Genomic DNA, 68453 nt, shown 5'->3' with positions numbered 1-68453 from the left:
GTTTGCTGTTAATTGAGTGTCACTGAGAGCTGAACCCAAATAGAAAACGTGAAACGTACCAGAGACTGTTATACAAAAAACATGCCGACCATTATTATAACTGAAATGGGATGTTTTCAAATCTCTTCCTTGTGGAATCTCCATATGTTCCTGGAATTAACTTAATAAGCAATATTCATCATGCCACAGGCGTCTGGGTTTCTGACTGAGTGACAGATCCATCGTTTGCGGTGGTCTGTACGGTCCGTGCCCTGTCCGTACCGTACGTAAGTTTGCTGCTGCGTTTAGTGTGAGGTTGGTTTGCTTAGGGTGACTGCTTTTAGGGGCGTTGGTGTTTTGGGTGCTCTTAAGTCGGCATCAGGAAGTGATGGGGCCCTTGGCACCTCTTACTGGGGCTGGCATTTTATTTTCGGTTGAGTTATATGTCCTTTAGTACAATGCACCAAATATAATGTTAATCAAATACCCCCCCCCCCCCCCCCCGCCCAGGAACAATGCGAAAAACTTTATTTGACTGTTAATAAATGTTTTGTAAAATAACAAACTGTCGTCGTATGTAGGTAAGGGTAGATACGGTGCGGTGAGTGGAGGTGAGGAGGGGGTCTGCCGGTGCCGCACCCAACGTGTGACTGACGCTCCTCCCCTCCTCCAAATTAAAGGGACACACCCCCACAAACCCCCCCCCCCTCCCCCGCACACGGGGCGGGCTGGTCTGATGGCTAAGCTCAGGACAGACGCACGGACACGCACAGACACACAGACACCCAAAGCTGCTGACCGCGGAGTCCTAAGCCCCGCCTCCGTCTTGCCGCTTGGCGCCATTTTTGTTTTCTCGCCCTGGCCGGAGGATGGAGAACGGGACGCAGACGAGCCGGAACGCCTCTCCTCGCCCCCGCCCCTCTCGACCGCGGGGCAGGGGGGGTCTCAGCGCGTCATCTGTCTGTCGCCATGGCGCCGGCCTGTCTGGACCCAGTGGTATTCTGTCTCAGTTCCGTTCTCTCCGCTGCAGCATAAAGGATCTGTCTACATCACAGCGATCCACCGCCCCTTCCTCGTAAATGTTTAACTTATTTTACTACTTCTCTGGTGTGTGAAAATATGCATCTTTAAAAGCAACTTTGAGGTTTCTGTGGCGTTAATGGTGCTCTCCTCTCTGAATTTAACACTGGATATAATCATACCTGTGTGAGGTGTTGACAACGTACCACTGGTGTGGGCTCGGTGAGTCAGCAGCTTGTTTTTAAAAAAAAAGAAAAAAAAGAATGATTTTGGGTTTTTTTTTAAGTCATTGAGAATCATGGTGCGAGTTTCCACGGTTACGGAGTACACAGCACGGTCACGTATGGAGCAGTCTGAGAATCATACGCGCGCGCGGACCGGTCGTTAAAGCTGGGCTCTTATCCATTGTGGTGCTGCTGGGCGGTCTTGTGTTCTTGGCTCTCCCGCTGACCCGTCCAGGCGTGGTTCGGCTGGCTGTAGAAGGCAAAGTGACCGTAGCCGGTCCACCGGACTGCGAGAACACGCTCAGAACTGGGTCAGAACCCGGATAGAACCCGGCTAGAACCCAGTCAGAACCCAGTAAGAACCGGGCTAGAACCCAGTCAGAACTGGGTCAGAACCCGGATAGAACCCAATCAGAACCAGGTCAGAACCCGGGTAGAACCCAGTCAGAACCGGGTCAGAACCCGGATAGAACCCAGTCAGAACCGGATAGAAACGTAGCCACCGGTCCGCTTTTTACGGGTGAACTCCTCAGCTCCTCCGACTCGTTTTTGGTCACACTCGTATGATTTATTTTGTATTTGAATTTTTTTTTTTTTGTAGCAGCCAGCTGTCAGTCATCCCGACTATTACAGCTTAGTTTAAGAGAATTCTGCATAGAAATGAGACCTTTTATTATTATTATCATTATTAATAATGCAAGTCATTTTAAGCTTCCTTTCAAATCCACCGTCACCTTTGACCATTATACCTCTGCCTGCATCACAGACGAGGGGACCGCGAAATAGTGGAGTGGCCGCGGGGGGGTGGGGGGGGGGGGGTGGGGGGTGGGGGGATTGTATATTTATGTATGTACACTAAATGCATATAGATTGTCGATGAAGAATTTAGGCAATTGGACCAGGAGTGTCTGGAAAGCTATCCTTTTTAGTCAGGATAAAATCGTGAGAAATATATTTGCAGATGTAGGATGCGATGGTGTGTACAGTGAATTCAAAGCAAGCTTGTGTTAATTGATGTAAATGTGTGTGTGTGTGTGTGTTGTCACTGAGGCATAGTTTCTGCTGGTGTTGTGGGCATTTTTTGCCTTCAAATACGTGTATTAGCAAGTTTTTTTTTTATTTTTTATATATTTGATTAAATAAAATCCTCTGTCAGTGTAGTTCTGCAGCCAGTCCAGTCAACACGCGGGCTCGCACACGCACTCTCTAGTACAAACATTCTCACACACTGGGAAACTCACGAACGACAGTCAAACTACTGGGGACTTTTTTTTTTTTATTACTCATTTTGAACTTTTATTTTGTAATCAGTTTTCATAGAGAAGTATCGTACTGTGAAATGGAGTGACTCTCCTTAGACTGTATAATTGTTTATAATTTAGTTTATTATATTTATCCTGTAATTTTTTTTTTTGTTTGTTTCCATGGTGATAATTGTATTGGGATTGTTTCATTTTTCCCGAAAACATTAGAGCAAACGGTGTAGGACGCAATAGGTCTTAGGGTAAGTGACGCACAGTCTGAAGAAGAAAAAAAAAAAACAACTCTTGGTGCTACAATCTAATCTCCGGACTGTGCCTAATGTTATTTATGAAACATTAAGAACGTCAACAACAATTATTAGAAACATTTTGGTGCTTCGTGTACACAGGGAAGTTGTGTGCCATTTTGTGGCATTCCTTTGTTTGTGATATTTAAAAAATGTATTGTGTTAATAATGCAGGTGTTCTCTTTTAAGGCCTAGTGTGAACATACACTGCATGTTTCCATAAAGCCATCTGCTGAGCTTGGCACCGGGTCATTGATACAAATTAAGTTTTCACTAGGTATGTATGAGTGTGTGTGTGTATAATATATAATACATGTATATACACACACACGCACATACAAATAGATATGTACGTACATATATAGTGTGTTTGTGTATGACACAAAAGAAAACACGTTTTTTTTCTTTCTGAAAACTTGCTTCGGTTTCATTCAGGACAGTCTATCAATGCAGACAAGGTTGTATCATACTTCTGTATAAATAACCTGCAAAAAGGTCTTTAATTTATGAGTAGGCGGACGTTGTTGTTGACAAAGGAAAATACAGGCAAGGCCAAGTGCTTTTTGTGATGGGGGATTAATGGTGCATTTTCATTGGTGCTGAACAAAAACACCTGCGCAGCCAATAACATTGGTCGGACGGACTGATGTACGCTCGGGGGAGACGGGGGGGGCGGGGAAACCGTTGCCGTGACGGCGACAGACCCAACAGAACACTGAGTTCACCTTGACTGTTCCATGCACTCAGTGTGGAGTTATGAGGCCTAATCAGCCACAGTCTACAGTCTCCCCCCGACTGCCTCTTAAATCACCAGTCTGTATACGACCCTCAACACAGGCATAGACATTTTTCTTTTTCGGGTTGCGTGGTGTGTGGAGATAACGTAAGAATCATCGGTTCGTGCTTTTTTGATTTTGCTTTACGTTTTGCTCTTCTTTTCTTGAACCTCTGGCTCTGTGAGATCGTTCGACATGGTGATGATGCCTTCTCTGTTTTAAAAAAAACAAAAAAAAACAAACTGGTGCTGTTTTAACGATCGGAATACAACAACAGTGGGGAAAAATAAATAACTAGCTGGTGCATCTTATACCAAATTCCAGCGTTTTGAGACCTTACACTGGCTGCCTGTCCCAGGGCTGTCCGTGTCCTCTGCACCCCCTCATACGCCCCCCCCCCCCCCCATTCCACAGTGTGAGCCTATAACTTCTAACTGTGATGTTTAAGAACTTGGACAATGCCGGGTAGTAGGACTACACATTACATGGGTCATAGTGTCTAGGCTTCCATTGGTCAGGTGTCCGTGTACAGTCTTCACTAACAGGAAATGACACGTGTGATGTATTGTACGTTTGTGTTTTGTGCATGTGCGTGCGTGTGTGTGTGTGTGTGTGTGTTTAATTTGCATCTGTGTCAAGGCTAGTCTAAGCTTTATAGTCACAATGCTTTTGAGAGGTTAAGGATGCTTTGTAACCAGGAATGTGTAATGACTATTTCTGTTCTGCGTGAAGTGTGGACTACAATATGTCCATATAGGACACGACCAGAAAAAGCTAGTCTTTTATTACCAGCACTGAGGGGTCTTTTATAATTGTTGTTAATGTTGAACTTGTTACAGTTATGATTTATTCTCGATGTTTGATATAATTGCAGTCGTTATTGGTGTTTTTTTATGACAATAACTAAAGATTCAGATCAATTTTAATATCCTTAAACAGTAAGGTGCTCTCCTACACTTTAAACAAGGAACATGCAGCTAATGGGTTTAACGTGCCCTCTCCGATTGTGCGAAAGGAGAGGTGAGCTTTTAATAAAATTACAGTTTGATTTTCTTTTTCATTTTTTTCCCCCCACTTGGTGTTCCCGTGTACCTGATTTGCTTTCTTTTCCAGTCTGTGGTGGTAAAGCGTGTGGTTCGGGGGAAAGGGGGTTTCTGGGTTAACACATTAAATGCATTTACAGTAACTGTTTGGCAGCTCTTTGACAATTTCTCTTCATATGTGGCGTACTTGGCCGTAAGGGTAACTTGAAAAACCATGGTTTTCTTAAACGGTGGTCAGGCTCAGTTTCGGCTTGGAGTGCGCAGCATTGCCAATACCCCCTTAGGGGGGGGGTAACGGATGACCTGGATTTCCTGCTTTTGCCTTTATTCAAAGAAAAAAATAAAGAGAGACAATTATCCTCACTGATGATACAAAACTGTTTGGTTGTTACTTCCAGCAGTGCACTGCTCCATTCTAGTAATCACGTCAGTCCATGAGATTCGTGTGAACAGTTGATGCTTTTGTAGAAAAAGGGATTGTACAAGGGTCTGTGTTGACTATTTTTAAATGTTTTTGTTTAAAAAAAAAAAAAAAAAAAAAAAAATCATTTTTAAATGGGCTTGCCCGGGTTATTTTGTTTTCAGTTTTGTAAGCTTTGATTAATTAGAGGGGTTTGCAAAAGCTCCACCTGATGGAGGGGTGTTTTGATCAGTCCTGCTTCCGAACGTAGCGAAATGGTGTTTTGGGGGGGGGGGGGGGGGGGGGCTTTGCGCTCCGTTGCCGGGGAGAAACGTTCTCTGGAGGTGAATGGCCAGGGTGTAGACCCCAGACACGGTCACTACGGTGGCCTTTAAGAATGACAGACACCAAGGAGTAACAAATTCGCAATGACGGAGGGAAAAATAGTATGTTTTACCAACTGAAACACCGCAGGGAAAAGACGTGGGTCGTGTGGTAAATACACGGGTGGCGCGCTGTAAGTTAAAAATGAGGACGTGGGTAAGTGACCTATCACAGGTCTCTCTGTTCTGTGAGTTGAAGTCACGCGGCTGGCTCGCCATTGGTTGCGTTGATGAGATTTGAGCCGTTTGTTTGTTGAGCCTTTAAAAAAAATTGTGCAAAGTGGGACTTCTCTGTGAGAACTGGTGGTGGGAAATGGGTGGGATTTACACCTGTATGATTAAAAATGCTCTAATGTAAAAAAAACGATTGGGTCCTCATTTTTTTACAAATAATATTATCATAATTAATGCCGTGTCTCTAAAATGTGGCACAGGGTTGCAATGTTTGTGTCCATTTTTTAATTGGGTCCTGGTGCTGTGACATCCTGAAAAGAAACATCGGAGAACACTGAAAATCAAAGATGATAAACTATATACGGCAAACATAAAAATGTGATTTTTAAACTCTGGCAAGCCCATTTTATAAATGACGCTTTTTTTTTCTGACTGTGATTCTAGTGAGCAAAGTGCACATTTCTATCCTCAGAGCAAAAATGTACGCCAGCCACTCGCAAAGTTTGAGATGCTGGCGCCGGCATTGGCAAAAAGCTGTGTCACTCAGGAAATCCTGCGGCGGCGATGTAATTATTCCTGACTGAAAGCACTGTGACTCCAGGTTAATCTTCCATCTTGCTGCTGTGCGAGTGTGCAGCCCTTCTCCACCCTTCTTAATCCGTGCCGGATTGCAATGGTGCTCTGGTGTCTTTAGTGGAGGCTCCACTGCCTAACTGGCGTCGCCACAACTGTCATTTTGCTGCCAGCTGCTCAAGGTTGTCGGTCCAGCAGTTATTTATTAACGGGTTCTGTTGTCTCGATGTTCTCACAATAAATGCTCCCATTATGCTCTGAAGAATTGTAACATTTGTTCATAATGTTTATTTTTGTAATATCTTTAAAATGTTTTTTGGAAAAGACCCCCCCTGCCCCCCCCCCCCCCCAAAATCACTCTGATGTCTGTCTTCCCTCCCTCCTAAGTGGGAGATTCTGTCCCTTGCGTATCTGGCTGTCCCTTGCAGCTGTCCTCCTGTCTGTTAGCACTGCCACGTTCATTCATTTATTCATTCATTCATTCATTCATTCATTCATTCATTCATTCCTTCCTCTCTGTCCACAAAAAGCTCCCTCTTTTTTTTCCTCATTATTGATTTTCAAATGGAAGCCAAGTGTCTGGTGCTGCATTACTGTTATTTGTGGGGGGGGGGGGGGTGGTGGGTTGGGGCTGAAACGACTATCTGTCAAGACAAAGAGGTTTGAGGTGCAATAATAGGCAAACCTACTTTACGAAATGGCCTGAGGTGTGGAAGGTTTTACTGTTTTGGCATTGGTGCTTTTCTCTCGCCAAGAGAACGACCTATAATAATGCTTTGGAATTTTCTCAGCTTTTTATTATAATTATTAATAAAATGTTGTGTTTCCTATACAGAGTGCTGTTCTTATTTAATATACTGGTGTGAGAACTGTACGCAGATGATTATGGTCGATTAGCTGGAGCAGACATGGACCCAAGTAAAAATGAAAACAACCACGTGTATGATCCAGATACTCACTTTAATGTAATTTACCATTTATGATTAATATGTACACCGTTATGTTATAGGCATTTAGCAGATGGTCTTATCCAGAGTGACTTGCAGCACTTTTATTTAATTTTTTTGTTTTTTTACATAGTATCCAATTTATTCAGCTGGATATATAATGAAGCAATTCAGGTTACTCACCTTGTTCAAGGGTACAGTTCAAGCATCCTACCTGCAAATTTTACAATGGTTCCCAGTTCCCTAACCATTATACCCTACACTGCCGCCCCAAAACAAGGGGTCACCCAAAAACGAACGTAGCGCACCCTGTGATGACCTGTGTTTCGTTTGAGAACCCCGGGGTCCTGGATTGTGTTTTGGGGGTCAGAAAGTGCCCCTTCAGTGCTGAAACCATGTGCTGTCCTCTCCATCCCTCTCTATTGCTTCTGGAACAGGTCTGTGTTACTATGAGTGCCGACATGCTCTTATTTTCCTTGGGTCTAAAACGTAATTTCCCTGATAAACATTCACTTATTCAATCTACACTGAATATCGCAACATGTGGCTCATCGCTACTGTATGTTAAAAAAAAACCTGGGCTCTCTCCTGCATTTGATCTGGCCACATATGAATGTATAGCGTTGATAAATGAGACAGTCTGATCTTAAATTTGCACAGAGTTTAACTCCCTGAGTCAAAACAGAACCAAGTGCGTTCCACCATCAAACTTCATTGGCTGCCTGTAACTGCTCAGAAGTTTAAGGCCTTGTTACAAGCCCCCGTCTGGGCGGCAGTGTAGTATAATGGATAAGGAACTGGTCTTGTAACCTAAAGGTCAAAGGTTCAATTCCCAGGTAGGTTGTACCATTGAGCTAGGTACTTAACCTGCATCGCTTCAGTATATATCCTGCTGTATAAATGGATGCAATGTAAATGTTGTGCAAGTCGCTCTGGATAAGAGCATCTGCTAAATGCCTGTAGTGTAATCTAAAAGATTAATTCCCAACTGTCATTATTTATTAATGTAGATCCATTTATCTTTGGCTACATTTGCCTGCACACCAATACCCTGATTATTGGGAGGAGTCAGTTTATGCCAGTAGTTAGATTATTGCCTACACATGGATATAAGCAATGTAATGTTACTCCAATAGCCACGTTTGCATGATTCTTTCCATAATCGAAATAAGCTCAGCGGAAACTGCGGATGTGCCAGCCATGGTTGTTTTCATCTGTGATCTTCTACTTTTGCCTGATGTGCGCAGTTTCAAAAAGCTTTTAGAAATGAGAGTAAGAGGTCTACATGCACCAGAAAATCGATGTCTTAAATATGGTTTTGAATACACCGATTATGACCTTATGCTGATAAAGATAATCAGACAAAAGTGTATGAATGATTATTTCAATAGTCAGAGTATTATCATAATTGGGGTAAAATCAGAGTATTAGTGTGCATGTGAATGCCCCCAGTGTTTCAATTAGATTATTTGAAAGAAGCGTTTTAGTGCATGGTTTCATTCAATACCACTTTAGGAGTAAACATAAAGAGAAATATTGAAAGTTTCTTTCTTTTGTCCCCAACCTGTAGCAGCCTTTGTGTAAACAAGTCTTGTCCTGTTTCCTGTTCTCCTTAATTTGTCAGTTCTTTCTGAATTCATGGAATTAGCCTTGGTGTGTATCTCTTGGCTTGCGGTGACGAAATAGCGAACATAACAGACCTTGAGAAGCCTCAAAACAAGATTGCAGCTGTGTGTGATTTCCAAATCAAGTAAGGAGTACATTAATATTTCAACAGAACCACAGGATGGGAGTCTGACCTTATGCAGGGCAGGAACACAGACAGACAGAACCCAGCTAGCGAGCGTGTAGCGGCTAGAGAGCATGTAATGGCTAGCGAGCGTGTAGCAGCTAGCGAGCGTGTAGCGGCTGGCGAGCGTGTAGCGGCTAGGGAGCGTGTAGCAGCTAGCGAGCGTGTAACAGCTGGCGAGCGTGTAGCGGCTAGGGAGCGTGTAGCAGCTAGGGAGCGTGTAGCAGCTAGCGAGAGTGTAGCGACTGGCGAGCGTGTAGCGGCTGGCGAGCGTGTTGGGGCTAGCAAGCATGTAGCGGGTAGCGATCGTGTAGCAGCTAGCGAGAGTGTAGCGGCTAGCGAGCATGTAGCGGCTAGCAAAACGTGTAGTGGCCCCGCAGCCTTTCGCAAATTGGCACTGGTCGGTCCGCAAGTAGCCACCCAGGGTGGGACCGTTGAGATGGCAAAATAGTTGGTAAATAGTCCCACAGTGGCCCAATGTTAACAGGAAAAAACCACAAAAATACAGGTTTTCCACTAACAGCAGCCCCAGTGCTGCTCTCTGGGAATCTGTAAAATTTACAATGATTTGCAATTTTGGGGCATGTCAAGAATGAGAAAACTGTTTTGTGTGTGACAATGGTGGGCCTTTTTTCTTAAGGTCCTTGGCACAGACATATAGCCTACAGGCCCACACGTAGCCAATGGAACAAGGACCATAACAGCCATTATACAGTATATATATATATATATATAATATAAATGCCATATATGCTAGTGTACATGGACATACAGGTAGTACTGTGGTTGACTTAAATATTCAATTTGAAATTTATGTGAAATGGGTAAATGCAGCCAATGGCATACAGGCTACTTTTCTGGGTTTTCAGGGAGAGTAGGAGCTTACCTGGTTGAGCTAAGAACCATAGTATAATTGTATTCAATGTTGTCCCCTAAGCCACATTGAAACAACAGTGTCACAAAAATACATTGAAACAGAAGCAATTTTGTCGATTTGCTAACACTGGGTTGCCAGATTAGTTCTTTAGGCTGATCTGGCTATCCAAACTCCAAACTGCTGCCAAGAGCTAGATACCGTACTTGCATATACCCATACAGGTAAATGATACCTGGAAATATATGGAAACTGCACTTCACATATAGTTTTACATCATATATTTACATACATTTAAATATATTGTGAAAATATATGTATTCGAAATTGGCTGCTTTTGTATATATGACATGTATTTACATATATGTAATACACATATGTCCTAACATATATTAAATATATTTAATATATATTTACATGTTCATTTATGTGTTTCATACATATATTACATATTTTCTGCCATATATTAAAATATATTAATTTTTCATACAGGTAGGCCTACACGTGGGTCTACTTAAGACCGACATTAGCCAGTAGATTCTCCACTGTGTTTTATCAAGTCTAATGGATGTGAGCCAGAATGCATATTCAAGCACACATTGTATTTAGTACAAAAAGCAATGCATGCTTCAGATTCTCTTCACAAATGCTTCTTTTTTTTAATGACAGAAAACGGCTGGGTGTGGTGTGTTAAAATGAACAGTTTCGTATTTTCTTATAAATGAAGCAAATTAGTGCTTAATTGGCTGTCTTAACTGAGAGTCAGACTGGTGCTGCCTATTGTGCTTAGTCTAAAATAATCCTCGCAAATTTTTTGCATTGTCAGGAAGAACAAAACGATACTGGCAAGGAGTAGCCTACCATCGCGGTACTTTTAATCTGTTTTTTTTTTAACCCAATTATTAGCTACATCCTGTTTGAATAATGACTTCGTCCTGGAGTTTCATTAGATCAGCCAGATGGGATGCCACTTTCACACTTGGGTCGCAGTAGGGAGTATACAATGTGTGACCACGCTTCAGTAATCCAAAACAAAATTATCCGCGTGAGATCGTCACCTTTAATCGGTGTGCTCTGAAGCGTAAATCTCTTAAACGGGCCTCTGCATATTTTCAGTTTTGTAAATAAAAAGTAGTGACAACGAGGCGGCGCTTTTAAAGTTCGTCGTGCATTTGGCTCGCGCTTGTCCTTCCTTTGTTCTGCGAACCAGCAGCCTGACTTTTCCCACACACCCAGACGTTCAAGCAGGTGCTGTCTGCTGTTGCACAGTTCCCCATTATCTGCCTCTGGGTTGGCTACCTTGCCCTTATCGCAGACACGGGGATTATTAATAGTATGCGCTGTTCCTCTCTGTTCAAACAGCGTCTTTGTTTGTGCCCCTTCGTCGAGAGCCGTGGTAGGCCATCTGCACGAGCACTCCCCTCCGCTCCCCTTGGTGTTAAAAGTTTTTCCTTTTTTTTGTTTTTTTTTTGTTAAATAATAATAAAATTAAAATAAAAGCATCTTTCATCACTCCAAGGCCGCGCATTGCTGCACAGCTTTCTTGGCAGTTTGGACTGTCCTGGGAGAGGAGGAATGCGTATACATACCCCGTCCTGCTCAACGTCCTACCCAGAAGCGTGGCTGACGCCGAATCGGGCGAAGGGCCGGACAGACAGACAGACATGTGGTCACGGAGGGTGATGAGAGCGATGCTGCTGTTGCTGTCCTGCGCCACGGCAACGCTGCCACATCAAGGGGAAGGAGGGGGAGGGATGGACCGAATCCTAAAGCCAGACCGTCCCAGGCCAGGTCTGTGACATTCCCTGCTTTTTTCTGCATGGCCTTCAAACCTTTTCTGATGTCACGTACAGTAGCTGTAGTATCAGACTTTACTAGATAGAGTGTATGCTGCCCGTAGTACGCATGACTAAATATGCGCGTGCAATTTCAGAAATGCTAACGTGCTAGGAACTGCCGTTCGCAAATGCACTTCCCGCCCCTTATTTGATAATAACGGGGACGGTTTGAGTGTTGAATTGGCTACCATTACTTTTTTTCATCTTGCTCTCATTTGTGACCAAACATGGACAGTGGACACCGGGAGCACGAAGATGTGTTTTTAACCGTGATCCAGTCGGTCCCTTGCCTTGTAGTTTTTTCAGGGCTTAATTAATTACGTTACCTTGAAATTTTTATTGAATACCTGATTTGGATTTGACGTGGCTTGACCAGTGGTACAGCATGAAAAACAATTCATTCAATTCAAATCATAACTTTCTTGCCTTTAAAGCTATGTCCTCTCTAGTCGGTTTGCATTGTTTTGAAACAGGGATAAATGTAACAACGTAGGCTATGTGTTGTAAATATTCATGTGAACTGTCTATCATTATAGGTAGAGACCTTACATAAGCCCCTTAGAGTTTCTTGTCACTACCTGCACGATTTTATGCTTACTAGTTTCTTTTGCTTTGTTGATTTTAAATTTGTGCGAATAAATAAAGAACTAAAGAACTACCCAAGCCGGAATATAGGACATGTGCACACTATGGTGACCTCAACCAGGGGGTTTTGGATGGTATGTAGGGATGTGTACCGTTTTTAAATACTGTTTTAAGCTGGGTATCCTGGCTAATACAGAATATCTGGACACTTTACTTTGCAATTTGTCTGCTACCTTGACTGGTGTTCATGGACTGCAACCAGAAGCAGCGAATCGCATATTAAAGTAATGGTGTCTGTACATGGCCTGCCTTTCAGGCACTGTATCAACAGCACTGTGCAACCAGACATTCAGTCCAATGTTGTTTCAGCTTAAAAAAAACCAACAGTGATGCAATGCTTTGCATATCCTCAACAGACCAACAGCTCTTTGTGAAATTTTATAACGCTTACTGATCATTCAACTTTGTTGAGTTGCATGAAATGGTTTCCTTGTTAGTTTGGAGCAGAACACCAGCAGAGGGCAAACCGGTAAGAATTCTAGTTATTTTACATAAAATCGCTATTGTTTGTATGTCTGCTGTGCTGTCCTTAGCTTTTCATGAAATCCGAGGCTTTCTGTTGTTTCTAGTAACGTAACCCCTGTGCTCCCTGTTTATCCAAAATGTACGACAGATCAAACGGACGGAGGCGAAGATGGAGCTTGGGGGGGCGAGCGGGAGAACGAGGACCCCCGGTCCCGTTCCTTCGACGACGCCGCGGAGACCGCGGACCAGAATAGCACCGCCCGCCCTGACCCGGAGCCCGAACCCGAACCCGACCCCAGGACCCCGTCCGGGACGGGTCCGTGCTTCGGCCTGGTGGAGGAGCACGAGGCCGTCGGGAGGGACCTGCTGAACGCGGTGCTCGAAGGCTGGGGAAGGGAAAGGGAGCCGGAGCAGGAGGATCTGACCCGTTTCGGACTTTGTTCCGATCCGGATGGGAACTCGACCGGCCTGGACGCAGTGCTGTCTGCCCTAGCAAAGGGTGTGGAGAAAGACAGGGGCGGACTGCACGTTTTACACCCCACTAAAGGTACGCGTTTCATTTCTGGGTACCAGGAATCTGTAGCCCTGCTCCTGCATAGCCACAGCGTCTTCTGATTTCTTTAAAACAATTGATTGATGGAAGTGGATTTTTACCCAGTTAACTTACCTGGCCTGGTTTCTTGAACCTGAATTAGTTGACGATTTTAAGGTGAACAACCAATCACACCATATAGCTCTCCTTGTGGATTAGCTTCATGTAAGTGAAGAATTTATGGCATTGTCTCTCATGTTCTGGATGGGCAGGTTTTTGTGTTTTGCTTTCAATCAATAGCCAGTTCAGGCTTTTGTAAATAAGATGTGTGGACTGATTAGCCAAACAGTGACTTAGATTAATCACTTACAGGGTGATACACATCTAAAAAAGCATCAGACCTACTGCCCTCCAAGACAGGAACCGGACACTGCTTTATGCTACCTTGAATTCAGTGTTGCTTTTCAACACTTAAATGTGTAATCAATACATTGGTGGACCACACGATTCACAGTACTCCACAGAAGGGAGTTTAGTTATTTTTAGCTATTTATTTATTTTTTCCCCCACAATGTTTTTATTCAGATTTTTAACACATGAAATACAACCCTTTTACATTCATATAGCCTAATATATAAAACAACATAAAATTGTTGCAAAACAAAACCAAAAAAAATTACAAGAATGCTCCTCCTGTTTTAACAAATGGTAATCTAAACAAAATGGAGTGTATTAATTGCAATAGATGCTAAATATAACAAGTATTTAGAAGAAACTTTTTTTTAATTCTACAAGCTCGGAAACTGCATTGTCCACAAAAATTAGTCATTCACTAGCTGTTTATTTCTTACGCTAATGTTAACAGCAAACTTAACGTATTTAATGATACGTGTTTCTTTAGTTATTTTACCTGAGTATATTATAACGTATATTGCACATGTATTCAGGGGATTGAAAGCGCTCTTGTGCTGTCTGTCCCCGTGTCAGAGCTCTGGGGGGCAGACGAGGAGCACCAGAGGAGAGAGCTGACCCTCCGCTTCCTCCTGCCCCCCCCACTGCCCCACTCCCGCCTCGGCGGCCTGGCCCCCGTCCTGATCTTTGCCCTGGGGGGCACCGCCAGCACGGGTGCGATGAGGGTGTCCTTCGGCAGCCCGTCCCTCCTCCCGCACCGACAGGTGAGGCTTCCCTGATCTCTGCCCCGTGCTCCGGAGTGCCCCGTGGCACCTGCCATGAAACGAACAAAGCAGGACGGTTTCATATTTTATTCATGGAGGCTGTATGAATATGCGTCAATCGCATGGTCTGTGACGGTGTGCCGGACCGGTACGTTAATACAACATGATTTTTGATCAGCCGCCGGTGGACATCTGTCCCTGCAGGGGATTGTCTCTGGCTTTGAGAACCGACCGGTTGGTTTAAAGTGGGGATCTTACTTTAATAAAAAACTTTAATGAAACCTTTGTTTCAGACAGTTTGCGTTTCAGCTGGGACCCGATACGCAGTCCTGACCAGGAGACAAACGAAGGACCACGGTCACGGTCAAGGTCAAGGTCAAGGTCAAGGTCACGTGGTGCTGCGAATTACGGTGGAGGCGAACCGGGCAGAGGAAGGTGACCACATCCCGTCTGCATTTCAGAAAGGACCCTCATTGAGGCCTTTCAACCGCCTCCGCATTCCATTTTGATGTTTAACAGCGAAGTTAGCTGCGGAGGTCAAGGGTACATTCACGCCCCAGGGCATTTTAAAAACTGTCAGATCAACTTATGCTTCCATTTTATGTGATGTGCTATACGTGAGAAATTATTCTTTTGGGTTACATCCTGGAGATCTACCCTCCTTCCTGTAGGAAGCGCACCCTAACAAACCACACCTCATTCAACATCTAGAGACCCCATTGAGCTACTAATTAGTGGAATCGGGTGTGCCAAATTATGGGACAAATGAAAAATTTACAGGATGGTAGATCTCCAGGAACAGGGTTGGGCAGCCCTGGATTACATTTCTGGATTCATTAAATGATCACATTGGCTCCATGCACTGTGGGGGGAAATGACTGGGTTTACGCACCACAGAACTAGGGAAATGAAGGTACTTCTTCCTGGTTCACGTGGGACAAGTGTCTTCAAAGGTCGCCGTGCTCATTTCTCCTTCCAGGGGAGAAGAGGAGCCTGCAGGACCTGCTGACAGGGGAGGGAGTCGGGCGTACTGGCACCCAGGGTCCTCTGCTGTTGTTCCAGAGCAGAATACTGGACAGCGCAGACTCTCCTAGCAACGGGTTTGTCTGTGTGTTTTGGGGTCGGGACGTTGCGTCGTCAGATGTATTCAACTGCCTTACATGGGAGAGTTTGTGCATGGTTTTTTTTTGTTTTTATAATGAGACATTGCTTCTGCCCCAGGAATGAAAACGCTACAAATGTGCTTGAAGAGAAGCTCAGGGATAAGGCTGTGACTAGCGCTGGCTAACATGTGTGGTCCTGTTTCCTGCAGATTGAGTAGCTCTGGCTAACAACTTTGGTCCCGTTCCCCGCAGATTAACGAGCACTGGCTAACGTGTGTGGCCCTGTTTCCTACAGATTGATTGGCGCTGGCTAACAAGTTTGGTCCTGTTCCCCACAGACAGACTAGCGCCGGCTAACATGTGTGGTCCTGTTCCCCACAGACAGATTAGCGCTGGCTAACATGTGTGGTCCTGTTCCCCATAGACAGATTAGCGCCGGCTAACATGTGTGGTCCTGTTCCCCACAGACAGATTAGCGCTGGCTAACATGTGTGGTCCTGTTCCCCACAGACAGACTAGCGCTGGCTAACATGTGTGGTCCTGTTCCCCACAGACAGATTAGCGCTGGCTAACATGTGTGGTCCTGTTCCCCACAGACAGATTAGCGCTGGCTAACATGTCTTCCTGTTCCCCACAGATTGACTAGCGCTGGCTAACATGTGTGGTCATGTTCCCCACAGACAGATTAGCGCTGGCTAACATGTATGGTCCTGTTCCCCACAGACAGACTAGCACTGGCTAACATGTATGGTCCTGTTCCCCACAGACAGACTAGCACTGGCTAACATGTGTGGTCCTGTTCCCCACAGACAGAGTAGCGCTGGCTAACATGTGTGGTCTTGTTTCCTGCAGATTGGCACCAGAGGTGAGTCCATCCCCAGGGCCTCTGGCACCCTCCCGGACTTTCCACTTCCTGTGCGTCCTGCAGAAATTCCTGAGCGAGGCCCTCTCCCCGGAGAAGGCGGAGTCTGTTCCGGCTCAGGCTGCCTCCGTCTCCCTGGACTCCCTGCAGTCCCTGCCTCCCCTGACCCTGGGAGCCTCCTCCAGCGAGTCGCTCCTCCTGGGGCTCCTCAACTCCTCGGCCCCGACCTTGTTCTCCTTCCCCCGCCGGGCCGGCGAGCTGCTGGAGCACCGGGTGGAGCTGGATCTACAGCCCCCCCTGGTGGCCGTGTTGAGACTGCGGCTGGAGGAGGCCGCGGCCCGGGCGGCTCGGGAGGCGACGGGAGGGTGTGGCCTCGGCGACCGGCTGCAGCGGCTGCGGGAGCTCGGCTCGCTGCCCGGGGAGGGTGCAGCGCCCCCAGCAGGTGAGAACGGGGATTCGCCTGAGTGACGTTGGAAAGAGGGAGCAGAGGAATGTAAACGCTGCATTTTATTTTAAAGGTGTTTCAACGTTACCTGCCTGTTAACCTATTAGTTTGACCTTAGAAATCAAGTGCAGTTAAAATCACAGAGGCCCTGATTTACTATGACCTTAGGTACGTCCACAAACACACAAAAATAATAACACAACCAATGATTGGTGCAAAACAAATACCCTGAGAAATCATTGGTCATGTTGTTGGTTTTGTGTGTGCTGAAAGGGTTTGCACATGCTTAAGGTCTTAGAAAATCAGGCCCAGAAACTTTTAAAACATGCTGTGCCTGGTCTGATGGAGAATAATTATACTTCTAGTAACAATGTGGATTACCGTTGATGTATAGCAGATGTACACGTTTATAATAGGTGTTCGCAACAGACTGAGCTGTTTTTCTCGCCCTGTGCCGTTTCGCCGCAGATAAGGGGAGCGACAGAGAGGCGCAGTATCGCGCCCTGCTCCTGTTCAAGGCCCTGCAGACGGTGCTGGGGGCCTGGGAGGAGGAGCGCAGCCTCCGGTCCGCCCGGGGGGGTCAGGAAGGCTCCGGAAAGGGGGGAGGGTGCCGGCTGCAGCCGCTGTCCGTGTCGCTGAAGAGCTACGTGCTGGAGCCCGCCACGGCCGCCATCAACAACTGCGAGGGCCCGTGCGGCTTCCCGCTGGCGGAGGCCAACAACCACGCCATCCTGCTGCACAGCCACGAGCAGAGCGGGCAGCCGCTGGGCCGCTCGCCTTGCTGCGTGCCCCTGCGGTACGCCGACCTGCAGGTGGTGGAGCTCAAGGGGGCGGGCACCGAGATCACCATCAAGCCCAACATGGTCGCCATGCGCTGCGGCTGCCGCTGAAGGAGGGGGAGGAGGGAGGGGTGGAGGGGGAGGGGGGTCGGGGGCGCGGGAACGCTGAGGTTCCGCAGGACCCCGCCCCTGACCCCGCCCCCGTTCCCGCTCGCGCCCGTCTGCGTTTCCGAACTCAGCTACCCAAAAAAAAACGACCAGACTGGTGGTCCTCACTTTGTACATTCGTTTTTCTTTTATTTTTTTTTCTTCTTTTTAAAAAAAAAAAAAAAAAAAATGGAAATGCACGCTGTGTTTTGCCATTCCACTGCTCGTGTTTCTGTTCACTGTGCACGCCCACATAACATATGAAGTTTTGCGTGTGTGTGTGTGTGTGTGGTTGTTCAAAGTTCTTGTGTGAACACACTTCGGTGATAAGTGAATAAAAAGAACACTATTGCACAAAAATATAGCCGGGTTTTTTGTAATCACTGAATGAATTTGAATTTGTCTGAATGAATTTGTATATATTTGTCTGTCTAAGGATGGGTGGCTTTGGACCTGGTATTGACATCCAGAAAGTAGGATATACAAAGAAAAAAATCACTGGGCTTTATTGCATGGTGGCAAGGTTTCAGAGTCAAGGCAAAAGAGCAATTCTTCTTGATGGAGCTTTGGAAGTTAATAAATCCCTTGTCCTCAAATACAAATATAATGCACACAATTCAATAAATGGTGAAACATTAGAGAAATGGTATCTTTCATTTCTAATAACATATTGGGGTAAAAAGAATATAACCTTGTTTGTTATGCTCTTGGCTTTTGAGCTGAATAAATCCTAGAGCAGGTATGGTGAAGCATATCAGATCAGTTAGGAAATGACAGTGATGTAAGTAAATCATTTAATATGAATGACACTTAGAAATCAAAATGCTCAAAGTGTAATATGGGATAATATTCAGTCTGTATCGTGTAAATTGTGGAACATAGTTTCATTTTCTCCTGGAAACTATACTGTGCATCTGACTCGACCCTGCGTTAGCCAATCAGCCAACTATATCAACACTTAACAGGTGAACAGTTCTTGTGTGAACATCTGTTTGTCAGGATTAATGTCCTCAGTCACCACCTCGCATATTAGAGAGAATAGCGCTTCGCGGGGGGAAGGTAATGGCTGACATATTGAATGAAAACGAAGGATCCTTCCAGGGGATCATTTCTCTTCTGGTGACGTTTGACTGCAGTGAAACAAACTGCACAGGAAGAGATACTCCAGAGACGTTGACCTTCGTTGCCGGGGACAGAAGAGGAGTCTTTCATCAGAAAGCAGAAGAAGCTCTCGTCTCCCAGGTGAACTACCCCCGACGCTGTCCCCGTTCCTCTTTCTCCCTCTTCCTCCAGGCTCATTCCTCCTCTTCTTCCTCCTCCTCGTCACCAGGCTTATGCCTTGTCGATCTTTTCCTTTGGGTTGTATCTTCCTCTGGTTCCCTTGGAAGTCGTTTCCTACGTTTTACTGTGTGTTCCTCCCTCCCTGATTCGCTCTGCACCTCCCTCTTTAGAGCCAGCTTTCTCGATCTTCCTCCTGGGCGTTCGTCACCATCATCATCGTCATCTTCATCGACGGCGTCATCGCCATTATCATCGTCAGCATTGTTGTCATCATCGTCATCATTGACAGTGTCATCGCCGTCGTCATCATCATCAGCAGCGTAATAATAATAGTAATAAGCGACGTCATCATCATCATCTGCATCGCAATTATCGTCTGCACCGCAATCATATCTTGACCCCCAGCTCCAGGAGAACAGATTCCACAGTGAGCTCTCGGTCTGGAGGAGAGAAACAGGAAACACAGGTCTGCATGAGCTATATAAGTGCCCACATGAACTTTTATTAAATACGAAGCACCTCATGGACCTGGCTTGTGACCCACTCACTCAGTCACTCTGACGCATTCACTCGCCCACACACTCACTCACTCACCTGTCCACACACTCACTCACTCGCCCAAACACTCGCCCACTCACTCACTCACTCACTCACTCGCCCACACACTCACTCACTCACCTGTCCACACACTCACTCACTCACTCACCCACCCATTCATCTGCCCACTCACTCGCCCACTCACTCACTCACTCACTCGCCCACTCACTCACTCACTCACATTTAGCAAGCTGAATGTTCTCCACAACGGGGAGCCATTAGCGTAATAGCGCTGCTTCGCATCAATGACACCGTGTGTCCTCGTTCTCCTTTTCCCCCCCTTTAGGATGACGTTCTGACTGACATGCAGACTGACAGAGGGAGGGAGAGACAGGGACGGGCCGTGGCTTCGGTACCTCCTCGGGTTCGCTGCCTGCCGTTACGTCGTTGCCTCCCAAAGCCAGTTCCTCTGCAGTGAGCTCCACTTCCTCCATCCCCCAGAATTCCCCCCATGTTTCTGAAAGACAGGGCGCACTGGATAAGACCGGTGGCCTGGGTGTGTCAGAAACGTGAGAGTGTGTTCCACTGTCCTTGGAATGATATGTGTGTATAGCCGCGTTTCCACCAAAATTACCCGGAACTTTCAGTCCCAGGAACTACTCTACCAGGAACTAAAAGGTTCCTTCAGCCAATGGTTGTCTGCGTTTCCACCGGGGTCTAAAGTACCGCGAAGATTAGGCAAATTAGCCCACTGACGTATGAAAAAGCAACGTTGTCGTCGGTCCGTCTGTCATATGATTTCTTCCGTAACCCCATACTACCACCGAAGTAGCCTACATTATTTTCTAATAACCGGGACAGCCCGGAGGGGTTTATTCCACTTATACAACGGGTTACCAACAATGACTATATATGGTTACTTTTGTATTTATTGATTTTCATATATCCTCTCAAACACATTCATTATGTTTTTATGCGAACATTCGCTTTCATGTCTTGACATCCGAAGCGACAGAATGCATTCACATTTATATGTATAACTGGCAACAACAGCAGAAAACATGCACACGTTGTAAACAATTTGCTGTTTGATTACTTTCTCGTCGTCAATTCCATATAGGCTAATGGCAAAATGACAAGAATAGAACGAAAACTCGGACTTGCGTGAAAATGTAAATTAGTAGTGGTACAGCCACCGTTTGCTTTCCTTCGAAGTTACTGCTAGCCGAGCAGCGAAGTGTGCCCTACAGATGCGAACCATGCACCATAAATTAGTCCATAGTCTTCCTGGTCTTTTCGTGGAATTGAAAAATGGCAGTAAAATTGAGTAAAATTACGGCAGTCTGAAAAAGCTTACTAGAATTAACCTGTTATTTTACCCGGATAAAAAGTGCGGATGGTGATTTCCAGTTTGCTTGTACTGTATCACCAATGTTAATTATGCAGAACTACCGCATACCTCACATAACTGTATAAAACGTTTTGCGTCAATTACAACGGGCTAACAAAGAAAATCCGGAAGAAAATATTCAGCAACCGAATTAATCCGTTTGAATGTTTTGGTAGCCTACGTAATATGCTGTCCCAGCACGAATGCTTAGCATTTTATAAAACGAATACTAAAGCAAGAAAAGAACAGAAGAGCACACGTTATAATTCCAAGACGTTGACAGGCTATAACCAAAACTAGGCTACTGCGCCGCATAACGTACAAGTTTGATTTGAAGTTATTATGAAAATAAATTGGTTTGCCGCTGCATATTTTCAAACATGGCGGGTAATGGCGGAAAATAAATACAACACAAATGCTGCGAGTACTCGACCAATCAGAAATGTTCAGCGCTGCAAACTCCACCCAAAAGGTTCCTGTACTTTCGGAAAGTACTACCCCCCGAGCAGGAACGTTTTGGGGGGTAAAACAAAGCCCCCAGAACTAAATTTAGACCCTAGTTCCTGCGGTGGAAACGCACTGAGTTCCTCAAAAGGTTCCTAGTTCCGGGGTATAGTTCCTGCGGTGGAAACGCGGCTTATGTAATACACCCAGTTCTAGTCCAAAAGAGTGTATACTCTCAAAACAAAGGTGCAAAAAAAGTCCCAAAAAAGGTACTTATGCTTGTCACTTATGCATATTGATACTTCCTTAAAAACTGAGATATGAATTAAAGTAGTACATACTTGTCTCTTCCCAGAGTATGACCTCTTTAATGCATGTGAAATCACTTACCATTCAGAGTGTTGACTCCAGTACTGACCAAAATTGTGATGACAGCCAATAGAATGCAGCGATTCAGTGTAAGCCATTCCAGTGGATTTTCATCATCATCACTTGAATGCTGATTGGATGCTGCAAGACAGACAAATAATTATTTGAAAAAGTTCAGATAGGGGTAAAATTGAAAAAAATTAAAATAAAAAACTGGCAGATTTCTGAGAAAACTAAATGTATCACCAACCACCCGTAAATATCACAGGAAAGAAGAATATTTTTGTGCATATTGGTGAAGTTAAATTGTTCCGTTAAGCTTGTCAGTTATCTGCAGGACCTTCACGGGTGTTTAAAGGGTTAGGTCAAAGGTCAAAAGAGACATGATTGGTATTGGGTGAGTGGTGTCAAGGACATAAATACAGAGATGGCTGAACATGCTGGCGATGAACATAGCTCATGACACAGTACACAGTAAAATTTTCATCGTTAAATTAACTCTGATAGACTACATTTAATTCTGATGAAATGCATTTAACTCTTCGTAAAGTACACGTAACTCTGGTAGAGCAAGCTCTGAGTTAAATGAACACTTTGTGGATAATGGGTCTCAAACTCCAGTCCCGGAGGGCGGAAGTCACTCCTGGTTTTTGTCATCTCCTTTCCACTAGCAGCCATGCAGACTCTTCAGCCAACGACTTAAATTGAGCACTAACTGTAAGTGCGGAAACATATTAAAAACCCTGCAGACAGAATTTGAGTTGGTGTAGACCAGTGGTTCCCAATCCTGATCCTCGAGATCTACTGCGGGTTTTCATTTCAACCCCAAATATGGCTCACCTGATTCTAATAATTAGCAGCTTGAGGATATCTCTAGCTCTTGAATGAGGTGTGCTTCATTAGGGTTGGAGTGAAAACCTACATGCTGGTACAGTAGCTCTCCTGGAATGGGGTTGGGAACCACTGGTGTAGATGAATGCACATGCAACAGGAGGACTGACATATGGACACACAGGGCTAATGCACAGAGAAAATGAGGAGACACACCGGGCTTGGCTTTTTCCTTTGTGGCTTTCTTTGTGCCTTGCTTGTGGCTTGTTGGTCCTCCCTTTGAAAGAGAGAAGAGGCACAGTGCAACATCCAGTGTTAATTCAAACTTCTGACAGAGCTTCTTTGAGTCCAATAGGGACCACGTGTACACTGTAAGAGTTCATTTAACACTGTGAGCATTCTACGGTGGGAGATCGGGGATCAGTGAACAGGTTTACAGGATTAAAAGCAGGTACTCCAAACACTATCAGATGACTACGTCAGACTTGTCGGTGTTTATAGCCAAAAGCCTGACTCAGCCTTAGACAATCAAGAAAATAAAACGTAAAAGCCTTAGAATGTAAAAAAAAATGTTGATTTACCGAGCTTCTTTGTGGCACAGATTGTACACAAAATTACAGTAAAGAATTGTCAGAATGATTGGCAATACTGGTTTCAGTGTACGACGTTAGCTCATAACTCACCTCTTTCTTTTTCTTCGATGGCTGCGCATCTGTAACAGGAAGACGTGACATTTAGTGTAACTTTTAGCAGTTGAACGTATGACCCAGGCAGCGAGCAACTCCAATCTGTATCTGGTTTTCGACCGGACTGAAACAGCTACCTTTGCGCTGGATTCAGTCGTGGACCAGAGAAACGAACGCAACGGTTTTTTTGTGAGTCTGTGCCGCGCTTGAGCCGGAGCCGCGTGAAACATTCACAATCTGGGCGATAATACATCGCTGGTCCTGTGCCAGAACCAGAGACTGTATAAAAATAGGCCAGAAGTAGCTCGCTATGCTTACGATCCGGAAGGCCGTCTCCATGCCAGCCTTGGCTCGTGCATTTGGAGGCCAGGCTGAGTCTGTGCTCCAGTCCGGATGTTGTCGTGAACTCAGGCACGATCCGGCCCAGACAGCAGTTCTTTTTCTCTGGGGACGCTCTATGTATGTCTTTAAATACAATTTGCACAGTTAACTGTTGTGTTGTCTTTATTTATTGGCACCAGCAAAGCTGTTAGCCTGGATCAAATATACCCAGGACATTACTGGGATTTTAAAGCCCTACAGAAATAAAATTTATGCAAAAATACTCAAAATATATTATCTTTTTCTCAGTTCCAAACAATGTAAACAATATATGTAAATGGTTAATGGTAGCCATCCCTACTAGGTCACATTTAACAATGAAAGTGTCATTCATTTGTGATAAAAATGTGATATATATGTAAAAATCCACTACAATTACGTCATCTTTTCAAAAAATACTATTTTGTATATTTTTATTATATTCAAAGAAACCATACGGGCAAAAGACTGGTACAGAGTCACTCAAAAGCAGGGGTGTAGCACAAAATTCTGGGCCTTATACATAAGCAGTCCCTGTGGGCCGCCTTCCTCTCTTGATCCATGTCTCTCATGCATCATTCCAGGCTTTTCGAGGGCCCTCCCCTCATTCGGGCCCTGGGTAGTCAGTCCCACTTTCCCCCCCACTACGACACCCCTGCTCGAAAGTGTCATTCCTCTTTTAATAAAAGTTTAAGACAGGTCAGTTTGACTCAAACCAAACACAGGAGTTAAGTCTTGTTGCTGATGGCAGTGTTGCATTCTGGGTTTTTAACCAGAGGGCTATATATTTGGCCCTCAGGATGGGGCACTCCAGTTGCACCCTTGAGTAATGTAATTCACGTTAATTAATTTGTCCAAATAAATTATTAATGAATTAATTAGTAATTAATGTGGCGATAGCAAATATACAAGTGAAAATGGCATGTTTTCCTTGGTATATTCCAGGCCAATGTATGATGATGCAATGGGATGGCTCAATTCATATTACACATGACTGACTGACTCAGTACCTATGGAAATATATATATATACTCAATATCAATTTATACCATCCTAAACAAAAAAGAAAAGTTTTTTTGTGCGCCTTTTATTTTCTTATTTACCTGCCTTCCGGAGCCTGGCTGGTTTGGGAGGTGACTTTTCTTTCAGCTCCACTCCAGGTTCACCCTCCAGTATCTCAACAGCTTTATCCCCCATCCCAGAGAGCCTGGGAGAGCCTGACTCAAAAAGTGTAGGGAGGGTGCAAAAATAGCTTTAGAGCATTTATCCATGTCCCTGATATTAATTCATATTCTCAAAAGTGCACACAGCAAACAATATTCATATACGTAAACACTCCAATTGACGGGCGATGCCAGTTGTCATGGTGTTTCCCATCATAACCACATATGTAAACCTTTACCCATACCAAACTTCACTCCACTTTGTTTGTGATCAATGACTTGCACTTAAGACAGCAAAACTACTGAAAACATATTTGAGCTATTCTGTGTGTGTGTGTGTGTGTGTGGGCATGTATTACTATCTTTGCAAGAACCAAATGTCTCCACAAGGATAGAAAGATGAGGAAAATTACGCAAGGTCGGGACCTTTTGCTGGTCACAAATTCCTAAAAAGGGTTACAATTAGGTTAAAGTTAGGCATGTAGTGTTTGGGGTTAGGGTTAGGGTTAGGGTTAGAGGTTACGGAATGAATGTAAGTTAATCGGAAGTCGTCACAAGTATAGCAATACGTATGTGTGTGTGTGTGTGTATGTGTGTGAATGTGTGTGTGTGTGTGTGTGAATGTGTGTGTGTGTGTCTGTGTGTATGTGTGTGAATGTGTGTGTGTGTGTGTGTGTGTGTATCTGTGTGTATGTGTGTGAATGTGTGTGTGCGTGTGTGTGTCTGCGTGTGTGTGTATGTGTGTGAATGTGTGTGTGTGTGTGTGTGTGTGTCTGTGTGTATGTGTGTGTCTGTGTGTGTGTGTGTGCATGTGTGTGTCTGTGTGTGTGTGTGTGCATGTGTGTGTATGTGTGTGTGTGTTGATGGCTTTTACATCCGACCTGTACACTACGGCTTCAGCGGAAATGCTATAAAGCTTCTATTCAAATGCAAAAACTGACTTTTTGTTGGATCCTTTGTCAAAAATAATTGATAGCTGCTAGAATAAGGATCATCCCATATGCATACATAATTTAAACCCTGTTACAACATAATTAATATTTGCTTCCCCTCTTTCTAAGACTGGAGCAGCGGTGCAAGACCGCTGAGATAAAAGTATATGAGGCACGGACTAATATTACAGCCACTCCTAAAATGGACACTATGCTAGATCAAAGGAGCGAGATAGAGTGAGAGAATTAGAAAGAAGTCCAATGCCAATTTCTACCAGTGGGATCAAGCTCCTTCTGTAAAAAATTCCCTACACAAAGTTTAGGTTTAACCCTGGATCAATCATTAATTTGAGCTTACCTGAATCGAACTTTCCAGTCCCGCGACCAGTCTTCAGTCGCAGTGGCTCGAATAGTGGGGCAGAAGACTTTCTCTCAGCTCTTGCACCTGATCCTCAAACTACTGCTCTCATTCCCCCGCCCCCCCCCCCCCCCCCCCATCCCCTCCCTCCCTCCCTCCCTCCCCTGGCAAATTCCCTGACGGACATGCACAGCTGTGAAGTATTAAAAAAAATAAAACATCCCCGGCATTGCTCTTAAGACGGGCTGTTAATACTCACGGCATTCCGCTGAGTCAGATTGGTAGGGTAAGGGTTAATCATACAAAATGTCTCGCTTCTGTAAACTCCTATTTCATTTAGATTTTGTACTCCTATTTTATTTAGTTTTTGTATTCCTACAGGCTATACAAAAACTGTTATTGTACATTTCAGTGTAAAAAAAAACTGCATACCTTTTTATAGGCCTACCATTCATGCTACCACATGGCCAATGCAGTGCCTGTAACATTCAAAATCAAAAAATATTCATGAATATGGATGATATCATTGGACTTGGGGGCACACCCCTCTGTCATATGATTTTCTTAGCCTCCCTAATGTTCTTGTTGATTGAACTGGTTTGTAGACAATAGTAGCTCGGGCATGGACAGGTGTCTGGTTTTGCAAACGTGGTCTTAAGACCATTTTCCTGCAGAAAAACATAGGTATGGTCTGTGCCAATTTATAGCGGAATAGTTGGAAATCTCTGGGTATGGGGGTGGTAAAAATGTTGCTACTACTGTCGTACAGCGCAGCCTGATAGTAAACATTACTGTAACGTCGGCAAAAGTTGGGCTACCCATAAAAAGTGAACAAGCACTGTAAATGAGTTATTCTCACCAATTGAACATCGATTATACTGGATTTAATAGCCTACTTTCTTTTCTTGTAAAACAGGATATAGCCAGGTAGGAAGAAGCACGTATCGTTAATGTGCATTCATAACAATTTTACCAGAATACCGTTCATTTATTACAATGTCTCGTTCATTTTCATCCAATATCAGCATCTAAAACAAGCCAACGTACAGTGCCCTCCAACAATACTTTGCCAACACCACCTTTCCCTTTGGTGCTCCATCTGTTCTTTGCTGCAATTGGTGCTAACGCCTCATGTGACCTGAATGGGCCAATAAGAAAAAAATAAGGTTTTCGTGCGAAGTGAAAAACAACACAACCTCCTTGTTGTCCAGGAACACTCCCACGTCATATAAATAGCTGGCCTAGAGGTAGTGAATCCATTTTGACGAAGAAGCAAGGAGGCGAGAAGGAGCTGTGGGAGCGGACATAGGCCGGATGGTTAAATCCAACCTACAGACGATCCTGAATAGCCACTGTTTTGTAAGAGAAAAGGAAAGAAACATACCCAAAATGCCAGTTATCGATCTGACCAGTAATATTCCCGAAAGTAAAAGGTAAGAGAATTGTTAGCTAGATGGGAAATAATGGACAACTTACTTTTAACGACACTTTAATAGTGTTAGACTAGCTTGCTAGTTGTAAGTGGAGCTGCCTCTAGGCTAACGTTAGTTGGTAGGCAAATTCTTAACGCTAGTCCGTGGATAATTCGAGGCCTGTGTAGCTGTCTAGCTGAATGGAACTAGCCAACGTTTTTTAAGCTTTAATCTTTCTACCTTAACTCGTTTCAAGTGACGATGGCTTCTCTGTAAGCTTTGGTTTGTTTCAGTTGTGTCACTAGATTGTCATCTTTAACGTTAAAGTAGATTTACGTCAAATTGATCACCAAGCTGACACAGGCCATATTTTAGAGGGCTTGTTAGCTAACTTAGCTTTGTATTTGGCTAGCTAGCCACCTAGAAATGTAGCTAGCATGTAGCTAACTACGTTAGTTAGCTAGCTCTAGTTGTATTCCGTAGCATATCATAAACCGGTAAGTATTAACCTTAGCTATGATTATAATGGTTATAACGATGTCGAAGTTAACTATCGCAAAGAGTAACATAATCGCTTGGTATTATGTAGAATTACAGCCAGATGGCCCTACATTAGCTAGTCTAGGTATAACATTGGCGTTAGCCGTTTGATTTAGCAAGTGCTGAAATTAAGCTTGGCTAACACGGCTTAGACTGACGTTATTCATTACCTTGTCGTATTGAGCCAATGCTTGTGACAAGATTATGTTCGTAACTATACCAACAAGCGTTTCTATCTAATGTTTCTTGGTTTTCCCAACGTTTCTCACACACCGCAATAAGCTTGCAATGTCTTTGGAAGACTACAGGCGTTAGCTAGCTATCGCAGCAACGTAGCTGGCTAGCTAGCCTAACGTCATTTAAACGAATCGAACATTCTCGACGTCTGAGTGGCTAGTAGTGGTTGGAATAGTAGCTTAACGTTAGCTTGCTGGCCATTTTAACGTTTAGGCGAGTGAAGTCCGCTAACGTTGGATTGAGCCGTTTTACTCGTTAACGTTAACTAGCTGCCCGTGTGGAATTTATCCTTTGATCCTCGTGTGAATTTCTTAATGAAATTGGCAACAAAAGTAACATCATTTGGCAACCAATTGACGTTAGTCAGGAGAATTGAGTTAATGTTTTGCTTTGTAGCTAACTTCAGACTAGCAATAAATGGCCTTGTTGCATAAGGGGTTACGGTTCCTTCGGTAAATACTTAACTATCAAGATCAAATGTACCTGAAAATTCAGATGAGATTTCCTTATGACATGTCAAACAGCCAGTTAGGTGTAGAGGAGGATTAAACATTACAAGGGGTAACGTTTTAAGTGGGGTTTGTGTTAATCCTCTTGAACTTTGACTGAGTCCAAGAGTACAGCACAAAGTTTATGAATGCTTCAATGAAAAATTATACCGAGGTCTCTCGGACTATTTGTGTGTTTTGCTCATGCGAGTGCGCGTTTGTTCACGGGACTTATTTTTCAGCTATTGAAAAGTGAATATTCAGGAACTCGCGACTCTCCATGTGATGACTTGGAGGAATTTTAGTCGTTGCTGCGTCAGCAGGAGCAAGCTTGTTTGGGTTTACACTTCAGGGTGTATTTCGAAACACAAAGAACCCCCCCCTCCCCGAATCTGCGAAGCTAAGCACATTAGGAAGAGTTGGTAGCCACGTACCAAAAGCCTTTCTTCACAGGCAGTTTGAATACAGATGAGATGTACACAAAGTACAGCGCTAACTGCTTTCCTTTTAATCTCTTGAAAATGTGCGACGTAATTTCACTTTATATTTCTGAATTGGGAGCATTGTAGCTTTATTTGACCCCAGGGCAGTGGGTAGGTAGGTGTGAGTGGGGGGAAGTGGATTCTTTTTTGTAGTCTTCAAAAAAATATATATAATGTTATGTGATCTCTTTGGATGAGACTGGATGGATCTAAATTTCAGTTTTTTAACTCTAAATTCTGAGCATCATTTATCGGGAATCTGGAAACATCCAGACCTGGCTTCTTTAATTTTTAAAGGGTGTGTCTGTGTATGCTGAGTTTAAGTTCATTTTCTCGCTCGGGAGTCCTGTGGTACAGAACCACAAATTGGGGTCAGTTTTGGTAGGTTTGGTGGAGGGCTAGGTCAAACACCTGTTACTGCTGTCTGTCTTTTGGATTTTTTCAAGTGTGCGTTAACATTATGCTGCAAGGTGGAATACGGTATGCAGAATGTTTTTTTTTTTTAATTTTTTTTTTTAAAAGCTTTATTCGTTTGTTTCTAAACAACACCAAGCTGCGTTTGCTGCAGTCTTATGTAAATCTGATTTGTTCGAGGGAAGAGGACCAAAGCCGTTACGCAATACGCTATACTCATCCCCTTGTGTTCTCCGAGCAGCTGCTCTGCGTTGAACTACTTATATGCGCGTGCCTTGTGTAGAGTCAGCGCGCGCCAGTGTCGGCTTTGGAGAATTCTGACGATGTTAGCGACGGAAGATATCTTTGCGTGGGTACCGTCGGGACGCGGTGGGGGAAGTGTTTCTGATTTTGCCATGGCACCTCACCTCCAGATATAGCACCCGGGTGTCATTTGCGCACACCAGCGTGTGTGAGGAGTCACGCTACTGACGAGCGGAGAGACGTCAAACCATTCTGTCGGGAACAGAACGGTTTTCCTCCGTCGGGTTGTATAAGATTAAGCCAAGCTCGATACGTGAAGAGCTGCTGAATTGAAATGATTCTGCGAGCTCTTTGTGGGGAGTGTTCTTGCAGTCTGTTGCTGAATTGGCCGACAGATGATTAGATTATGCATTGATGAGGATCTTGTATTTGGCGGAAATCTGCCTGTTATCGACCAAATCATTTTAAATTGCAAATGACTATTGTCTGCGTGGGCCTTCGTTTTACACCTTCAGTAGATTTTCCCGTAAGGCTGAATAAAATTCAGTTCCTTTCTCTGGTAACATGCCATTGAAAACAGTTTGCGGGCAACAGATTGTGAAATTGTTTTATCTGCCAGCATTAGTTTTTGTGAGGGAGACATTTTTGCACTTGCAAGTCACGCCAGGCTTCTGCTATTCACATTTGGCCTATGAGCCCAAGCATTGTGTGTATTATTTACACAACGATGTGTGGCTTTGTGTGGTGTTTGTCTCACAAATTCAGGTCCATTGAACTAGGCTCCTTGTATCTTTTGCATACCCCCTGGTACAAGACGCAGTATAACAGGACTATTTCACTTATTCCAGTCTGAAGAACTACCCCCAAAAAGAATTTCAGAAATGCTGTCATGATCGAGGTCAACTTTCAAACGGCTGCCACTCTGATTTCTGTTTTCAAAGCGTCCCATTTATCTGGACTTTGTGCTGGACGATATGCATTTTCCAATGCAAATATTTTTTCTTGATTGCAAAATTCCCTCTGTTGCTTGTCTGCAAACAAACAAAAAAAAAAAATTTGTACATTTTTTTAAATTTATTTTTTTAAAACTGTTTGGTTGTGCAGCAAAAGCACGCATTGGTGACATTTATTCATATTTGAACTGTTTGTGGTTTGGGAATGATGAATGAATTAAATGATTTATATCATTTGTTTGTGTCTTTAGTGAGTGCTTGTCATTGTAATTGAAAACCCATTCCCTTTTTCCATTCCCTTTTTCCGGCTGGGACTGGAGTGGTCTAGGTCTCGTGTCAGACCGTGCCGCTCATCCCCACACTGGAAGGGGGTGTCACTCACACAAGGATGAGCCACTCAGCCCCTCCCCCTTTTCTGGTTGCTTGGTAACCTGTGCGCCTGCAGGAGGATTCATGAACGTGAACCAGGCCTGCTGCTAAGTAGAAGTAAAATGCAGAACTAGCCCGCACCCCATCCTCCACACCCAACCCCACCCCCCCTGTCCCACAGTGGCCAAAACCGCAGTCACGAGCTGGACATGAGCACTGCTGGAAGTTGCTGAGTTCTTCATGCTGCTCTTTTGAAAACGCAGAATTGGGGGGGAATTTTTAAGTTTATCCCCTGGTTTCTCAAGCAATTCACTTCCCCCTTTTTTTTAAATTTATTTATTTATTTATTTTTACATGAGGCAATTTTTTTTGACTTCTGAATGCTGGAGGAAAATGGCGGTTCTTGTTTCTCCGCAACCTTCTGGGTCCTGTTTGGTTTGCCTCGGTACAACCCTTTTAACAAAAACATAATATAATGACGAGAACCGGCCATTCAGCCCAACAGTGCTCTCCAACTAAATCAGTGCTCTGATTATGACAGACTAGATGGTATCTAACACTGTATCAAGCCTAGTCTTGAAAATCCCCGGAGTTTCTGCCTCTGCCACGTGACTTGGCAGGCTATGCCACACATTGACTACTCTTGTGTGGAAAAAAATTCTTCCTAATGTCTGTATGCAATCTACCTTTTGTTAACCTGTCCCGTGGTCCGTGTGCTAATTAATACTAAAACCTGTCCTCACCCCCCCCCCCCACACTCCAGGTGGGTGTGTTCTCTGCACTCATTGTGGGATTTGTCATGGACTTCAGTAATAAATCACAGGCTGCCAGGTTTTTTTCTTGCTGCTTTGCTTCGAGGACAAACTGTCTTTATTAGTCACCCGGGTCTACTTTTAACTCGCCGTTGCGTGTCGATGAATAACTTCTGCTCTCGGTGGTTTGGCATTGTTTTTTCAGGAAGCCACTAGTTGTTCCTGTGTTCTGTTGGGTCATGTTCATCTGCATGACTGATTTCAACGTAGATATTCTTAAAGGCGCAGGCCTCTTGAGAGCAGCGAATGTCAGAGCACACTGATAATAAGAGGAAATGAGACTATTTTCCATTTTGGGTAGTCAACATTAGTGGTCCCTTTTAAGCTTTGGCAGTTTATTTAATGCTTTTTTTTTGGGATGGGGTGAGATATCGGGCTTAGGTGTGTCGTGAAAGGGTTCTGGGATGTGGTGTGTGAAGTCTACTGTGTAAGTCGGTTTGGTTTGAATGATGGTGCAAATCTAGGGGGGGGCATTTCATGAAGCAGGATCACTGAGTTAGCTGGATAACTGCGTGGGGTAACCCATTAAGCGCTTTTTACCTTTAACTTCAGTCCAGATTCCAAATCTGAGGGGGTTCCTCAGGGTTTTACTCAGCGCAGTTATCCAGCTAACGCAGTTATCCAGCTAACGCAGTCATCCTGCTTTGTGAAACCGGACCCTGATCTCTGTCCCTTAGTGTTGCGTCTCTAATGCTTTCCTCTGCGGTGGCTAACAGATCTCTCCCTCTCTCTCCCGCAGTCCTTGTCGGTGTTCCCGTTCCTGTAGTAACCTGTGTCCGGGGCCTCTGTGGTGCTCCTGATGCCCCTCTCCCACCCCTGAGGATCCCAGGTGGGCGAGGGAATGACCAGAGGGATCGCAATCTTTCAGCTAAACTCTTCTACTCGGTGAGCCCCCCCCCCCCCCCACACACACACGGGTTTTACTGCTCTCTAACTGCAGGACCTGCAGCTTTATGAATGACCTCCCTGTCCTGCTCCCCTGAATGCCTGTATCGGCGTCATGTACACGGTGTGCCCACGGGCCGTGGCGCGGGGCATTCCTACTGCACACGTGTTAAAGCCAGGCGGGGCCTTTTAGATACACCCCCGTGTAGCCTGCGCTGCAGCCTGCCTGCTTCAGTCCACAGTTCAGTCACTGAAGTCCCTCAAATGCCCCCTGAATTTGGGTCTCAGCCGCATGGTTCACCAGAATAAAAGTCCTGTCGTAAGCTAACGTTTTGTTCAAGGTGTATTTAGTCTCGATCTGTTAATTGCACCGGTAATTGGTACAAGTCATGCCCAGTTAAAATTGTGTAGACTTTCATACAGTCATACGGAATTTATTCAACCTTGTTAAATTACATTACAAGTATTTAGCATTTATCCTGAGCGTCTTACACAACTTTTTACACAGCATTTACATTGCATCCATTTATACAGCTGGATGTATAACTGAAGCGATGCAGGGTTAAGTACCTTTAGCTCAAGGGTGCAACGGCAGTGCCCCGCCCTGGAATCGAACCTGTGACCTTTTCGGTTACAAGCCCGGTTCCTTACCCACTGTGCTACACCGCCGCCTTGTGTTATTTTCCCTGCTCTTCGGACTCTCGCGCACGCAGTGAGCCCCAGCGCGGCGGCCGATTGCGGACCCGTTTTTTTACCGTGTGCCTCCCCCCCTCGTCCCCCCCCGCAGGACGCTCGCTTGCTGGTTCTGGAGGAGCAGCCGCCCCCCGCCCGGGTGCGCTTCCTGCACTTCGAGCCGCGCCGGGCCGAGGGCAAGCCCTGCTCCTGGAGAGGGGCGCTGAAGGGGGGGAACCTGTACATCGAGATCCCCCCCGGAGCCCTGCCCGAGGGCAGCAAGGACGGGTGAGTGCGACGCCCCCCCCCGCCACCCCCCTCCAGCCCCCCCCCCCTCCTGCGTGTCCCAGTGCTTCTGAGACTCAGTCCTGGGGGGACCCTCTGTGTATGCAGGTTTCTCATTCCCACTATAATTGCAATAGCAGAATTTTAAACAGGCTGTTCATTTTTCTTGGACGCGTTTAGTGTTCTGAGGGGTTCTTCACCCTCGGGCCACGTTATGTCTGAGATGGCTATGCATGCCATCATGAAGTGTGATGTCACATTGTGTTTGTAAACGGGTGCAAATAAAGAGGTAAAATTATTATAAAACAAAAAAAGAAATTTTTTTTACCAACAGATTCAAATTAATGGCTGCGATGAATCAGTAGGTTTTTAATTGGTGAAATGTGTGGACTACTGAGACAATGTAATTAAGCTGCCAGACCTGCAGTGTTACATGGTCTAAGGAAAAGTTTATGAAACTCATGTATTCGACCACCTTAATTAAGCAAGAGAATGTCTGTGCAAAGAACAGGCCATGCACGGGGGTCGGCAGGGCTGAGATAGAGAATCACCGTTATACTGTGTGATGTGAAAAGAGCAAGGTGGTGCTGTCCACCATAACGGAGGCATAATTGCTTCTCTGTTTTGCAATGTTTTGTAAACGAACTAGTGCGCGATTAACAGTTTTGTCCTTAAGGCATTCATGACCTTTGTGAGGTGAGCTAAAATTAAGACCTGGCTTAGCCATTTCGGTTTTTAAAGTTTCATTTTATGTCTAGTTAGTGCCAGGTTGAGTGGTTTGCAGGCCGTCTTAAGAAAATATTTTCCCATCATTTACTTTTTATTTTTAAAAATTTTTTATTCTTAAACCACTTCAGTTAGACCTCCGCTCCAGCTCACCTGAGGTCCAGTTCGTAGCTGTGATCAGTCAGAAGAGCTCATTCCTAACTGCCACACACTGTGAACTAGTATGAGCAATGAGCACAGCTGGACAGGCTTAGCTCATGTATTTTTAAATGTTTCCTGATGCGCGATTGGTCAGGACACTATTCTCTCGACTAAATCCAGCTTCCCCATTGGTTGACGCCTTCAGTTTAAGTTTGTCATGGTCTGTCAAGGTTGAGACGGATGGAAAACTTCCTCTTTTTTTTTTTTTTTTTTTTTTTTTTTTTTTTTAAACTGGTTTTTTTTCATGAGGTTAGTATTGAGAAGATGGATTATATAGATAAATGTAGATTTAGTTTTGGTCAAAGTGTTTTCTTAAGGCTACATTTGAGTTATTTTTACTGTACTAGTTGCTGGGAGTGTAAATGGTGGGCTTATAGTGCAGATGACATCACTTCCTGGCCTCCCCCTCCACAGATTTGCTCTCCTGCTGGAGTTTGCTGAGGAGCAGCTGCAGGTAGACCACGTCTTCATCTGCTTCCACAAGAACCGCGATGATCGAGGTACGCCTGTCCTCTCTCTCTCCCCCCCCCCCCCCTTTCTCCCCCCTATAGGGCTCGACAGTGTGCCACATTGGTAATTATCAAATGCAATACACCACAAGGGGGCGACGACAGTTACTGAATTTGATAATTAGTGTCAATATATCGTCGAAGCCTAACCCCGCTCAGTCTGTCTCTTTCTGTTCTGTCTCCCCCTCTCTCTCTGTCTCTGTTTATCTCTCTCTGTCTCCCTCCCTCCCTCTCCCCCATGAAATAGGCCAAAGCTCACGCTCTCTCTTCCCCCCCACAGCGTCACTGCTGCGGACTTTCAGCTTCCTGGGCTTTGAGATTGTGAGACCAGGCCATCCCCTCGCCCCCCCCCCGCGCCGATGCTTTCTTCATGGCGTACACCATCGAGAGAGACTCCTCAGACGACGAATGAAGCTCCCGGACGACTCGCACGATGCGCCCCCCCCCCACCCCCCCCCCGCTCTCCCCCACCCCACGCTACTCTTTCTGTTTCAGTTCCTGTAAAAAAAAAAAAAAAAATCTCAGCATTGTGGTGACTGCGTGTGCATTTTTCTTTTCTTTCTTTCTACCTTTCGTTCTTTCGCTCTCGCTCTCCTGTACCAACGTTAAGAAATCGTCGCATCGCGTCAGTGCCACCCGCACGTAGTGTAAAACTGAGAAAAGCCCGGAACACAAGAGCCTCAATGTTGGATGATTTAAAAAAAATGGGAGATTAAACTTTGTGTGCTGACTTAGCTTCACCAGTGTCCTCAATCCAACGCCTACTGATCATCCTTAGGATGTAATATTTATGGGTACGATTCCCATGCAGAATTAAGTGTAATTAGTTTTTCATTCTCATTTTGTTGATTTGTTTTTTTTTCTCCTCTTCATTATTGTATTGATTTTATATGTGTGCATGATTCTGAATTTTTAGACCTGTTTTTGTTTCACTGAAAATCTGCATGTTGTAACAGTGCGCAAAATAAAACTGCTCACCTTAAAACTGTGGTTTATGAACGTCTCCTTGCACTTTTGCCTTGTGTGACCTACAAACAGATTTTCATATGAGTTGGACGTGTCTGCAAGCTCTCCAACCATGGATACATTGCTAAATTGATCTATTGAATTTGCCATGCAAGTGCTAACTTTCCCCAAGATACGCAGCATTAGTTGCTAGTTAGATTAAATGTTGGGTAAGATTCTGTAATCAAGCATTTTAAATCTTTGCATAAAAATGTGCCGGTGCATGTTTGATTCGGCTTCTTGGCTCTGCATTAGTCAGGTGGATTGTGGCTGTTCCTGGCAATAGCCTGGTCCTACCTCCTTGGGGGAATGATGCCTACCAGGGGTTCATTCCAATCGCTTATTTTTACTCCGTTAATCTCCATGTCCTTTCCTCACTCCTTCGCTCCACTCAGTGGAGATCGCGAGGGATAGATAAGAGGGTGGAGAAAGCGTGGAAGCGTGCATTAGACGATTGGCACCTTCTTTGCTCAGTCTAGCATCAGTTTGACGCAGCACCAATTGGGAGAGGTGGGGTCCGGAGGTCATGCATTTCGAAAAAAGACTTCTGCAAAAGCTGCGTTTGTGTATTAAGTGAAGCATACTCCCGGATCCTCCTCGCTCCTCCAAGGAGCTTTTAAAGAATTGGAACTCCCAAGATGGCGGTCATCGATGGATTACTGGATCAGACGAGGATGGATAAAATAAGCGATTGGAATGAACCACAGGAGTCACTGGCTAGTTTGGCTCTGCATGCCAAGATTGATGGTGTTTCCATTAGACATAGGTTAAAAGATAAAGGATGTTCACTTCCAGAATTTTCTGTTTAATTATTCAGTTGACAGATCAGCATGAAATGCAAACTCAGGATTGCAACAGTTGTAATTGGGTATAATTGAAATGCTTCTTTCAGTATATACTCAGCTGATGAAAGTGTATGTAGTCTTTAGGCTCACAAGGGTTCACTTCCTTGTAGGTACACCTAAAGGTGAGAATTGCTACGAGAAGGAAAGTATTTTTGAGAAAAACATTTAATAAATCCTGTGATGAGTGGGAAATAATTTTTTATCGAAAATTGTGATATACGAGAGCCAGGAACGTGAGTAAAGTCACTTGTGCAGCTGTAGACGTAGTTAGGGCGCGGTGTGGTGAAGCCCCAGCAGGGCGGCGATCTTCAGCACGGCGCCGGGTTCCGCCGCGGAGAGGTACTGCAGGCACAGGACGTCCTCGCGGTCGGGCCGCCCCCCGGCGCCGGACAGCGCCAGCTCGGAGAGCTCCTGGAGCAGCAGCGAGCGCTTCAGCGACAGCCAGCCGGCCAGCAGGGCGGGCCAGGAGGCGCCGGGCGGGCCCTGCAGGAAGAGCTCCGCCCGCGGGCCCCAGAGGAGGACCTGCAGGACGCCGGCGGCCTCCGCCGTCCGCACCCCGCTCTCCGGGTCCAGGAGCAGGTGGGCCAGCCGGAGCAGCCCGCCGGGGGACGGGGACGGGGGGGGCCCCTGGGGGGGGTCCCAGCCGGAGGGTCTCGGGTCCGGCGGCGGGACGGGGGTCTCCGGGAGGTGATGCAGGCAGAGGAGCAGCAGACGGCCGAGCCGGACCGCGTCGGAGTCGCCGCTGGCCTCGCGCTCGGACTGAGGCTGGAACCCAGTCAGCGCCGCCCGTGGGGGGCCCCATCTTTTCCACAGCTCCTGTACGGGTGCGCCCAGATTCTCCCCCTCCCTCGCCCCCGCCCCCGTCCCCACCTCCATCTCCACCCCACCTTCCAGTCCTTCGGTTCTTCCGCAGGCCCCTCCCTCTGCGGCGCCTCTCTCGCCCGCTCCCTCCATCCCTCCCTCCGCTCCTCCCCCGTTCCCGTTCCCGGTTCCGGGCCAGGCCAGTATGACGTCGCGCGGCTGCAGCTCTGCGCAGGCGGCTCCGTGCTCGCGCAGGTGCAGCAGGCCCCGGGCCACCTGCAGCAGCAGGAGGCCGAGCTGCCGCTCGTACAGCTGAGGCTGGGCGCGGCGGAGGGCGGCTCCGTCGCGGACGAAGTCCTCGAGCGTCCCGCCGGGGAGCTCGCGCTCGACGTCCGCCGCGTAGCCGTCCGACAGCAGCGACGCCACCGTGCGGCCCTGGCGCTCGGGAGACTCTCCCTGCTCAGCGCTGCCACCGTGTGGCGACTCCAGGGACATTCGATCCTCGGCGCTGACGTCTCTCTCCGGCCCGGGGCATTGTGGGAAATGCACTAAGAGCTGCTGAATATTGACGTGGGGCGGCAGGGGCTTCAAAAGGGCTCCTGCAGCGGCTTTGCTGTTTGGCCTGTAAACCTGAGGGGGATGAAAATTGCAGATGACTTTCCAACCTCTTCCCTCGCTCAGCGTGCGCAGATGCTGATAAGTAATGAGTAACCTGTCGCTGCACTAACGCCCGATTATACAATTTCCAAATATGAGCATGCTTGAAAACAGCCTCTGTAAAGCCTCATTCTTGCACAGAGCGCTGTGGTGCCAGGAGGCCACGTTCTATCGCTTACACGAGAACAGGCAGTTAAATTGCTCAACTTGGTGTTTGCAGCGCAGGAAGTGTTTCTCAAATGTGTTCATTCTACGGCGGGAGCAAAGGGGGTTGCCATATATGGGTATGTCTCAAATCTGTGGCTTGGAGCCCCGCGTGTGTTTCTATGGTGGATAAAAAACCGATTTCTTGATTAATTCTTTTCTTTTTCTCGTGATTGTTTTCTCTGTGCTCGCCATTCGTCAGCAGGCATCTCCCAGTGGACCACCTGGGGTGCTTACCCTGCAGCACAGATAAATGAGCATGTGCAAATCGTCTCAGTTTTCCGATGTGCCCAGAGGAGTGAAAATATCTGTCATATCTGCAGTAGGATTTTTTTATTTATTATGCACAACTTATTTTTTTTCTTCCTTTGGTTCCTATACCATTTGCAGCTAAATATAAAATTAATAACTGCCCTGATGGTGTGTTCTGAAATTACACAATATATGGATATGGCAGACATAGCCTAATATACCACGGAATTGTGAAGTTCTGTGGTATATTTCAGTAACCGCATTAACGGTGGTGACAAACACACTATGACTCAGGTCTAGTGGAAAATTACACGTTAAACACTCGCCCTGCCTGCGGCCACTTGCTTACCTTGGCTGAAAACACCCTCCCAGGCAACTGTGGGCAACGGACGGAGTAGAAAACGGCATCCCCTATCTTTCTCGACGGGCGACCCTCACAAAGCCGGAATTCCTGAGGCTGGGAGGACTCGATCCCCTTCGCGGACTCCGCCCAGCCGAGAGGCAGCGTCTCCAGCTGCCGCGCGATGCGCTTCAGGAACAGCAGGTGGCACTCTTGGATAGCCGAGGAGACCCGCTCCTGGTCCTGGAGACTCCCGAAGAAGCGGGGCAGCTGCGGGTCGGGCGTGTCGAAGGTCAGGAGTCCCAGGGGCAGGCGAGGAGGGGGCGGGGCCTGGAACGTCGGCTTCTGGCTCTCTCTCTCCACCTCCAGCTGGCTCTGGTCTCTGATGGGGGCCAGCATGTAGAGGGGGTTGTCGTAGTTTTGGTGTCTGGAGGGCAGGGAGCACTGGGGGTGGAGACACCCCCCCGGTAAGGACACAGCTCGAGCCAGTCTCTTTTTGGGGACCGGCGGCGGGGTGCTCTCCGAAAAAAATCTCTCCTGATGACCTGACGAAGAGAGGCCCTTAGAAACACAGGCGTCGTACCACAGTTACCTGCCACCAAACGCATATGACAGTTATGCTGACGGCTTTAAAAAAAAAAAAATCACACTATCGAGAGAAAACGATCACATTTAATAATGTGAGAAATGTGCTAAATTGTACTGGACCTTGATGCAGCCTCCTGAAAAAAAAAGTTGTGTGGTGATTTTTTTTCAGCAAAACTGTTGGTTTTAGCCGTGTGCCAGGCAGGACCAGGCTTTCTGCGTGCTCACGCGAGTTAGTGCGGAAAACTGCAGCGTATCGGTGACATGTCATAACCTGTCGGTCGCGGTCTGACCATATCGGGTAAAAATAGTCTCCTGAAATATGTAGCTTGGCTCTATTAATACAGCAAATGTAGAATGATGTTTGCTCTGCTTGTGCAGTTTGCCGTTTGCACTTTCTGCAACTTCTTCGTTTGGTTAATCATCGTTGAACCGCACAGCAGCGGTAGAAATAGTATCACATGCACACACACAGGTGCAAGCGCGCACACACACACACACAAAGTCACACAATCACCCCCCCACCCCCATTTCAAAAGTCACAGGACTAGAAACCATACCAAAAGGAGAACAATACCACTGTTCTTAACTGAACACTTGAAGTCTGCAGATGTTCTCCAGCAAATTTTTTTTTTTTTTTGAACCTACAAGTGGCACAAGTGTTCAGGGGGAAATGAGCACTACGCAGAGCGTGTGAAGCCTTCTAACCCTGTGGTCTGACGTCTGTCAGCCTGAGGTCTATGACAGGGAGTCTGGTTTCAGGTGTAACTTCCTCCGATTCACTACAGAGTCGAATGGGGAAGCGACACACATGCACGGTTCTCTCAAGCTTTGCTTTTTCGACATGTTCACGATTTCGTCTCGGTGCCCCGAAAGCACGTGATGTCTAGGACGCTGAACCCCCCCAACCCAAGAAGCGCACAGCACAAAAAACTTTCAGCCAGCCATTGGCGTGTCTGTGTTTGGTTGGGGGGGAGGGGGCGGGGGGGGGGGGGGCGGGGGTCGTCACGGTAACTCGGCGCGGGGCGCGTGCTCACCGTCGCTGTGATGTATCGGGCACCGCGGCGCGTGGCAGTCGATGGACGAGGAGAAGACGTCCGGGAGGGGGGTGGGGGTGGCCTCGTACGGGGACCCCAGGAGGCTGTACCTCTCCCCCGCCTCCAGCTCCAGATCTGCGCTGGACCCCGTGCTGGAGCCTCCTGAGTTGGCGCTCCTTTGGGGCGAGACGGCCGTTGGGATCAGCACGGGGGGGGGTCGGGGCTAGCGCTAAGCTACAGGAGCGCCGGCGTCAAGAAGCACAAGCGAGAGCATCCTCAACCAGACCACAGCAGGGCTGCCCAACCCCACGTTCCCCAGAGATCTACTGTCTACCGTAGGCTTTCAATTCAACCCTGACCTGGCACACTGGATTCTGTACTAATCAGCAGCTCAACGGGTTCTCTCGCCGTCGGACGAGGTGCGCTCTGTTAGGTTTGGAGTGAAAGCCTACAGGACAGGTAGATCTCCAGGAACACGCTTCGGCAGCTCTGGTCTACAGGAACGTTACAATGCACAGATGAGGAGCAGGATGCACCCACGGTTTCTCTGCGCCGAAGTTATCGTTTCATCGTTTATTTATTTGCTGTTTTGCACATACTGAGATTGAGGCGCTCGACTGAAGGGGTGAAATCGCGCGGGTACGGCCGGTCTGGTCTTACCTGCGCTGCTTCAGGGGCAGGGGAGGGGGGTAGCCCGCCTTGTCCGCCCTGCTGCACATGCTGTCGGTGGGACGGTCCGCCGTGGAGCTCGGAGTCTTCAGCAGTCGAGAGGTCTCACTCCCTCTGACACGAGGACACTGCTCTACTCTCAGTTTGTACGTATGCTCTGCTGGCTACGCTCTCTCTCTCTCTCTCTCTCTCTCTCTCTCAATCTCTCTCTCTCTCACACACACACACAGACACACAGACACTGTCTCTCTCTCTCACACACATGCACAGACACAGTCTCTCTCTCTCTCTCAATCTCTCTATCTCTCACACACACACACACAGACACTGTCTCTCTCTCTCTCTCTCTCTCACACACACATGCACAGACACTGTCTCTCTTTTTCTCACACATACACACACACACACAAATACACTCCGTGTCTGTCTCTCTCTCTGTCTCTCACACACACACTGTCTCTGTCTCTGTCTCTCTCTCTCACACACACACACACGCACGCACACTCTCTATCTCTCTCTTTCTCTTTCTCTCACCGTGGGTAAGTGTTGTCTAAGAGACACTATCTGTTTCTGTGATCTCTGAAGTCTGAGGCTGGTAACGGAACCGCCGTTTGTGCTGGTATGGGTGTTCCTGCAGAAAACCTCAAACGCGAGAGCGAGAGGGAGAACACACACACACACACACACACACAAGCGCATCTTCCCCCGTTCCGCGTTGCAACTGCTTCTGCAACTCTTCTCTCGCTTTGAAACCGTTTGACCTTCCTCTTAGACCCCTCTCTATCTCTCTCTCTCTCTCTCTCTCTGGACCTGCACACACTGCCGTTCCACTGTGCCCCACTTCCCTTTTCTGTGGCGCAGCGTAACTGAAAATGCATGAATAAACGAAGGAACATAGACTGTCCTCTTTCGCCCTCGTCCTGCACAACCTGAAACATTCGGCGTAACTTTCATGTGAAACTGAATCTGGTTCCACCGGGTTCTCCTTCTGCAGGACAGTTCGGCTTGATTTTGAATTCATGAAGACAAACGTTGTTGTTTTTTGTTTCATTTACTGGCATGAAACTTACAGTTTTCCAATGACATAAGTCTAATTTTGCAAGTTGATAATGTGATCATGTTTCCACACTGGTGACACTGTGGATGTGACCCAAAATATTTATATGGGAGAATCGATCTTGTGTTTTGGGCTACGATTAGTAAGGGTACTGGCATGACAAGCAAAGGTAAAATGCTACAGTATGTTCCATCGAAAATGCAACTGGACTGAGAATCATCAACCACTTCACTCTCCTGGGCTAGTCAATCCAATCTGTTCTTGTCGTGAACAGAACGGTGTTGATTTTGCTATTACTGTGCAGCACGACTGGGGCTCTTGTGGTGAGCCTACACTGAAAAGATATAATATGATTTACTCACCGTTTCCTTCCTGAGTGTTGAACGACGGGAATCATCGTGACTGCGCTGTAATTTGCAAAGGCCGCTTGTTGAGTGAGGCCGTTATACACGAGTGTCCATTAGAGGGCACTGTTGTCCTCTGCGTTTGGTCGGGGTATATCAAACATCTTTTTACTAATGATACGTTTCAGAAACATTGAAACGGAGCATAAAAACTGGCACAGTCTTCCCTTTGCTTAGTGCGGACTCGCAGTTTTTTTCATGTCACAGCAAAGTCGAGCGAGCGTGATGAACGTAATGCTCGTTGCAGATCTATTTTTCAGTATAATGCAAATGTCAGTAGATTATGTAAGAATGAAAAGGCTTGAAAGTTGGTTTTGTTCAGGCCCAATAGTTTAAATACTATACTAGGAGTAAAAAACAGAAAAAAAAACAGAAAAACGCATTAGCATTATAGGCATGAAGGGGGGGCTCAGAAAACTATTTTTCCTCTAAGTTTTAAATGTAGTTTTTAAGCCTCATTCATGCAAGATTCCTTGGGTTATTAGCAAAGCGCGTGTCTGCAATTCGTGTGCTTTTAGCTCACATGAAACTGGTCAAGCTCAAAGTACCTCAAAGTTATTTGCCTCACAGGTGAAGCTAGCTGACGGATAACAACATACAGTTTGTTTTAAAATTACGAGATAGTCTGTCTTTAATGCATCCTTATCTTAGAATATTTTGTTATTGCCGATGCTGTTGAGTCATCGCCACCATCCTGACCGAGATTACGTATGACAAAAAAAGAGGATCATTGTTATACAAATGCGCGAGGGCTGGCTGTATGGAGGGACCTGCGTAGGTCTGAAGCAGTGGCGCCTGCTGTTGTTGGATTAAACTCGGTTCGCATAATCAGCTGAGTGCTTGTGCTCCTTAGAACCTCTGCATGTGGCATATATAGATTTCAAGTGGGCCTGAGAGAGCGCGCGCGCGCGCGCGAGAGAGAGAGACGTGTGTGTGAATCAGACGGGCTTTGATAACGGCCACATTGTCTGATGCCTCCCCGCCCCTCACCTCACCCCCACCAGTCTTGCTTTTCATAACGCAGTTTAGTTTGACTGATGCCGACAGCAATGTTTAAAATTTAATCGCCTTCAACTGATAGCTTTCCTGTCCTGAGAAACGTCGACTCCAATGTTCAGTACTTTTACAGGAAACAGAGGCGAAAAGATTTTTCCACGGACCGGGGAGCCTCTGACCTTTTTCTTCCGTGCATTTGCATGAAATCTCATCCATTCACAAAACTACACAAAACGGTCCCCATTCAGCGAGGCAATGTTCTTCTTCTCTGAGAAGGAGCGTCGCTGCCCGTCAGTCATCACCGCGACAGCAAGAGAACAGTGCTAGTGCGTCACGACATAACCGGAAGCAGCCATAGTGCATGGTAGTTTGTACATAGGCCCTTCATTGACATGCGAAATGACTTTTAAAAAAATGTTATTATTTTTTTTTAACAAAAAGTGTGATCTACTCTAGCGTTGCCCCTTCAACGCCTAAGATCACATATGTCTGATTAGAATGCTCTGAACATTCCAACTTAATAAAATAGGCTCTATGTCCTAATGTGTATTTATTTGATTCCTCATTTATAATAACTATTTAAGAAGTTGTGATCTTTAAAGAAGGAAGAACAGAGATACTCTCTCCAAAACAGCATTACATTTCTACATTGCTACCATTTAGAAGATGCTCTTATCCAGAGTGACATACAGAACTTTGTTCTTTAGCATTATTACATAGTATCTATTTATACAGGTGAACCTGCAACCTTTGGTTTACAAGTTCCTTACCCGTGATACTACACCACCGCCACAGCAATAGATATGGTGCCATGGAAGGAATTTAGAGGGGCAGTAAGAGAACACTGCCATTTTTAAATAGAAAGAGGGAACGCTTTGCTTTATTCCTCAAAATAGAAGGGTGGATATTTGTGTTTATTTTAAGAATTGCAGAGTCAGAGTGCATTCATGAAAAAGCTTTCTTGTCATCACACGCATTTTTTTGTCACATCTCATTTTTTTGTGAAGTTTTGGTAAATTTGACAGCGAGCGATTGCGAACCGTTGAAAAGGGGGCACAGAATGGAGGTTCATCAGTTTAGAGGCCCTCTTGTTCCTTCTGTAGAGAGCAGACGTGCGTACAGAGGGATCCGGGGGGGGGGGGGGGGGGGGGGGGGGTCGGTCCTTTTACGCCTCATTAGGGCATGCTCAGATCATGCACAACCAGCCTCTTGACGCCGACGAGACACACAGCTGGGAATGAGCTGATGGAGCTGAACAGGAAGAGGCATCATTAAGTACAGCCAAACTCTGCGTGTTGCCAACGATGTTCAATACATGCAAACGCGTGACAGAAACCGCCTTTTTATGATGTCCTCACAAAGCACTGTCTTAATTGGTCAAATATCCACAGTAAAATGTTCCGCGTTAAATCAACTTCTACAGAGTACATACGGCCCCTATTGGACTCATGTGTACTCTGTTAAGTGTTGAATTAACACTGGATATTTTACTGTGTTTTTTCCCCCTGTACTACAATGTTCTTTTTGCAACCAAAACCTCCAATAAACTGTACAGGTTCCAGCACTCGTTAAGGCAGTAGTCTATACGTACACAGAAAAATGCCCAGTGTTAATTCATCTCTCAATAGATAATATTTGGTTCCACATTCCAAAGTGGGACCAAGTGTTATCAGTTAAGAGTTTAATTAACACTGCTATAGTTGAATTAACACTGTTAGAGTTGAATTAACACTGGTAGAGTAGAATTAACACTGGACATGTGTACTGGCATTTCATTATTGATCGTCACTTTCAAGCCACTTATGACAGGCTCAGAAGGACTGCAGTGAAACCAGTCGCACCCAGTTGAGGGGTACTTCAAGTATTTACTGTTAAGTATCCAGCCGAATGAGAAAATAGACTCCACAGAAACCCCTTATTCCCCAGGCACGTGTCTGTTTTCAGATAGTAGAGCTAGCGTGCAAGGCTTACCAGAGAGTACCTTACAGTCTTTTGCAATGCGACTGATGCCTGACCTTAACTAGAAGCCATTTGCTATAAAATGTAAATGAACAAAAAGAAGATCATTATTATTACTCACCAACTGGACCTACACTCACTGACAGTGATGTTAAACATAATATAGCCAGGCTAGGGTATTTCCATCACCTGGGGTGACAGCATAGGGGTGGCGCTGGAACGTAACAGTTAAGAAACTACACTTGCAACTCCATGATTGTAGTTTTTACTCCCAGGTGCTGTTGTACCCTCGAGTACGATACTTAACCTGCATCGCTTCAGTAACTTAAATATAAGTAAGTAAATATCCAGCTCTATAAACAGGACTGTATGTGAAAAGAGTGCAAGCTGTGCTAAGTTGCTCTGGATAGGAGGGTCTTCCAAATGCCTGAAGTACATAATGTAAAGAACACAAAATGGCATTTGACACAAGAAAGTTTGTATCATACAAATTTAAAGATTTATTGTGATGTTCAATAATTCACAAGCACATCACATTACACAAATGATAAAAATATGCATGTACATTCCTTAAATACCAAATGAATATACGAAAGCCATAAAAACCATTTTTTTTTTCTCTGATGAAAATAAAAGAAAACACACAGCCATTTAAAATAAAACTTTAAATGTAAGGTTGTGCAGTATTTCCACAAATGCAGTTGAAAAAAAACCAAAACTGAATTATTGCTGGTCTCTGTGTTTGCAGTGGAAAAAGTACATCATATCGTGCTTGCATTTTTATGAGAGGTGTAAATGTTCAGTCACTGGGACTTCTCCTTCAAGTTGGTAAAGTGTTTCTGCAGAACAGCCCAAAATCTGGATTTAGGGCGCCTGGCAGAACCCTGGACGTTCTGTTTGGCTCTTCCGGTCTCCAAGATCCTGCGGTCCGGAGAAGAGCGCCGTCGGACGAGCTGGGCGGGGCAGGACGTGCCGGCGGGCGGGCGGGTTCGACCCGTCCGAGAAGTCGAATTCTCGTTCAGGTCCGGCGTGCGTCCGCGGGACGCGCCCTCCTCGTCCCTGAGACAGCGCCGGTGCCCAGCCTGGAAGAGCAGGGCCTCCTCGTCGGCCATCTGCGGGCTCCGGCTCAGGGTCAGGAAGCCGTACGGCGTGGTGACCTTGGGGAGGTGCGGCAGGGAGAACGCTGCCCTGGTGACCGGGTCGGGGAAGTCCTGCCCCTCCAGCAAGGCGCAGTTCCCGCGTCGGTCGTGCGGAAGCCTGTTGTTGCTGGTGGGATCCGAGACACTCCGATGGGCTCTTCGCTCCAGCCGCGGGGAGGAACCGAAACCTGAAGACGAGGAGGCGGGGGACGAGGAAAGTGAAGTTGACGTCGGCCAGTGGGGAAGAGACTCTGTCTGGTTTTCTGTGCTACCACCCCAGCTGAACTGAACCTCTTCTCTGACTCCCCTTTCACTCTGTTTCTCTCTGTCTTTCCCGCAGAATCTCAAACCGTCCTGCAGCGCCAGGCTGGGAATGGTGAACTGCGGGATGCTGTCGGGCGTCACTACAATGTTGAAGAGGTTGTCTTTGCTCGATCGGTTTTCCAGCACGAGCGAGCTACCGAAGGAGCGCGCGCTTGCGGTCGCCCACTTCAGCGCTCTGACCCCGGCGCTGCTGTGCCTCCGCGCGGTGTACGGTTGCGCGTCCTCTGGAGTGCTGAAGGTTCTGGAGAGGCTGGCAACGCTGCAGCTTCCAGCGCTGACGGTCCGAGTCACCGCGATGTTTCTCTTCATTGTAGCTGTCTTGGTGGTGCGCACACTTATCTGCAGCGCTTGATGGTTCGCATGTTCTCGTGCGACGCCACTGGTGTTTTATAGTCGCGGTCTTCAGCCCCCCACCTTTCAGACGCCTTAATCCGTCTCCCACTCTCTTTGACGCGCGTTGAATTGGTGACGAAGATGTGCCGGCGGAAATATACCAAGTGTGGCCGTCCTTCCTCTTTAATAAACACGCCCACATGCTAATACGTGGCAATTAATAAACAGCACAGTGTTTACAGCAACAAAGGAAAAACAACAACAAAAAGACTAGCCCACCTATGCGTTCGAGATACGGGGCCGGTGGTGTTGTTTCAACACCACGCCTGATTAAATGCGAAGTTTTATGATAGCCCAGTTGTTTAATTGCAAAACATGTCATGTTTGTGAACCTGACCAACGTTGTTCTGCTTCTTGAAACTGCAATGCTTTATCCAAGTAATGCCTAACTCACGTTTTGTTCTTATTTTGATCGACAGTTCATCTTAAAATTAAACTCGCCCTTGAAGCTGAATTTATAGTTTAACGGATAGTATGTAAACATATTGCCTAAAACGTACATTCAATGTAATGGAGATTGCACTCTACATTGAGAGTGGCAAATGTAGGCCCATATATCAATTCAGTTATGTAGCTACTGTTATCCGATTCAGGTAAATTGCTTTGCCTTTCCACTCATTTGACTCAGCGAATTTCCTAATTGCTTAAGGTGCGTTGGAAAGGACTGATTGGTTTAGCGACGCCAAAACCAGCATACATTTACACCCCATCATGCAACGCTCGCCTCGTTAATTACCTTTGCTGCACCTACGGCGATGTCGACCACCTGCAGCTACAGGATTGAGGCAGAGAACCTGGAAGATTCTGAGGTAATGGTTGATCTTATATGAAGCCTACTTCAAGCGACTGTGTAACCGGTTCACCTACGTGTTTATTTAGTTAATAATAAAGTTATGCTGTGTATACTAGCCACGGAGAATGACGTGTAAATCCATCTGGCTGTTGATTCTAATTAACTAGAAGCCGCAGTGCTAATTTTGTTGACTAGCATAGCAAACTTGTATGGTTGTAGCCATGTTGTGAAAAACTAGCTACGTAAGGACAATTGAACAGGCCTTTGGTTTTAGTTATAACGTTAATCAGGGTTAATAAATTGGCATGTTTTCTCACCTAAACACGACTTTATATTTTCTATAGGACAAGGCTGTGGTGAAGAGAGGCTCTGTCCTTAGCTCTGTGCTTTGTCGTCTTTCACAGTTCTGGCCGGTCAGTTTCGTGGTACGTGGTTTGCATCTTGGCGCGTTTTTATTGCACCCCCATTATGTTGCTAAATCGTATTTCCTTTCATTCTTACAAATGTGAAGCTTTGCGCTGTCAAGCACAGCGACACACGAGGTCAAAATGACTTGTAACCTGTGTTTGCAACTGTTCACAACGCTTTGTAACGTTAGTCCACAAACGATTCCATGACACGTGACGTCGGAGTTTCTTTAGTAGATACCCTGCTGTGTAAACGGGGTTGGGTGTACACTGTAAGCAAAGTTGCTCTGGATATTAGCATCTGTTAAGTGCTCAAGTGTAAAAACGGTACGTGTGCGTGCGGTTGCAGATGCGCTCTCTCCGTGGCTTCTGGTGGCTGCTCGGGTTCTCCCCTCCAGAGAAGGAGCTCCCCGAGTCCCCTTCGGCGCGCCAGTTTCGCACGGGCAAGAAGCGTCTGCATCGGGTCACGCGCCTGGTGCTGGCTTTCCTGCCCCGTAGGCTGCAGCGCGCGCTCGGCTACCCCGTCTGCACCAGCATTGTCTGCTCCGCGTCGCCAGGCAAGTACCGTATTTTCTGAAGATCAGTGAACAGTTTAGTTGTGGTTTGGGGGGAGGGGACATTATCCAAACATTTTCTGGGAAAGGATTTCCCCCAAAAGTAGTTTAATGTAATGCAAGTTGATGGGCCTTGGGTTTTTGTGTTTTCAGAGGTACGAAGCTCTCCCACAAAGCCCTCTGGGAAGGGCAGCAAAAGGAAGCAGGATGATGTGGATGAGGATGATGACGAGGAAGAGCTGCCCCAGCCATCCTGGGTCGAGGTTCTGACCCAGGAGCTGGTGGAGGAGGACAGCCTGGCTGATCCAGATTATGAGGTCAGCACATGGCTTAACAGTGCTTGTGATTGGAGGAATCTGGGCTGGGGCTGGATATTACAACACTCATCCTGGCATGAGCGTACACAAATGGAAGAATCTTCGGTGACTTGACTGAAATGTTTTTTTTTGTTTTTTTTTTCTTCTCCTGTGCATGTATCCCATGTCAAATTTTGACCAGTGGTGGAGCACTAAGCTTTGCTCTGAGAAGTTTGTTTTTGTATCAACACTTAAGCATTTCATTTTGTTGCTTGTACAGATTTCTACAACAAGCATTGGATTGTAATTTTAGGTACCTGCAATTTGAATACCGGAGATTATAGAATGTGTGCTTGCATTGTAAAATGTAAGCCTCTTACAAATGAATAGGCTGTAAATTGGGCTGGTTTCACTGATTTCTGTGTGTATTGTGAGCAGTCCACTCAAATTTTATATGCATTACCAACTGGTTTAGGATTCCTATATCCCCCATTGAATTATTTTCCCCAGTTTAATTTCAATTGTGAACTGCACGAACGGTCCTGTGTAAGTGGGTATGTGGATTTGGCTCCGTTTGTCCCTTGCAGCCCAGCAGCGTGGGGGAGACGGACAGCGAGGAGTACCGCACACACAACGACACCGAAAGTGACCCGGAAGTGCTGGAGAGCAACGAGAGCGGAGAGGGATCAGGTGAGGACCTCAGCATGGGAGGAGTCGCACGATGAGTCACTGAAAACGCTACCATTGGCCTGAGGTCTTTTAGGGGGTCTTAGACTTTGTGCTGCTTTCTCACTCCCGCTGAATGTGTGGGTAATTGTGTGCTGTACACACACACACACGCGCGCGCGCGCACAGTGTAGTGGCAGGTGTATTGCATGGACAGCACTTGACTTGGAATGCCATTGAGGATGTTCACTGCCTGGCTGGGCCCCAGGAGAAAAGTGTAGGCCAGCTGTGTGTTGAGCTTGTAATGAAACGCTGGACCCCCCAACCCCCCCCCCCCCCCCCCCCCCCTTTCAGCTGCAGCTGCAGGAGCTGAGGTGCCTGCTGAGGCATAGCTGAAGCAGATGACATGGTGATCAGGTAGGTGTGTGAGACAAAAGCAAGGTGTGCTGGGGTTTGCCAGAAGATGCTGAATAACAGTTTGTTTTTCCTGTGCGTGTGGATTGAATGCGTTTTGGCGCTACCTTATTTTTAAAATTATTTTAGTTTTTGGTTTCCTAGCTTGTAGAAATTTCTATAAAAGTATATTTTCATACGATCTAAATTTGAGTCAAAGGACTCCTGAAAGTTTTGCTTAATTCCTCTTTGGTTATCTGCTGTACTTGCTGCTTGTTTTAAATTAAGGCCTTTTATACTTAATAGGCTTCTGAGTGGTGTCCACCAGCGGTATCTGGTCTTATCTGATAAGGACCTGTGAGTGCAGGCTTCTTTTAGCCCTACAGTACGACACCTGCTTCAACTACGTTTACCAATTGTAGTCTTCGATCACGACCTTTAAGTAGGTGCTGGGCTAAAATAAACCTGCACCCACACTGGCTCTCTTTGGATGAGATTGGGTACCTCTAGCATGCACCTGTGCACTCATGGGTGTTTCCCTCTCCTTCAGGTGCAGTCTGGGGATGATTGGAGTTTCATACGTGCTCAAGATGTCAGTGTTTCATGTACAAAAATGTAAAAGTATGTTGTGTAAAAATAAAGCTTTCGTATTTGAACTTGAACACGGTCAGTTATTGGTTGTGATCTGTCCCTTTGAAACTCCTGTTGGTCAGCTGGGCTACTGTTATAGCTGACCACTAGAGGGCGCTGCATTACCGTGACACTTAGGCTGTACATATTGCCAATTCCACACTGCCCAATGTTTGCAGCACTGTGTTCAGCTAAATCAAAATTCTAGCTCCTTTAACTGACTAGAAAGGGTTACATAAACATTTCCTAGAATAATGCTTTGGGGAATTACCTTGTCATTGAAGTTCACCCTTGATTATAATTTGAAGGAACATACTGTGGTTCTGTGGCAGTCAGCTTGGTTTTAGTTGACACTTAAACTTCAGATTTAAGTTCTACACCATGTCATTAATCCCACAGATTCTTGGGCCTACAGTAAGATGTCAGGAAGGTTTGATTCAGTTATCTCTTGCAATGGGCTGGGGTCTCGAATGCCAGTTTGAGGGCTGCAGTCTACTGTCTGCTGATTGGTGGAATCCCAAAGCAATGTAGGCCTAGGAAACGAGGTTCAGACTCAAATAGGCCCTTGAATGCAGGAACACGTCAAACCTGCAGACATGATGCCCCTCCAGGGGCTTATTCCAATCGCTTATTCTATCTGTTCTTCATTTCCTTTCGTCCTTTCCTTGTATTTAAGGCCAGATGGGTCAAAAAATATGAAGTCGACATCTGGAATCGCATGTTACCATGGTGCATTCCAATTGCTTTTTTTTTTTTTTTTTTAACCTGAGACTCCTAATTATAGTAGCTTATTTTGGCAGTTTTTTAAAATCCATAAGTAGATTCCCTGGATTTGAGTTTGAGGTCCTGACTTTATGATCTATAGCTGTAGTCCTGTGACATCTTTTTGGTCCTACACTGCAGAAATAAGTTTGTCAGACGGGGTGTACTATGTATACAAAGTATAGCATTTTCATGTCTTGCAGTTGTCTTGATCGTTTGTATAGCTGTCATGCACATCAGGGACATTCAAATCACTGCACAGTTGAATGTTTTTCAGGTAAAGTATAATTTAAGTGTCCAGCGTATAACCTTGGTTTAATTTGAGCCCACAGTGGAATTTCAACACCGTTCAGCAACTAGCTTTTTTTAAAATTTACATTGTCACAGGTGGGTCGATACTTGCAGCTGGAGCCATTTCCCCCAAAGCCTCCCCCAGTTTAAATATAAATGGCTTCATTAAAAAGTAAATGAGATGGCAGTATTTAGCAGCAGTAACACCCGTGAGCAGGGGGGAGCGGTCTGTGTGTGTGTGTACTACTTTAAAATCGGTTTTAGGCTGGAGAACGTAAGCAAGTGTGCAGGTTGTCCTTGGCACGGAAGTCTCCTTTGGAGAGAAGGAACTTTCGTACAGTCTCCTGGGTGAACTTGACGAGGGACCAAGTGTGTCCTCAGGTCTTGGGCACCTTCAAAGTTTTACCTCGTCCCGTTGTGGCGGTATTAAAGTGGGTTAAGTGATGTCACTGCGGGCTTTGTCATGCCCCACATATCGCATGAAGGACAGTTTTCGGGTTGGGCAGTGACTAAATGCTTCTCTGCATGAGTTGCACGATTCGGCTTTGTGGTCCTTTTATAAAGGACGTGCTGCTCTTCAGTGGCCTAACGGGCATTTCATGGTGTGCGGTTGAGCCTAGTAGCTTAACTTTTTATAAATGTTTTCGTATTTGGATTTCTTCCTAATCCGATTTCATCAAATCTAATGTATTTTCAAGTTGGCTGGCCGAATCCTTAATCCTTCTCCATGAAAGCACCAACTCAGAGTAGATCTACTGCAGGGATATTGCAGAGGTGCATTGACTGTCTTAACTACTACTTGTATTTTTTCCATAGACTGCGTTGTTGCCGTTCTCGTTGTTAGTGTTAATCAGTTTAACCTTCAGGGTCCAAGTTGAACTATGCGGTTGTTCCCTGCACTTGGACCGGTACTTCTCTCTAGGGGTTTCGTCATACTTGTTCCTGGTTATGGTTATATACTTTGTTGTACGTCGCTCTGGATAAGAGTGTCTGCCAAATGCCTTTAATGTAGTGTAATGGATATTCAAATCTGGCCCTCGAGGTGAGTAGTGCTGCTGGTTTTCATTCTTCTGCTCTGATCGAGACCGATTTTAATCCTCGTTTTGTGAGTTCAGTCTCCGGCCACTCGGTGGCATTAATCGATCAGTTTAATATTTGGTAGAAAACTAAACCTATGCTATGTAAAAGTTGTGTAAGTCGCTCTGGATAAGAGCGTCTGCTAAATGCCTGTAATGTAATGTAATGTAAACCAGCTGTACTATTGGCCTCCAGGGCTGGGTTTGAGTGTCCCTGCCTGCTCTTAGCTTGTGTGCTGTGTTGCCACCAGCGATTTTGAGGTCCATCTTCCCAGAAATCCCTATGTAGTAATGCTTTTTTTGATGGCCCCTATCAGTCAGGGCCCTTGGAATGTTCCAAACCCCCCCCCCCCCCCCCCCAAAAGTATGGCACCCCTGCCTGTATCTTCCCATTCCATGATGCCCGGAGTCCCATGACATGGCCGCTGGGTGGTGATGTACCCACTCTCTCTCTCTCTCTCTCTCTCTCTCTCTCTCTCAAGCGCTCCTTTGGGACGCCAGTTTAAGCCGGAAACTTGCGGGTAGAATGCCTCGCTGTGGATTAAGGGAGCGAGCTAATTATATCTTTCCCAGACGGGCCGAGTGGGCCATTTTTCCATTAGCGATCCATAAATAACGGGGCTTTTTGGGTTCGTGGAGGTGCGAATGGGGGGGGGGGGGGTAGAATGGGTCGGGCACATCTGCGGTGACGGTTGCTGGAAAGGTGAGAGACTACCGGGTATTCCCGGCTGTTACCGTTTGAATCTGACCAATGGGAACTCTGCTGTCATCTGACCATCAGATTTTTTCCCCTTAAGAGCTTTTGCGGGTCAGCTATGTCCATGACCAATACGCTGTGTCTGCTGGTGGTGACTGCAGCCTCGTCCCTAACATCGCTCCCCATGTGGGATTTTAACCTTGCCGCAGGATGTAGAGCCTGTTCAGTCATACGCAGCGTGGCCTAGCTGAGTTATCAAAGCCAGGAATTGGAATTGTACGTTCTTGCGTAACATCAGGGTAACCTTATGCTGACATTTTTCATTTTTATAGACAAATGGCTCTAAAGCAGTTAATGGAAAGACACGTTTAACCATGGTTAATGCAGATATGTGTTTATATCTTCAAAATACCCTAGACTGAGCGGTATTTGTATTTCACATGATAAAATGTACTTCGATATTAATCTAATATAAATTTTATTCATTCTTTTTTTTGGCCTGTTTCATTATTTATGTTTTGATGCTGTGACTCTTATCTGTAATTTTATTGTCTTTGGGTGTTTTGAAAAGTGCTTTAAAATGTATTCATTTATTTATTAGGAGGCTATGCATAAGTAATGTGGCAATTTACGATTTAACCAATCAGTGGGGCGTCCATTTAGTGGGCAGCCAATTGGCATTGTAGTTGAGTTGAGTATGAAGAAGACACAAGCCCTTGCATTGAAAAATGACATTCAATAGAAAATTGGATTACTCTCCAGTTTAGAAATTTGAAAAAAAGTATGTATACTATAATGTATACTATATTCATCTTTATGTTCTGACTTTGGTGGCTTTAAATAGATCTCTGTCTCTGTTTTGGTACGTACACGCAGGAGTATTTCTCAGATCCGTTGTGAACAGGACATTTTGTTCAGTGTTTGTCCTGAGCTGAAGTGCTCGTGAAAAATCAATTTTTTTTGTTTCTGCTGGTGCCTCACGGTGGAGTGCTGTGTGTCAGTGAGCAGCTGCATACAGGTGCTCCTCTCACACGTGGTCTGTAAACGCTTTTTAATTTTTTTCCCCCCTCCCCTCCCACGCACCATTAAACTGCACTACACCAACGGTAAACTAATTATGCTGCGTGCCCACTGACCCTCGAAGATTAATGTCCAACCCCTCCCTCCTGTTTTCGAATCTTGATTGGCTCATGAATATGTGCATGTCAATCAGCTTTGGCTGCTGTGAAAATATCGTTTTTTTTTTTTTTTTTTTTTCCAGCTGGACCAGACTCGCTGGTGATTGAAATGACTCAGTGCACCTCCTATGGACTCCACCCCCAATCCTCCCCCCTCCACCCTCCCCCCTCCACCCGTATTCCAGATGAAAGCTAAGGACCATGTGTCACACTTTTTGGGTGGGATGCCGTTTTAAACGGTCGATAGACGGGTGTGGGCACCCTCAGCGCCGCCGACCCACCGCCGCTATTTCCGACAGCGAGCGCTCCTCTCGTAGAGTGAGTAATCGCTGCTTACTCACTGCTCCTCAAAGCAATAACGCGTTGGGTGCGTACGTGCGCTCATGTTCTCCAGCAACACAATGGCACCATCCAGTGAGGTCACGCGTTTTCGATCAAACTGTTATGGGGGTTTGGCACTTGGTTAAAAATAAAAAAATTAATTTTTTTTAAAAATCACCATTGCGACAAAAATGACCAGACCGCAGGTGAAGGGAAGAGGTGTGTGACTACCTGCCGATGCTGTGACCGCTGTCGCCTCTGAAAACGGTCGCCTGCGCTTTCCGCCTCGTCCGTGTTCCTTTTCGTAAACTCGTGAGCGAACTGCGAATTCGTAAAAAGTGTGCAGTAGCCGTAACCTAACTGGCCTGCAGCGGGGCGTTCAGAGGAGGGTACAAGCGAAGCAGGGGAGGCCATTTTGTGCCACTTAGGCCTTGTGATGAAGCACAAATGAGAAGGGTGCTCGCTAGCATCGCGTGTGTATTCGTGCCGGGGGGGGAAAAAACTTTTAACGTAAATTTTACAAAGCCTTTTTCAGGCTTACGAGATCTTTTTCTTCTTTTGAGTAGTTCTTTTTTTTTTCTTCCTGCAGTCATCTCTGCGAATAGATTTTTTTTTCCCTGCAGGATTCTGAATAGAACAAGGCGTGACCTCGCGGGGAACCGCGGAACTGGGAGATTGCGTGAAATGAAAGGAGTTGTTTTTTTTTTGTTTTTGTTTTGTGGGTGTTGGGAGGGATGTGCGGAGAACAGGGAAGTGCGAGAGGTGGTCGGGAGGGGCTGGCCCATTTTGGATGGGGGTGCAGCCGGGGGGTGCTCCATCTTTTGGGGGTTTCTTCTGCCCACTGGGGGGTGGGGGTCTTCTGAAGACTGGACTCTGATCATAGCAGAAAGTGGGAAGCAGGTCTGGTCTGGCACAGGGACCTGGGAAAGCTGCCTGTTTAAAATGTGTTTGTCTTTTTAAAGACGTGTGACACGCGCAGGTAACGGTTGTGTCGCGTCCTTGCAGAAGAGGATGTTAAAACTAGACGGTGACTGTGAAATGAGTTCAGTGCGGCGGGCTCTGTGGTTGTGGTGAGGGGCCTCGTTACTGCAGCGTCTGTGGAAAATCTGTGTGTGCGTGTTCAGTGTCTGCGGCGTTCAGGAGTGAACTGAAGACACAAAGAGGAGCTGAAGGAGAAATGGTCATTGATTTTATATATTTTTTAAAATAATAATTTTTTTTTGGTGTTCCAACCTTGTCCCTCACCCGCCCTCCCGACTGGTGGCCTGAGGTGTGACTGTCCTTGCCTGCCCTTGTCCCGGGGTGTCTCCATGCTCTTCCCCGTTGGCTTGGCAGCGAACTCTGCACCGGTCAGCAGATCCTGCGCGCTGTCGCCTTGACAACGTGGCGGGGAGGCCTGAACCGCAGCCAAGCCCCCTCCATCTGACCCACAGGTCATTAACTGCTGCGTTGCATCACTTCCTGTCAACATAGCTAAAAAAAGAAAAAAAAAAGGGCTCCCAGTGTCCCTGTGCATGAAGGCGAGCGTGCCGACTCTCTGTGGCCAGATACGGTTCAGTTCCCCTGGAGCTTGTGTGCTAGCGCCCCCTGCAGGAGCTTGGCCTAATGTGCGAGAGTCGTGTTGCGTGCAAGGACCTGTCAATCACCAGCGTCAGCAGGCTGGAGATCGGAACCGTAGTGAAGGATGGTGTACAGCAGGGAGGTTTTTAAATAAATAAATAAATGTATTTTTGCACTCGCTTGTAACTGCATTCATGATCTTGTTTGGTGTAATGGAACCAATGAAATACTCTCAAAAAGTGCAAACCCTGCCTTCCGGTCATATTGGCAGGCTCAATTACACCAGGCAAGATCAACAGAGCACAGAAAAAAGTATTTGAATTGAAAACAAATTTGACCCAGGTCTGATTCGATTACACTCACATTTGCACTTGGTTGCATTTGTTTATATTCATATATGCACTTAGAATCACTTTCACTTTCACTCACAGTCGCTCTTAGTCGAATTTGCTTACAATCGCATTTGCACTTGGTCGCATTTGTTCATAATTGCATTCCCTAACACTTGCATTTGCACGTGGTTGCATTTGCCCGTTCTCACATTTGCACTGCATGCACACACTCTCCTACACGCTTACAGACTCACTCGTACTCACTCTCATACTCACCGACACTCTCAGGCTGCGTCTAAAACCTCCGCAGGTGTGTCCTTCCACCTGTCCTTCCCCTGGTCTACAGGGCGTGGGCGGGGGAAAGCAACATGGCAGCAATCCTCAGCCTGTCAGTCAGGAGTCGCTTAGCAGCAGTGAACTTAAGGGAGGGAACGGGAGGGAACTGGGAAGAGGCCTAAGACACACACACACACACACACACACACACACACACTCAACTGTGCTTACTATCTCTCTTATGTGTCTAATTATACACACACACACATACTCACCTGCACTTGGTGTCACACTAATGTCTAATAACACATACACCCACACCTGCACTTGCTGTCGCACTCTAATGTGTGTACTCACACACACACACACACACACATACACACACGACCGATGTGTAATAAAGGTATCTGAGGGAGAGATATGCAGGGTCTATTCAATAAGGTCATTTTTTTTTCTCTCGTGCTTAATGAAGCAAACGTGTTGCAGTGTAATTACTCCCTGCCGCCGTGATTCCAGCTCTCTCCCCACAGTGTGAGCAGCAGCTAAACCTGCGACACTCCACCTTTACAGTGTCACGTTTAATTAAGATTATTTTCTACTTGCCGCTAGGACAGGTTGACAGATTGCCACATACATATATATATATATATATATATATGTGCATGTTTTGCATGATGTGCAATTTGTGATATTTCTTTTTCTTGGATACATCCATCGTGGTTGACTGGGGTATTTGAAATTAATTCAGTTTAGAAACGGGGTTAAAATCTGGGACAAAGCTGTTCTGGGGCTCTGTTGAAAGCCCATGACATTTGAGTGTTTTTCCAAAAAGGGGGATGATTTGGGGGGAGGGGTGTGATGGATGAGGGGGGGGGATTGCCACAGATCCATGCGATTACATGCCCCATCAGAGTCATCGCTTCGTCCTCCCCCGAGACCTTTGAGTAGTGACACTCCGGAAATTTTTTTTTAGAATTTTCATGAAGCTGTCACCCACAGCACAGTGTGTGTGTGTGTGTGCGTGTGTGTGTGTGCGTGTGTGTGCGTGTGTGTGTACCTGGCCGCTAAGGGAGCGAGTTGTGCAGTGTGACAGAGACAAAGTTATCCTGGATTATCAGAACGGTGGTCCGCCCTTGAAAACAGACTTCTGGGCGAATGAGTTTGGGGTGGTTCAGTGCCCAGAACAGGGTTGCCAGATTGGTCTGCCTGCACCCCAACCCCCCTCACCCTTGGCTAGCGCTAAAGAGTCTTGCACATCTCCCTGTCTGCCACCCTGCCTGGTCTTTTTTGTCTTTTTCCGAGCCTGTGGCAACCTGAGCCAGATATTCTGTGTCCTCTGGCAACCCCCGCCTGCCCTGTGCTCCTACCTGAAATCCCCCCCCCCCCCAAGAAAAGACTGTTGCCCCTCTGAATATGGAAGCATAGTATCCGTAAAGAATCAGTATAGTATAGACACCCCCCTCTCCATGATCTCCATTTGCACACGGAATGGCTTCCGGTACGTGACTTTATCAGGGAAAGGCAGGTATGCGAGGTGGGGGGGGGAATGTTTTATTTTTTTAAGTTAGTGTACATTTATGATTTTTATTATGTCCTCCTATGTTTAATCCAGACGAGTCCCTGTGAAAGGTGCAGTGTGTGTTTGTGTGTGTTTTTTTGTGTTTGCGCTAAACGCCTCCGGGGAAGTAATGGCGGTTGGGCTGTCAGTTTAAACGCTGGGGGGTGAGAGCGGGTGGGCGTCGGGAGGTCAGCCTTGAGACGGGCAGCGAGCTCCTGCGGGCGGAGACGGTGGAGAGAAAGCTGCTCGCGAAAGATACTCATCAGCAGTATGCTGGCGCTGACCCGGCATGTCTGGGATCAAGGCCCGCTCAGAACTGAGGTAATGTATGCGCGCTGGCTGGCCTATCGGAAGAACCGTTTGCTGGTTTTTTCTTTATGTTTGTTTATTTAACCAGGCGGGTCACTTGGATACAAATTCTTATTTGCAAGGGCAAGCCTGACAAGAGGCAAACCCCTTGGGTGGATATTACAACAAAAGCAAAAAACTGTATTTAGCAACAATAAAAAAAAAAAAAAAATGAGCAGGTAAAATGTAACACAATAGTGGGAGAAAAATAAACAAACAAAAAAAAATTAGAGGGGTAATCTGCACAATCTGAATGTAACCTGGGAGTAGCTTTACTGCCCACAGGGTCTGGTGATGCCCTAAGTCTCAAGATTAAATAATATACAAATGTATGAGAGAGAAAAAAAAAGTGGTTGGGTATGCTAACTGGTTAATGTATTTCTTGTTGGATGAGACCGCTTGCCCACGAGAAATGTGATCAGGAGACATGTAAGTGCAGTGAGCCAACAAGCTCAAAGGAGCATTTTTCAGTGACCGTTTAGCCGTTGCTAGCTTGCTGATGGTACGGCTAACGGGCTCAGGTGAACAGGGCAGGCTGGACGAATGACTGGTGAGCGAGACGTGCTAACGGAGGGCATGGCTGCTGTGTGCCATTCTTTTTCAAATTTTCCACAAATTTACGAGGTTCTTTTGATCGTTTAGCACCGAGTTTCTTGGCTTGGAGTAGCTTCTTAAGTTCTGGATAAATCTCGCGGCATTGCAGTGGGCTTGAATTAAGGGGGGGGGGGGGGGGGGGGGGGGGGGGGGGGGGGGGGGGGTTAGCTTTGTTTCAAAGGAATGGCCCTTACCAGCTCAGTTCCGTTGATATGACAGACGGCTGTGGGGTAATTAGAGTACAAGAGTCCCTGACTGATGGTGGCTGTAGGAAATAATCATGTCCCTGAAATGCACTTGTGTGGAGGTTTTTAGTTGGGACCAGTGTGCTGAATGTACGTATGTGCTTTTTCTGTGTTGGTGAATAGCGTAGTGTGTTTTGTGTGTGTGTTTGTTTGTTTGTTTGTCTGTGTCTGCATGTGTGTGAGTGTGTGGGTTTGTGTGTGTGTGTGTGTGTGTGTTTGTTTGTTTGCCTGTGTCTGTGCATGTGAGTGGGTGTGTGGGTTCGTGTGTGTGCATGTGTGGTGTGTGTTGGCATATGTGTATGCATGCATGTATGTGTTTGTGTGTGTGGTGTGTGTGCGCCTGTGTGTGTGTTTATGTGTGTGTAGCAGGGGTGTGTGTGTGTGTGTGTGTGTGTAGCAGGCGTGTGTGTGTGTATATGTATGTGTAGCAGGGGTGTCTGTGTGTGTGTATATCTGTGTGTAGCAGGTGTGTGTGTGTGTGTGTCTGTGTGTGCGTCTGTGTGTGTGTGTGTGTGTGTGTGCGTGCGTGCGTGCGTGTGTGTGTGCGTGTGTGTGTGTGTGCGTGCGTGTGTGTGTGTGTGTGCGTGCGCGCGTCTGTGTGTGTGTGTATGTGTGTGTGTGCGTGTGTATGTATGTGTAGCAGGTGTGTCTGTGTGTGTGTCTGTGTGTGTGTGTGTGTGTGTGTAGCAGGGGTGTGTGTGTGTGTGTGTGTGTGTGCGTGCGTGCGTGTGCGTGTGTGTGTGTGTCTGTGTATGTGCGCGTGTGCGTCAGAGAGCCCCTGAGAGGCGGTGGGCGTGTTGCGTAAGTCCACCACTCCAGCCCAGCGGCCTCTCCTCATTACGCGCGCTAGCTTACCGCCGACAACAAGACGCGCCGCCGCTAGGGAGGGCCGCGATCCGGTCTGTTGGCGGTATATGTTGGCGGTAATTGATACGTACAGAGCTGTGGAGGCTGGCACCGTCCGTCCCATGGCTGATCGCCCAATCGATACTCCGGAGTTTGAATTCACGCGGGGATGGGGGGGCTCATTTTTTTGGGATGGTGGCTCCACCATGTATGGTGCAGAATTCAGTGCCAACATCCGTGCTCGTTTAATCAAACTCGGCTTGAGCCCACCTTTGTTTTAAAAATGACGGGCAGCGTCTCGTGTGTGCCTGCGTACCCTTGGTAAGAGAGTTCACCCGCGGTTCCCAAAGAGATGCACTTGCGTAAATCCACTTGATGCTTAATGTCACATAAAGAAAGCTCTTCAGAAAACTGAAGCCGGAGTAACTAGTCAGGACCAAAAAAAACCCAACATGCGCACCAGCTCTCCAGGACTGGAGTAGCACGTCCCTGCTCTGCTGCAGTAATATCGCATTTTAGAAGGCATGGACGGCAAGAGATCGCAGGGCTTCATGAGGGAGGTGGCGGTGGGAAGGCGATCTGCCTGGTTGCCAGGGTCAGGTGACTGAGGGGCTTATTTCCGGGCCTGCCTTTCATTTGCAAGGGCGGAGTTCTGACAGCTAGAGAGAGAGAGAGCGAGAGAGACAGAGAGGGAGAGAGAGAGACAGAGAGACACAGAGAGACACAGAGAGACACAGAGAGACACAGAGAGACACAGAGAGACACAGAGAGAGAGGGAGAGAGAGAGAAAGACAGAGACACAGACAGAGAGAGAGAGAGAGAGAGAGACAGAGACCGAGAGAGAGAGAGAGTGAGAGAGACACAGAGAGAGAGGGAGAGAGAGAGGCGGTCCACGGGGCATTCCGTGCCTGTCAGTCACGCGGTCCGAGCCGTTCGATGCGCGCGCTGTGGCAGAGCCGAGATCCGCCGTCACCCTGTGAAATGGTAGTCGCCGCCATCTGTCTGGGAAGAGACCCTGGGGGTTGTTTCAAAACATCCTTTCCTTTTCCGCTCAGAAGAAAGAAAGAAGGAAAAAAAAAAAAACACTTTTGATTATTAAACTCATTAGGAGAGCATCATCATCTGTTTTGACAGCACAAACAACGTGTACTGAGATGGAGTATGTGTAGTATGTGACGTGCTGTAATGTGTCCTGTGCTGGAGTACTTTTACTTCACTCCACTTCGCTTTACTGCTGTTCAGCAGATGCTGCCACCCAGATTCGATTTAAAATGCAGACCTGGGCGCTGTGGTTAAAAGTGTGGGTGAGATTGGTCAAATAAATTCGATATTATTATTAAGGTGAGTCTTTTAACAGTCTGTAAATGGATCCAGACCCATTATTAAGTAAAGAGATAATGATTTTCTGTCTCTAGACAGTGAGCTAAATGTTGTTTTTCTCAGCAGTGAGACAGCGCTGACGATGACGGGCCTGAGTGGAAGGGCTCCCCACGCTGCCGTGTTTCCGTGGCGATGTTACGCAACGGGAGCAGAAGCCGCGCCACGACGCTTCAGCCAAGTACCCGCCCCCTTTTTCCTCTTAGGAGGAAGCATATAAATTGTGTATTTGTGTGTGTGTATTTTGTGTGTGTGTGACAGAAAGAGTGAGTGTGTGTGTGTATGTGTATGTGTGTGCGTATGCATGAATTGGTCTTACAATCTGTTTATTCCTTATTTTGACTCTGCAGTGTTAGCCTGCAGTGGATTTATATATATCTATCTATCTATATATATATATATATATATATATATATATATATATATATATATATATAGAAAATTCCTGATATCAGCTTTTTGATGAAGCATTTCTTCAAGCGTATATAATACGAAGTGCAGCACAGCAGCTGCTCACTCTGTAGCTATAGCTTAGGTGGGTGGAGCCTTATGTAACATTGCAGTTTCTTTTGGTATCCATTATATCACCACGTACGTCCTCTTCCTCTTTCCACCTGTGTCAGGTTCCCCCTTTGCCTGCCTGTTGAAGAGCCCCTGCTCAGGTGACCCGCCGCAGGGCGATGATTGGACGTGATTGCAGACACTTTCACGGAGCACTTTCGACCGCGGGAACGTTTTCGAGTGATGCGAGGGCAGGGCCGGCGCGTTCTGTCTGAGGAAAGGACCGCGTGGTGATGTAACGCTTTCACATCGAGCGGGTCTCATTTCTCTTTGGAAACATTCTTTGGAAAGAACGTTCCGGATGGTATAACCTCAGTCAGAATGATATTATTATTATTATTATTATTGTTATTATTATTATTATTAAATTACAATACAGGCATTTAGCAGACGCTCTTATCCAGAGCGGCTTACACAACATTTACATAGAATTTTACATTGCATTTATACAGCTGGATATATACTGAAGCAATGCAGCTTAAGTGCCTTGCTCAAGGGTACAACAGTACTTGCATTCTTTTTGCATCCGATCCATGTATAAACAGCTGGATGTTTTACTGAAGTTGTTCTGGATGAGTCTTTTTCCCCCCAAGGGTACAACATCAGTGCCTCATGTAGGAATCGAACCTGCAACGCTGGAGTTGTGGCCCAGTTGTGCTACATCGCTACCCTATCCATTCCTCTGTGTCACAGTCCTTCCTCCGTCTTTACACTGATTCAGATCACAATGTGTGTGTGCAGGCTGCTGCCAGGCATCAGTGCTCGAGGTCCAAAATGTCGTCAAAACGTCTTTTTTGTGACATCTGATTGACACGTAACTTAATTGGCTGCTTCCTGGCAAACGTGTACGGTGCCCCCCCCCCCCCCCCCAATCCCCCTCCCCCTGCCCTCGGGGTACCTGCTGCACATCATTCCCAGTCACGCAGACAAAAATCCCCACCTTCGAGACGGAAAAAAATCACAGCAGCAACGTCTGCGTAAAACAACGACGTGGCTGGGAACAGAGAGAGCTTTTTATTTATTTATTTATTTATTATTTCATATTTTTATGCTAGCTAGCTCCGGGCTTCTGGTTCTTCTGTGGCTGTGAAACCGTGAGGGGGATATATGAGAAGAACCGAAGCGGCTGAGTCTTCGCTTTAACTCTCGTCCAAACTTACGCAACTCCTGAGCCTCTGTGGGGGGGGGGGGCTTACGTAAGCGCTGGCGGGCACGGAGACGGGAGCGGGGGGGGGGGGGGGGGGGGGGGGAGGACTCAGGCGGCCTTTTCGATGCAGTCACAGCCGCGGGAAGGTTTGGGGGGGGGGGGGCTGTATGTGGAGGAGAGGATTGGGGGGGGTTTGTGGTTCTCACTCTCGTAAATAAATGAGAGTGAGAAGTGACACGATCAGTCCTGTAGCAGAGGAGTTGTTGTTCTTATCCTTTCATTTTCTTTTCTTCCCGCTCCCGTCTCTGAAAGGAATTGCCAATTCGGGGGCAGGGGCTGTGGAGAGGACGTGTCCCTCCCCCCACGCCCCCACCCCACCCTGTGACAGTTTGACAGGGGTGACGGTGTGCTCTGTGTGCACCTCTGTCTCCATGCACCACACCTGATCCCCGACCCATATTACTTGCCCCCAACCCCCCCCCCCCCCCCCCACCCCCCGCCGCCCACATGCCCACAAGGTGCAGAGAACTTTCCACTGAGTCTGTCTGCAGTGTGAGCGTGTGGATCGGTGTAGCCGACTGGCAGCTCACTTTCAATGTTCATCTCAGTGCGTGTTGCATAACAACGTTTCGTAAAAGGACTAAAACGGCAATATCTCTGAGAATGCAATTTTTTAGAAGATGTGGCATACGTACATATGTGTACTAGGAGCTGCGCAGAACAATAATAATAACATATTTTATTTATATAGCACCCTTTCAAGCATAGAGCGCAAAGTGCCTTCCAAAGCAGACAGCCAAACACATGATCACCCTTGTGTTCGGCTGAGGCTTCATATGTCTTGTAATAAGAACCAATTAGGCCTCCCCCCTCCCCCCACTGTGAATTCATGTAAATGTACCTTGTTAGCTCCGCGAAACAGAGCCGCAGCTTGCGTCTGTCTGTCGAACGCTCAGTGACATGTTTGTGCTGCGGCAGTCAGCGGTGTATAATCACGCTTCGGTGTCTTCTGTTACGAACGCGGGGTCCTTCGCTTAGTCGGCACGTATTATTTAATTCAGTTTGGTATTCTGGAGTGGCTGGCAAGCTCATGAATTTCACATCGCTAGTGTAATCTGTTGGGTGGCTAACCACTGAAGTGATGCATTTTCTTTTATTTCGATATATTTGCATGAGGGAAATGTTTAATCGGTTATGTTGTGTTTGGTGTCTCGCTCGCATACTTGTGTGTTTCTGTCCCTCTCCTGTGTTGAGTGTGTGGGGGGCGCGAACACAGTGAAGTGTGGGGACGTACCATCTTTCCGTTGACAGTGAAAACACACACACACACACGCGCGCGCGTGCGCGCGCACACACACACACATCTCCTCTCAGTAGAGCTGTAATGCTATAAATCTCCACCTGCCAGTGCTCAGCTGAGGAGTGCCCCCTCGCGCTGACAGATATCCGGACCACGGATTTTGTTATCTCACACTCACAGGCCCGTGGAAGCTTCCTGATCTCACAAAGAGCATCATGGGATACGCGTGTCACTGCGGCAGCAGTGTTAATGTACACATGTATGTTTTTAACGCAACGCTTTCATCTAGAAAGCGGCTCCTTGATAGTAAGCTCAAACATGCTCTGGGTTTTTCTTTTTTTTTTTTTGTGATCTTGTGATCTTGGCAAGCCTTCATTTTTTTTAAGAACAACTACCCGCTACTTTGATTGTGGGGGAAAAGAGCTAATCCAACTGTGAAAGATGTCATAATCCTCCTGCTGTCGAACCCACCTCCGGTCGCCTCTGTTCCGCGCGAATCTGCATAAGGTGTGGGTGGCCATTGTGTAGGCTCCGAGCTCACTGTGAATAGCCACTCCACATCCAGGTGCTTTGAAAAGGAAACTTGCAATGAAACCACGAACGCGATGAAAAACGGCATCGTTCTGCCTCAGCTGTGCACAGGCTGCAACAAATGCTGTGTTTACTCTGCCTGGGTTCCACTTTTAGTATTTTGGTATGCGCCAAGCCAGTCGCTGATTTATTTATTTTTCCCCCCCATTAACTCCAACCCTTCAAGTGCGTGGGGGGCAGAACAGGGTCTGTATCTCCCGCCCCCCTCCCCCCCAGCCAGTGACAGCCAGTGTTGGATGTGCAGTGCATGTGAAGTCTCTTGTTGGGAGGGCCCGAATTTAAACAATAAGTGGTGGACAGTTAGCGTTGAACAAAGGACGTGACCGACAAACTGCTGTGAATAACCCGCAGTACTAAATTTGGGTTCCAGTACGGTTACCATGGGCCCAGTGGAATGTCGCCAGCCCTGACCTCATGCAACACCCCGCTGCCCCTGTAACGGCCTTTCGGGTGCTTGTCTCCGGTCTCAAGCGAACTGCCGCCATTTTGTATTCTTCGACGGGAAACGGCGCGGCGCGAAGCCTTTAGCCGCGCTCGCGGCCGGCGGACGGCGACGCATCAGCCACCCATTCAACCGATGCCTCTGGTAAATGGTAAATGGACTGCATTTATATAGCGCTTTTATCCAAAGCGCTTTACAATTGATGCCTCTCATTCACCAGAGCAGTTAGGGGTTAGGTGTCTTGCTCAAGGACATTTCGACATGCCCAGGGCAGGGTTTGAACCGGCAACCCCCTCCGACTGCCAGACAATCAGTCTTACCTCCTGAGCTATGTCGCCCCTGCCTCTGAAGCGGGAGCCGGATAACGAATCCGGCTCTGCGTTCGACGCCGCCCTCAGATTCCGTATTTATTATTAACTGGCTCTATTTCAGCCCCTGACCTCGATATACCACTAACCCCCCCTGCTCCCTCCAAAGCCCCCACCTCCCCCCCACCGCCCCCACACTCCACCACCACCTCTCCCATCCGCCCACTGCGCCCTCAACCTTCCCCAGAACACATCTAACACCGGGGAATGGGGGTAGCCATTTTCATGCACAGAATGGTTTTTACGAATCGTGTGCACATTGCTGATGTATGTTTAATTCAGGAATTTCAAAGTCTGGTGGTATTAGCCTCCGTGCGCCTGGCTTTCTCCATTCTAACCCCCGCTGCCGCTCCCCTTTCTGCTTCGCATCGATCGGGCTCTTTGTTGCACGTGCTAAGTGTGCGATGCGTAGCCCAATGATGTCACTTCCTGTGCGGCCTACATGGAATGCCACGCTCGGTGTCTGACTCACTGCTCGCTCAAGCGTGTGATTTGCTGAAATTTTAAATATAAAATCTGATATTTTTTTATGGTTATCATCATTAAGGTTTAGATAAAACGCATGATTTCCCTCCCCCCCTCTTTTTATCTTTATCTTTTACCCTAGCTGGTCTGTGTCCTTTAAGAACAAACAATATTTTACCCAGTATTTTTATGGAGTTTCATCTGTTGCAGTGAAAATAACGGAAGCGATGGAGTGCAGAGGGAAAGCTAATCGTATCATGTTAGCCTGTAGCATGGCGGCTCGGTGCTGTACGTGAAACCACAGCGACTTGTGACTGTGAATGTGTGACGCATACACACACATTCCTGCACACGTGCGCCCGAACACGCATGCGTGCACACACGCACGCACACACACATCCATGGACATGC

General features: G+C 46.5%; 6 protein-coding genes across 7 annotated transcripts; 3 read left to right on the top strand and 3 right to left on the bottom strand.

Annotated features, from left to right (window-relative positions):
- Positions 1-11245: 11245 nt before the first annotated feature.
- On the top strand, positions 11246-17891 carry amh (anti-Mullerian hormone). Its single transcript, XM_035412259.1, has 7 exons — positions 11246-11522; positions 12828-13226; positions 14199-14386; positions 14680-14821; positions 15366-15486; positions 16342-16793; positions 17265-17891. Exons 1-7 carry the CDS (start codon positions 11396-11398, stop codon positions 17684-17686), a joined length of 1851 nt encoding a protein of 616 aa, XP_035268150.1. The 5' UTR covers positions 11246-11395; the 3' UTR covers positions 17687-17891.
- Positions 17892-17901: 10 nt separating this feature from the next.
- LOC118224655 (late secretory pathway protein AVL9-like) lies at positions 17902-26203 on the bottom strand. The gene is made up of 7 exons (XM_035412260.1): positions 26074-26203; positions 24724-24837; positions 23258-23286; positions 22791-22851; positions 21765-21884; positions 19957-20057; positions 17902-19443 (listed from the first exon to the last, which is right to left on the bottom strand). Exons 2-7 carry the CDS (start codon positions 24815-24817, stop codon positions 19018-19020), a joined length of 831 nt encoding a protein of 276 aa, XP_035268151.1. The 5' UTR covers positions 24818-24837; positions 26074-26203; the 3' UTR covers positions 17902-19017.
- Positions 26204-27284: 1081 nt separating this feature from the next.
- oaz1a (ornithine decarboxylase antizyme 1a) lies at positions 27285-36291 on the top strand. Its single transcript, XM_035416102.1, is given in 7 exon segments — positions 27285-27506; positions 32763-32820; positions 32822-32908; positions 33696-33868; positions 35207-35292; positions 35582-35646; positions 35648-36291. Coding segments are annotated over 7 exon segments (654 nt in total). The 5' UTR covers positions 27285-27387; the 3' UTR covers positions 35714-36291.
- A 799-nt stretch (positions 36292-37090) lies between these two features.
- peak3 (PEAK family member 3) lies at positions 37091-41931 on the bottom strand. The gene is made up of 4 exons (XM_035415410.1): positions 41688-41931; positions 41028-41203; positions 39415-39950; positions 37091-38582 (listed from the first exon to the last, which is right to left on the bottom strand). Exons 1-4 carry the CDS (start codon positions 41744-41746, stop codon positions 37419-37421), a joined length of 1935 nt encoding a protein of 644 aa, XP_035271301.1. The 5' UTR covers positions 41747-41931; the 3' UTR covers positions 37091-37418.
- A 4657-nt stretch (positions 41932-46588) lies between these two features.
- Positions 46589-48155, bottom strand: LOC118226100 (C2 calcium-dependent domain-containing protein 4C-like). Its single transcript, XM_035415411.1, has 2 exons — positions 47592-48155; positions 46589-47465 (listed from the first exon to the last, which is right to left on the bottom strand). The coding sequence occupies exons 1-2, from the start codon at positions 47882-47884 to the stop codon at positions 46916-46918; spliced, it is 843 nt and encodes a 280-aa protein (XP_035271302.1). The 5' UTR covers positions 47885-48155; the 3' UTR covers positions 46589-46915.
- Positions 48156-48646: 491 nt separating this feature from the next.
- org (oogenesis-related gene) lies at positions 48647-51708 on the top strand. 2 transcript variants are annotated; one of them, XM_035415413.1, is made up of 7 exons: positions 48647-48777; positions 49106-49186; positions 49518-49725; positions 49876-50039; positions 50606-50708; positions 51039-51101; positions 51628-51708. In XM_035415413.1, the coding sequence occupies exons 1-6, from the start codon at positions 48724-48726 to the stop codon at positions 51074-51076; spliced, it is 648 nt and encodes a 215-aa protein (XP_035271304.1). In that variant the 5' UTR covers positions 48647-48723; the 3' UTR covers positions 51077-51101; positions 51628-51708. The 2 variants fall into 2 exon arrangements, with proteins under 2 accessions (XP_035271304.1, XP_035271303.1); XM_035415412.1 differs by having other exon boundaries at positions 50606-50711; positions 51036-51101.
- The last annotated feature ends 16745 nt before the right edge of the window (positions 51709-68453 follow it).

The sequence above is a fragment of the Anguilla anguilla genome, chromosome 4, assembly GCF_013347855.1.
Source record: "Anguilla anguilla isolate fAngAng1 chromosome 4, fAngAng1.pri, whole genome shotgun sequence".
In the NCBI taxonomy this organism is placed as follows: Eukaryota; Metazoa; Chordata; class Actinopteri; order Anguilliformes; family Anguillidae; genus Anguilla; species Anguilla anguilla.
The sequence above is the reverse complement of the archived record's forward strand: the minus strand, read 5'-3'. Positions and strand labels throughout refer to the sequence as shown.

What these genes read in the sequence shown, in the direction of transcription:
- LOC118226100 (XM_035415411.1), bottom strand. Translation starts at nt 47,884, where the DNA reads ATGAAGAGAAACATCGCGGTGACTCGGACCGTCAGCGCTGGAAGCTGC. An exon ending in CTGCAGGACGGTTTGAGATT is followed by an intron (nt 47,466 to 47,591) that starts CTGCGGGAAAGA and finishes AACTTCACTTTC; the next exon opens with CTCGTCCCCCGCCTCCTCGT.
- org (XM_035415412.1), top strand. Translation starts at nt 48,724, where the DNA reads ATGTCGACCACCTGCAGCTACAGGATTGAGGCAGAGAACCTGGAAGAT. An exon ending in AGAACCTGGAAGATTCTGAG is followed by an intron (nt 48,778 to 49,105) that starts GTAATGGTTGAT and finishes TATTTTCTATAG; the next exon opens with GACAAGGCTGTGGTGAAGAG. An exon ending in GAGCGGAGAGGGATCAGGTG is followed by an intron (nt 50,712 to 51,035) that starts AGGACCTCAGCA and finishes CCCCCCCCCTTT; the next exon opens with CAGCTGCAGCTGCAGGAGCT.
- LOC118224655 (XM_035412260.1), bottom strand. Translation starts at nt 24,817, where the DNA reads ATGGGGGATAAAGCTGTTGAGATACTGGAGGGTGAACCTGGAGTGGAG. An exon ending in CATCGAAGAAAAAGAAAGAG is followed by an intron (nt 22,852 to 23,257) that starts GTGAGTTATGAG and finishes TCTCTTTCAAAG; the next exon opens with GGAGGACCAACAAGCCACAA. An exon ending in TGGAGTCAACACTCTGAATG is followed by an intron (nt 20,058 to 21,764) that starts GTAAGTGATTTC and finishes CCTGTCTTTCAG; the next exon opens with AAACATGGGGGGAATTCTGG.
- amh (XM_035412259.1), top strand. Translation starts at nt 11,396, where the DNA reads ATGTGGTCACGGAGGGTGATGAGAGCGATGCTGCTGTTGCTGTCCTGC. An exon ending in GCCAGACCGTCCCAGGCCAG is followed by an intron (nt 11,523 to 12,827) that starts GTCTGTGACATT and finishes AATGTACGACAG; the next exon opens with ATCAAACGGACGGAGGCGAA. An exon ending in CCCTCCTCCCGCACCGACAG is followed by an intron (nt 14,387 to 14,679) that starts GTGAGGCTTCCC and finishes CCTTTGTTTCAG; the next exon opens with ACAGTTTGCGTTTCAGCTGG.
- peak3 (XM_035415410.1), bottom strand. Translation starts at nt 41,746, where the DNA reads ATGTGCAGCAGGGCGGACAAGGCGGGCTACCCCCCTCCCCTGCCCCTG. An exon ending in CTGCCCCTGAAGCAGCGCAG is followed by an intron (nt 41,204 to 41,687) that starts GTAAGACCAGAC and finishes CTCGCCCCAAAG; the next exon opens with GAGCGCCAACTCAGGAGGCT. An exon ending in GGAGGGTGTTTTCAGCCAAG is followed by an intron (nt 38,583 to 39,414) that starts GTAAGCAAGTGG and finishes CATCCCCCTCAG; the next exon opens with GTTTACAGGCCAAACAGCAA.